This window comes from Hoplias malabaricus, chromosome 7, assembly GCF_029633855.1.
Source record: "Hoplias malabaricus isolate fHopMal1 chromosome 7, fHopMal1.hap1, whole genome shotgun sequence".
In the NCBI taxonomy this organism is placed as follows: domain Eukaryota; kingdom Metazoa; phylum Chordata; class Actinopteri; order Characiformes; family Erythrinidae; genus Hoplias; species Hoplias malabaricus.
Genome location: NC_089806.1, coordinates 26,899,099 through 26,967,394, shown reverse-complemented (window position 1 = coordinate 26,967,394; position 68,296 = coordinate 26,899,099). Strand labels below are relative to the sequence as shown.

Genomic DNA, 68,296 nt, shown 5'->3' with positions numbered 1-68,296 from the left:
GACACAGTGTTACAGTGTTAGCCACAAGTTAGCCATGATACAGCTTCAGATGAGACTAAATTAAGCTGTTTTTATTATGATTAAATTACATTTTTCTAATTAAGAGATGTTTTCATCTGTTTTGGTTTGTTATTCAGACAGAAATAACAATAATATGGAACACAGACACATTTCTACTTTTAGTTTTTTTTTCATCATGCTTTTAGAGGCTTCCATATGTATTTGGTTTGTATCCTGATATGAATTTAGCTACATACATTTATACTTGACATATATAAAATTTTTGGTTGAATTCCTAAACGTGTGTCCTGAATGATTCTTTTCCTTACAGATAAAGCTTACATACCATGTGCTGTATTGCATAAGAAGAATGCGGCTCACCTTATGTAGATATATTCCTGATACTGAAGATGGATGAAACCAGGCGTAAGCAAAGTAAAACTGATACCACAAACTGGCACAGCTGGTTTTCCTGCTGCCACCTTCAAAGGTAAGCACACCCCTGAGAGACTCTTGAATTGCATTGTGGAAGTTTTTGTCTTCAAGTGATCTCATTTTAAATACTTCATATTGTGGTGGTAAATCATCATTTAAACTTCACCAAACTAGAAGAGTCAGACTCACTACAAATATATTATAGTATATTAAACTTTTTTGCTCCTGTTCTTTCGGTCGCATTTGCACATTGTAAATGATGGTGGACTTCCTGCTTACATTTTTTAAAAACTATTTTGTAAATGAAATAGGCTCAGCATTTTATATCTGACTTGTGATTGAATGGATATACATTCCTTATACAAATATGTGACTGCTGTACATAGTGTTTTGCTGCTACCAACATACAAGTATCTGATGGATCTGACATTCATAATGTGCTCTTAAGAGGGTTTGGACTCCTAGCAACCATATGAATTAGGTTTCTGCATAATATCTTGTCTTCTAGTTAATCTACAGTCTCTACAGTACACTTTTTTTTTTCTTTTCAGTATGAAGACAGAAAGCATATACAAAATATACACCCAGCAAAGGTGAATTCATTATTCAAAAATGAAGATTAAGAACAGATTTTAATTTTAAATCTAATAGTAATAAAATGTGGGGAGTAGGGCAGATTAGAGCACAAACTATTTGATTAAAACATAGAATGGCTATTTAATCTATTAAAAGTATTTAAGTAAAATTGTGCTTTTAGAAGTGTTCTTAGTCAATGTGCCATAAAACAATGCCATATGCAAATTTTGAAAGTAACTGGACAGAATATATTTTATTCAGGGAATTCACCGTATGTCTGTAATCTCCCTCTTTTGGCTGTAATATAGAACAACAATTACAACTCAATGTAGTGTGCAAAGGTTTGGGCACATATAAGAAATATGTAGGGCACAATGTAGGAAGCACAAAGCTGTATGGGACACAGCACTCATGTCATTGACTGTGCTGACTGATGCAAAAGACATGCATAAAATCAGATCAGAATATTCATGTACATTTCAATAGATTGAATTAGACAGTTTCATATTAAGGTAAAAATCAGATTGAATCACTTCAGTTGTATGTAGCCTTAATGGATTAAAGTCTTCATAGAGATGAAGTTTAGCAACAAAGGAAATAAAGGTATATAGGAAATAAAATAATTTGACCAGGTTAACCTTTTTGGCTCTAGTTATTTTTCTGAATTTCCAAAAAATAGGTAATTGCCAAATTTGAATGATTATTACTTTCTAAATACTTGGAATAAATTAAGATAGTTGGGTTTTTGTGTAAAAGGACACTTTAAAGTAGAAAATATGTGTTTTTTTCACCCTAATATAATTTACATATGCTTCAAATTAACTAAATGCCAAAAAACTCAACCACCTTGAATAAGGCGTTAAATTAATGAAGGCCGTTAAATGGTATTGCATGATAAATGTGCATTTCCTTTATAAAACATTTTTTAAAAAACAAGATGGAAACATTATACAATACTTTTATTTTATAATTTTTGCACATGGTTTGCTTGAGGCAGATTTCTCATTATCTGTCTTTATATTTACATAAATTACACCACTTCAATGGAAAGATCAAAGTTCCAGCTTTCATAATCAGCTTAATCAGTTTCAGTTTAATCATGCAAAAATCTTAAAAATTAAAAATGTTATGAAGCAGAGAATGTGACAATTACTGACCTGAAATGGTCATCGGAACTTCTGGAAATCCATTTTGATCGAATTTTATACTGCAGTTACTACAATAACGAAAAAGATCTAATCAGCAGTGACATTATGACTAAAACATTTAAATATGCATGCACACTACACAAAGAAATTGTATTGTGGTTAATTTATTAGATAATAGACAAAAGTTTATACTGTACTCACCAACAACAATGACACAAGGTGTGCTGGGCAGCTCTTTGTGGCCATCCTGTCTAAGAAACAGAAGTTCTAAGTTCTGTGTGATAATATTAAACTTTTATCTAATACAAAATTAGTTAATTATCTTAATCAAATAACAATACATTATACATGCATATGGTGTGATGCTTCAAGTACCAATCAAATGAGGTGCACAGTATATTAACATCATAATGAATTTATTAAATTCTGATTTGTTATTGATTTCGGCTGAGCTCAGGACTCAAGATGCTGAACAGGATGAAATGGTTACAGAAGATGAATGAATGAACAGAATGAATAATTTTATTAATTCATTCATTCATCTTTTGTAACTGCTTATACGATTCAGGGTCACGGTGGTTCTGGAGACCACCTGGAATCACTGGGCGCAAGGCAGACACACCCCGGAGCAGGCGCCAGTACCTCACAGGGTGACACATACAGAGAATCTGCAGCTTGTTTTAACTATAGTAACTTCTGTAGAAAAAAAAGATGAAAATTACCACAGACATGCCACCAAAATAAGTGAATTGTATCAAAGGAAGAAGTACGTTTGTATTTGTGAATTTACGTTCACATATGCCACAAGCTCTGAGTTTATAAATAAATAAATAAAATCTCCTTAATGATACTAAAAAGCAGTGTTGTTTTGTAGGCTTATTCAGAATGTGTCAGGATCGCGGAGGGCGGACTGACAGAGGCGGACGCACACGCTAAACACAGTGAACTTTATTAACGCAAACTATAACAAAACAGAGACAGACTGGCTTGGGCAAAAACAAAACGAGTAACAGATGAAACAGATAAGGAAACAAACCAAAATGAGGAATAACAGAAACAGACAGACTTGCTACAATGACGGTGGAAACGACATGAAACGAATCTAAGACAGACAACCTTGGAAACCATGAAATGCAACAGTACAAATGACTGACAAACGGGAGTGACACAATGGAACTTAAATACATCTCACAGACAAGACACACCTGAAACAGATAAAGAGGATGACGGACAAGGAGGCGGAACAAAGGCGGAGACAAGGACAATAACAAACAGAGCCATGTGCAGAGAGAGCATATGGCAAGGAAAACAGACATGGGACGAGGGCATGACCGAATGACTCATTTCAATTATTTCATCTTTCATACATTATAAAAGGATTATATTTACCACAGAAGTGCCACAGCACATATACAGCTCATTTATAGTAAATTTCCATAATGTTCACAAAATGGAAATGTTCTGTAAAAAAAATGTATTACTACTATTAAATTACCAATATTTTTTTACAGTGTATGTTCTTTTGGAGGGAAAAAGGAAAACTAAAAAGAATGAAACCTACAGTGGTGGTTTCATTATGCTTTCATTATAAACCACCAGTTTTATAACTGGGTTCTGATATAGAGACTGAGAGCTCTATATTGCAAAGCTAATTTTTATTCCTGCATCAATTTCTGTGTGGATTTTGTTTTGTTTGTTTGAGTCTTTGGTGTCATTGACTTGCTGAAAGTTCCACCTACAGCCACAATTTCACCTTCTATCATACCCAGGCAAAGAAAAGCCTTATAGTGTCTTAAAAGTCTTAAAAGCTGGAATCTGGAGCTGGATTGAAACTGCTGCTATGAAGTTGTACTTCCTTATTGTCTCTCTTAATGATATTTTTCCTGTAGGGGTAATATGCACTAGCATAATTACAAACCTCTAAGCTTTTCAAATGTTTTTTATCATTGTACTGGTCAGGGCAGAGCCTCTATCTTCTGTGTCATTAGAGTGGACAGAAATGTGGTTTTATTCAGATTGATTGATGAATAATTGCTTTTGTAATTTGTGCTTATGTGTAACTGTATTTGAATAAGAAAAACAAAATGGCAACAAAAATAATTACAAAAGGTAATTATATCTGGTTTTAAATTGGGAGGCCCATTGAAAAGAATATTCCTAAAATATAACACTTTTGTAGGAATGCACTTTACTGGGTAAAAGGTTCTTCAAATATGTTTAGGACAGGGGTGGTTACTATGTTGCATCATCTCTTATTTTAATCATACGCTGTAAGCATCTGGGAACTAAGGAGGCTAGTAGCTCTGAAAGTGAACAGTTTTCAGATTAATGCATGTTATAGGATTTCAGCTGGACATTTTTCATTTCATAATGCACCAGTTTTTTTCAGTGGGGACAGGATTAGTTTAGCTTGTGCTTATATATAATCCCTTGATTAATAATGTTTTGTGACAAATTTAGTAAGTATAAAACAAAGATGTTTGACATCTTATTAGTTGTTCATCTTAGCACAACATATAGATTAAAGGATACTTCTTTCTGAATCCATAGTCACCAGTCACAAGAAAACACAAACATACACACACAGAACAAAACAGTGTTATAAATGCCCAGACAGTCCATTTTATGTTGTCCACATAAAATAATGTCTTAAATTATATAAATTGACACCACACCCATATCATAGAAAAACTGTGAATAAACAACTCTAAGAAATGTTCATGTATGTTTTATTACCTGTCCTTTCAAAGAGAGATATTATTCAAAGAGAGTTTATTGTCATTTACACAGTAAGGAACTGTTTTGCATGTACAATGAAATTCTCTCTTTGCTCCTCACCAAGAATGCCAAACGGAAAAGAAAATGTAATGGATAACTAAATAAATAATAAATAACTAGTAAAGTGCAAAAATCAATGAGATATATATCTCATACAATTACAAGCAGCAATAACTTGAAACAAACATTTGTATGACAGTAAATGACAGTGGCATGTAAACATGTAGACAGTAAAGTGCATGGTTATTTCTGAGGTAGGTTCTGGAGTCTGATGGCAATGGGGAAGAAAGAGTTCTTTAACCTAGTGGTCTTGCATTTGACACTTCTGTACCGTTGGCCTTAGGGCAGAAGTGTGAAGAGTCCATGCTGGGGGCGGATGGGGTCTTTAAAGATGGAGGCAGCTCTCCTGCAGACTCTCTGGTAGTACATGCTTTGCAGAGAGCGCAGTGGAGCCCAAGTGATCTTCTCAGCAGTCTTCACCACTCTCTGCAAGCGTTTAGGTTCTCTGTTCCTTGTTTAGCCCCTTTCTTCATGTTTAGATCTCTGTATCTTGTATGTATCTTGTTCTGTGTTAATGTTCTAGCTTTTTATGTACTTGCTCTAAGTCTCCTGCACATACCTCCATTCCTATCCCTGCTCTTTGTTCCTTCTAATGACCAGCTCTACTCCAACATCATGTCAGAATGACCCACCAATGCAAGGAGGTAGCAGACGATTGTTGGTTGTCTGTGAGACATGTGGGACTAACTATTGCAGAGTCATGTCCAAAATCGAGTGTCTGTCCCAGCACTAAACGAAAGAGGAAGAGTCCTGCTTCAAGTCCTGCTCAGAGTTTTGGAGCTTGCTGAGGTGTCGCCCTTGAACAGCTACCAAGGAACACTGTTGAAATTGACTGGCTCACTGCGTAGTCCTGGAACTGCATAGGGGCTTTGGTCATTTCTGATTTTGCCGCTTCTATTCCTCTGCAGGCAGTGTCCCCTGCCGCCCCTGTTTCTTCTGTCATATTTTGGCTTATGTACTATGTTTTTGTTTGGTGCTGTGTTCTGTTCAGTTTTGGTTCCTGGTTGTTCTCTAGTCATGTGATTTTCCTGCTGTAGTATTTGGCCTAGAGCAGGGGTCGGCAATCCATGGCTCCATGGGTTCTTTGATCCCTCTGATGCGGCTCAGCTTTTGAAAATAATTAATGAGTATTTAATTAAAATGTATTTTATTTTAGTTCGTTCATTTTCAAAATGTAATTCTATGAAGATTATGGCGATCTAAAATATTTTAATATCCATCCATCCATTATCTGTAACCGCTTATCCAATTCAGGGTCGCGGGGGGTCCAGAGCCTACCTGGAATCATCGGGCGCAAGGCGGGAATACACCCTGGAGGGGACGCCAGTCCTTCACAGGGCAACACAGACACACACACATTCACTCACACACTCACACCTATGGACACTTTCGAGTCGCCAATCCACCTGCAACGTGTGTTTTTTTTGGACTGTGGGAGGAAACCGGAGCACCCGGAGGAAACCCACGCGGACACGGGGAGAACACACCAACTCCTCACAGACAGTCACCTGGAGCTGGAATCGAACCCACAACCTCCAGGCCCCTGGAGCTGTGTGACTGCGACACTACCTGCTGCGCCACCGTGCCGCCCATATTTTAATATTTAATATTTAAAATATTTTTGTCACTCTTAATACACATCACAACTTCCAACGTGCGACACCCGCCAGTGTGTGATTTCTTGAATTTTTTGACAGCTGACTGCACGGTGCCAGTAAAATGATGACGGCACGCAGAGATAGGACAGCATTTTTGTTTGCTGCCAGTGGATAATTTAATTTCTCAGTTTTTCTTCCATTACTACAAGGACTCAAATAGACATTGAGTATTTTACTTAACTGTCAACCTGACGTCTTTTTTTTTTGGAGTTAAAATGTTTTTTTTTCATTACTACAAGGACCCAAATAGACATTGAGTATTTTACTTAACCGTCAACCCAACATCTTTTTTTAAATGTTTTGTTGCATGCAGCAATGTTATTTCATTTTCTCTGCAGTCATTCATTGATTTCATAAATGTAACAGAGTATAGTTTGTTTATACATAGCACAAAGTAAAAAAAAAACTGTTATGTGCATTGTTATTTCATTTAAAATTTCAAAAGGGTTTTGTGGCTCCCAGTGTTTTCTTTACTGTGTGAAATGGGTCCAAATGGCTCTTTGAGTGGTAAAGGTTGCCGACCCCTGTGTAGTGGAGTATTAATCAAATGAAGAAATAAAGAAATGAAAAGTTTTGAATTAAAACTTTTTCACTCTGACCAGGACCTTAGTCTGCGACAGAATCAACATTTCACAGACCGCGGGGGTGCAAAGACCCTGCAGTCCCCCCCACACACACGCACACACATAGGGTCTACATCAAAAGATGGACCAGGACACCCGGCTATGACACCCTTCCTCCCTTCAGAAACGTAAAGATAACAAATCCACTTTATGATGCTCTTAGACCAAAAGGACATCAAACAAAGGGGGGAGTTATAATTCCGTTTTATGACAATGGCACCTAAATGTCTCGTCCTTATCTTGAGCCCACTAAACAGACAGCCCAGATGGTCAAACTGAGGGGTGACCTCCCGTTAACCATCCGCACCGCACGAACAGTATGGACCAACAGCATGAACCAACAGCGACCCCAGGTGGACGTTTGCGAAATCACGTCTCGCCTAAGGCCGTCTAAATACATAATGGACTTAATGAAATTTTAATAAGTATGTTTATGCAATATGTATGAATGTCACTCTCTGTGTCCTCAGATGAACGTCCACATTCTAATGAAATGATGTGTATTACTGTTTCTATCATGAAAGGAAGTTTCTGTCTCTGATTAGAAAAACAAATTAATATCTTCTAACAATATTGTAAATGGGACGTAAACACAACGTACCCAAGATAAAATCTTATGTAAATGTTTGATATTAATAATCCAGGACATTCATTGTGATATGTTACTAACATGTATAAGAAATTTCAATACGCGAAATTTCTACCTTTTCTGTTTGAATCTCTGATCTAAACCTTCCCCCTCTTTTCTCTTTCGGGAGGCGAATCACGTGAGCCTCGGACTCGCATCCAATCAAAGAAAGAACACCTCCCAATAGGGCGTGACCGCGCTGTCTTTGAAAAGGCAACGTCGACTCATTTCAAAGTTCAGTTAAGCTCAGCTCAGAAGATCAGCACAACACCAGCTCAGAAGGAGCTCAACAGAGGAAGCTCAGCTCAGCTCAACTCGCTCTTTCTTTCTCTAAATTCACGCTCTTAACTTCCGCTCTTACGTTCATTTTCTCTAAGCTCTCTCTCTGACTCTTAACTTCGTTTCCGCTCTGAACGCCTGCACGCGTTCTCTTTGTTTTATCTCTCCAAGCTCCAACCTCTCCAAGCGAGAAGTTTTCTCCTCCTCACGACGACGAACAAAAGACTTTTGAAGAAAAATCACAAAGCTCCCAGGAGACGTCTTGAGTTAGCTAGTGTGAGAAAGTCTATGAGTACGTCGAATGATTTGAATACCTTCTTTTCTTTTAATTGCGTTTTTGTTTTATCGCCCATCGAAGTTTGATCTCACGAGTGATCAAAGCAGGTGAAACTTATTCGTGGCCAGAATAAGATATCACCCTTTTAGATTAGTTGATAGCGGATATATTAGCGTCATAAGCTGACTTCTAAGGGCACTTCTTCTGGAGAATCGAGCGACGAGCTAACACTCTGAAGAAGCCACTCCACTCCGGGGAGAAACCAGCCACGCCTGCAATTCTCCGAAAAGGGGAACTCTCGATCGACGCCGCCCCGCCTGAGGCTGAGAGTGCCTGACTCAACCGGGAGGGAATCTCCTTCACAAGCGGGCCTGTCTTTCACGACGCGGGAAGGACGAGAAACAACCCCTAGAGCACGGAGGTTAAAACAGCAGGACGCGACGGCTCGGTGAAACGGCAAACGTGTAAGCCAGCTAAATTCTCACATTCTCCAGAAGCTGATGTCTAATTAAGTCCCTTTATAAATTTATACGTAATCAAGCCTCAGTTAGCAACATTTTAGTCACAAGTCATAGTGCCTAGCTTATCTTTGAAGTCGAATCGGCTTCCCCTGCGTTGATGCCGTGAGATTACAAGATTATGCTATGTTAATTAAATATCCTCCTTCCTTTTGTTAATAAATATCTTCATTATTTGAAACGACAGTGTGTGCAGCCTGTTCATTAAATTTCTGAAAATCCTGAAGATCTCACTTAGCTTGACTATTATTTATTCTCAAACTAATTATTAACGTTTTAATTGCTTAAGCCAATTATAAACTTTAATTGCTATCATTAGTTAAATATCAGTAATTATAAGAGTTTGAATAAAGTCAACGCTATAAACACACACATTGTGCGCTGCCATGCCTGAATTTTTGGTGGGGCGGGGTTGACTTGGGGAGTCACTGGAAGGAACTGCAGAGCTCTGATGCGACCCAGTTCTGAGCTAAAAATCGTAAAAAGTCTATTTTGCAGTTTGGCTGTTATGCACCAGACAACAAAAGGAACATCCCAGATCCAATTTATTTTAATGGCGTTCATATAAATTGGATGTGGGATGGTGTTCAATTACCATATATGCCACTATTGCCAAATACATCTGGAGTGGGAGGGGGGTCCCAATTCCAATATATTACATTCATTCATTCATTATCTGTAACCGCTTATCCAGTTCAGGGTCGCAGTGGGTCCAGAGCCTACCTGGAATCATTGGGCGCAAGGCGGGAATACACCCTGGAGGGGACGCCAGTCCTTCACAGGGCAACACAGATACACACACACACATTCACTCACACCTACGGACAATTTGGAGTCGCCAATCCAGCTACCAACATGTGTTTTTGGACTGTGGGAGGAAACCGGAGCACCCGGAGGAAACCCACGCGGACATGGGGAGAACACACCAACTCCTCACAGACAGTCACCCGGAGCGGGAATCAAACCCACAACCTCCAGGCCCCTGGAGCTGTGTGACTACGACACTACTTGATGCGTCACCTTGCCGCCCCAATATATTTCAGTCACGTCAAATACACTGGACATGGAATGGCGAGCAACTGACATGGTGTCACAGTCTAGGACATGTCAAATAGATTGCAAGTGGGATGTTGCAAGTGGGACGTTGGTCCACTTCCAATCTATTCCAGTCATGTCAAATAGATTGCAACTGGGTCACTCTAATCTCAGCTGTCGGACATTATAGGATGATATTAAGGCCTTTCCTCTCTAAGACTGGGTCTGCCCAACTTAGGGTGTAATTTTGGAGAAGATTGGAAAATTTGATTCTGGCAGATTTGATGATTTTAATTGGCAACTAATGAAAACCCCAAATTCAGTATCTCAGAAAATTTGAATATTATTTAAGACCACTACAAAAAAGGATTTTTAGTAATGCTGTCCAACTGAAAAGTATGAACATGAACATGTACAGCTCTCAATACATAGTTGGGGCTTCTTTTGCCTGAATTACTGCAGCATTGTGGAGTGGCAAGACATCAGTCTGTGGCATTGCTCAGGTATTATGAGAGGTCAGGTTGCTCTGGTAGTGGCCTTCAGCTCTTCTGCATTGTTGAGTCTGACATATTGCAACTTACTCTTCACAATTTTTTATGGGGTTAAAAGGTGAGTTTGAAGGACAATTATGCACAGGGATACTATGGTCCTTAAAACAGGTACTGGTAACTTTGTCACTATGTGCAGGTGCCAAGTCCTGTTGGAAAATTAAATCTGCACCTCCATAAAGTTGGTCAGCAGCAGGAAGCATGAAGTGCTCTAAAACGTCCTGGTAGATGGCTGCATTGACCTTGGACCTCAGAAACCACAGTGAACCAACATCAGCAGATGACATGGTACTCCATACCATCACCGAATGTGGAAACTTTACACTGGACCTCAAGCAACTTGGATTCTGTGCCTCTCCTCTCTTTCTCCAGACTCTGGTACCTTGATTTCCAAAGGAAATGCAAACTTTACTTTCATCAGAGAACATAACTTTGGACCACTCAGCAGCAGTCCAGTCCTTTTTGGAAGCGAGACACTTCTGGCGCTGTCTCTTGTTCAAGAGTGGCTTGACACAAGGAATGTGATAGCTGAAACCCATGTCTTTCATACATCTGTGCTTGGTGGTACTTGAAGCACTGACTCCCATTTTTGAATGGGTTTGTTTCATAATCATCTCCAGGGTACATTTATTCCTATTGTTTGTACACTCTTTTCTACCTCATCTTTTCTTTCCCTTTGCCTCTCTATTAATGTGCTTGGACACAGAGCTCTGTGAACAGTCAGCCTCTTTGTAAGGTGTTCACGGTCATCTTTTGGACAACTGTCAAGTCAGCAGTGTTCCCCATGATTGTGTAGCCTAAAGAACTAGATTGAGAGACCATTAAAAGGCCTTTGCAGGTGTTTTGAGTTAATTAGCTGATTAGAGTGTGGCACCAGGTGTCTTCAATACTGAATGTTCACAGTATTCTAATTTTCTGAGATTCTGAATTTGGGGTTTTCATTAGTTGTCAGTTATAATCATCAAATTAAAATAAATAAACAATTGAAATACATCAGTGTGTGTGTAATGAATGAGTATAATATACAAGTTTCACTTTTTGAATGGAATTACTGAAATAAATCAACATTTTTATGATATTCTAATTTTATGACCAGCACCTGTATATTCGACATGGCTGAAATAGATGTTTTGTGGGATACCACTTCTGGTCTATTTCAGCCATGTCAAATAAATTGGAAGTGGGATCCCACCAGCAATATATTTCACATCACTTATAGGCTGAAAATGGTTCCCATTCCCAATCTACTCGAGTGAGGCAAAATATATTGCTGATGGGATGCCATGTGCATGAAATACAGTTTAAAAATATGCAATTAAACAATGTAAAAATCTTAAATGTTTATTAAGAAATCTTATTAGGAGGTGGTACAAATAAACTTAAATATTTTAAGTATTTAAAAGGCAAAAAAAATTGAACAATAAAATAAATAAGTAAAAGATTACTATTAGAAAACCACAAAAAATAAATATTAAACAAGTATAAATTAAGAACCATTACCAAATTAAAAAATAAAATAAATATTAACAAGTAAAAATGACCACAACTCAAAATTTAATAAAATAAATATTTACATTGTCAGGGCGGCACGGTGGCGCAGCAGGTAGTGTCGCAGTCACATAGCTCCAGGGACCTGGAGGTTGTGGGTTTGATTCCCGCTCCGGGTGACTGTCTGTGAGGAGTTGGTTTGTTCTCCCCGTGGCCGCAGGTTTCCTCCGGGTGCTCCGGTTTCCTCCCACAGTCCAAAAACACACATTGGTAGTTGGATTGGTGACTCAAAAGTGTCCGTATGTGAGAATGTGTGTGTGTTGCCCTGTGAAGGACTGGCGCCCCCTCCAGGGTGTATTCCTGCCTTGTGCCCAATGATTCCAGGTAGGCTCCGGACCCACCGCGACCCTGAACTGGATAAGCGGTTACAGATAATGAATTAATTAATTAACATTGTCATGCCCTTGCCCTGTCTAGTGTGTTCCTGCTCTGTCTGTTTTCCTTGTTTGCCCTGTGCTAGGAGCACATGGCTCTGTATTGTTTTATTCCTCCTTGCCTCTGCCTTAGCTCCACCCTTTCATTGTGCCTCCTCTGTGGTCCTGCCCCCTCGTAATCTTTCCCAGGTGTTCATTGTCTGTGGTGTGTATTTAATTTCCCTGTGTTTCATTGTTGGACATTACTGTTTGCATTGTTGTTGCTTGAGTTGGTCTGTTAGTGTTTCACTCACTCTCTGGTCTGTTAATGTTCCTCTCTCTAGTGCGTCTTCTTAGTCTGTTAGTTTCTTTATCCTCCATTATCAGTCCTAGGTCTCCCTGTATCTGCCTCCCTGTCTAGGTCTCTCTGTATCTGTCTCTTTAGGTATCATCCCTGTGTAGGTCTCTCTGTTTAGTAGATTTCCTTGTCCAAGTCTTTCTGTCTAGGTCTTCGTCTGTCTAAGTATCCTATATCTAACTATCCCTGTCTCGTTATCCCAGTCTAGTTATATGTTGGCTTCCTTTTGTGTCTATAAGTCTGCTGTGTTATTGCATTTGTGTCCGCCTCTGTCAGTCCACCTGGTTGTGACAAACATGTAGAAAATAAGTACTATGTTGCAAAATTCAAAACACACTCCAAGAAAAAAATTAAAAATTAAAATAAATATTAGCAAGTAAAAAATGCCACAAGAAATTAAATAAAAACATAAATTTTACTTAAGTACTATATTACAAAATTCAAACAACACAAGAAATTGAATAAATATTCAATTAATAATAAAAAGTCCTTTAGGAGTGCTCTTTTCACCATACGCCTGATTCTGTCATGATTATCTTTTTGAATCTCCAAGTCACTGTGTTGGCATGTTGATGCAGATTTTAGTTTTAGTGGAGATAACAGCTTGGTCTTGTGCAGCATCACACCTGGCACCTTCTTAGGAGAAGATCTAGATGACTGATTATTGGTTTCTCCCTCCTCCTCCTTGCTTGACCCAGCAGACTGGAAAGAAAACAAAAACAAACACATTTAGAATAGAGATTGTGCTCAAGAATAGAGCATGAACTGTAGTAAAATAGGAGGGCAGGATAACATACCTCTTCAAAGAAAGTGCCACTTTCTTGGTATGGGACTGCTTCCTTTCTGCCTTGCTGCCTTTCCTCTTTTTCTAGGTTTTGTCATCTTGTATCGTTTTGACTGTGGTTCAACTGTTGCTGGTTTCTGCTCTTCTGGTCCCTGCAAAAGGTGGTCAAATATGGCTCTGTGCTCTGCTGCTTCTTTTGAATTTAAGATGAGGGTGTAAATTTAGTTAGCGGTCAATGTATCATGGCACATGAAACGTGCCCCCAGTCTTCTGCAGAGCATTCCTAACCTGTGAATGAGAACAAACAAACAAACAAACAAAAAAGATAAATAAAAACATCAGACCCTTTTGTAGTGGTACAAAGTGATAAGTGATGTGAAGTGAAGAATCACTTACATGGGTTGCGATGTAACTTTTTAAATTCATAAACTTTGGCATGGTTGTTGAGAAGAAAAATAGAGGTGTTGGCACCCAACAGACGTGGCATGTTTGACAAGAATGCCTTCACCCATCCATAATCCTCAGATGTGAGGAGGAGCTGGGCAACACCAAAGGCCTTGTTGGTTTTGTGGCACTCAACCTGCACAGTCACAGATAAATACTGATGGTTTAAGTGTCAGAAATGGTTTGATGTCTTGCACATCTAAATTAAAATACTGATTAAGTAAACATAATTTTCCTCATCATAACATGCATTCTATACCTTCTCCACATTCGAGTTTTGATTAAAAAAAAAACAACTAATTTTTAAGATTTAAAATATTAATCAATATTCATGATCAAATACAAACCTTTTAAGAACTTAACAAGAATTCTGTGAATCTCATCTTTGGCCAACTCTCTGCATTTCAGAATTGTGGATTTAGAAATGGCATTGGAGTCCTTTTTTGTTCAACTTTTATTTGGTGGAGCACCACAGATTGATTTTTTAGCCCCTTGGACTCTCTCAAGATGTTAACCAGAGAGACTTTGCTTAAGCGGCACGTCTGGGGTGGCGTCTCCTTCACGTAGCCCAAGAACTGTAGTGTGACATGGTGCTGGACAGTAGTGATGTGTCGGTCGCGAACGAACCGGTTCAAAGTGCCGGCTCTTGTATATGAACGATGAGAGCCGGTTCCCGTCTAAGACCGAGCCATTTTTTTCTAAATTTTTTTCTTGTCATTCAACCAATCAGAGAACAACAAGCAAAGGTACCAAACATTCATTCATTCATTATCTGTAACCGCTTATCCAATTCAGGGTCGCGGGGGTCCAGAGCCTGTGGGAGGAAATCGAACCCACAACCTCCAGGTCCCTGGAGCTGTGTGACAGCGACACTACCTGCTGCGCCACCGTGCCGCCCAGGTACCAACCAGCGAAGAGTTATACCACCAAGCAGGGAGGGGAGGGGTGGGTGGACGGATCAACCCCTCCAAGCTGAGACACTTGGTTTTCCTGAATGCCAAACTGCCATCCAAAAAATAGTTGAAGAAAATGTTAAATCAGTTAAATGTTTGTTGATAATTGTGGTTGTTTTAATCACTACCGTTGAATGCTGCTGTTTTGTACTTATTTTATTACCCAGAAATGGATGCTTATTTAATTTAATAAGCTATTTTGTAATACCTACATTTTGGGTTTCATTGGCTATATTTCAGAGTTTACAAGTGATTTTTTATTAAGGTGTTTAAATAAAAATCCAGTTATTTATACAGTTGAATGTGTGAGTGCAATCAGTGAGTTATTGCAAGACAGCCATAAAAACAACTGTCCATTGCAACACTATTTATTATTTTTAATATTGAACAATAATATTTTGTCCATATAGTCATGTAAAATGTAGGCAATATTGTTCTGTACCAGTGGAAATAAGTGGTAAAACAAAGAGCCATTTAGGAGCCGAAAGAGCCGGCTCTTTATGAAGTGCCGAGCCAGAAGAGCCGAAATTCCCATCACTACTGGACAGCACCACCTTACGACGGAGTTTTAGGGTCACAGCGTTGAAAAAAAAAACAAGATTCCGAAATTAAAGTCAGAATTCCGAGAAAAAAAACTCGGAATAATTCTGAGAAAAAATCTCGGAATAATTCGCTGCGTATAATGGAGCAGAGACAGTGTAACTGTGGAATGCAGTGTGTTGCTTAAGTCGTGCTATGGTATAGATTTCAGGAATAAGCACTCAGTTCTCTTCCACATCAGGACCACAGTGTGATTAGTATTTAAACCCTGAATCTGTGCACGAACCCATAGCATGTAGTTTCACATGATACAATTAATGATCACGAAAATGATCGATCCAGAACGAGTAGAACTCCGGCGCCCACGAGGCTCCATCACGTTACGGCTCGGACTCGTACTAAAGCCTTATGCATCTCAGTCAGGGGCTGCGTCATGTCGTGTGAATGCATTTAATAAATAATTCATGCATCTTAAATCTTGTTTTTTTTTTCAACGCTGTGGCCCTAAAACTCCGTCATACCATCTACTGTGATAGTGTAACGTGTTTAAAATAACATACTGTCTAATGAACTCTTTAATGGACACCTTTTTTCTTATATGAGCTCGTGTGATTGGTTGTGTCTCTCTCTGAGTACAATGTGATTGGTTCAGAGCAGGTGGGGGGAGCTAGAGAAGGTGCGCTGGGCTTGCATCACTTATAAAGTAATGCCGCAGCAAGCAATTAACAGCGTGTCCTGTGTTTGCTTAGAAAAAATACTATTCCTCTCACTTCCCCACCCTCATGTATGGAAAATGCTTTAAAAATAATAACAAGTATAATGTCTATAGTAACTACTGTGTATTAAAACTTTGTTTCATTGTTCTGAGAATGTGTTTGGTTATTTACTAGATAGCTTTAGCCGCTTAGCATGCTCAGTCCCTGAGTATTCGGATGAACAGGTAGAAGCTGCCTAGATTTCTGATAAATTAGCTGTTTGCTAATTTAGCTGGTGAGTTACGCCACAGTTGGAACAGTTTTTTTAATTATATATTTCATAACACCAATTACCTAGCTGATATTAGGCTTGAATTTTACAAGCTGGGTAGTTCAGGTAGTGATAAGTGGCTCAGCTGTACATCTTTTGTTGTGCTATAAAGCCTATGGTGAGATATTGTGTACTGCTATTGGTTATTCATTAAAAATATAACATGAAAATATATAATATGTATAATATGAAAATTAAGCTCATTTAACGGCTGCGTTAGAGAGACTTGTTCTGTATGGTTAAATATGGGGCAAGCAGTTGAAATGCATTGCTTGTGATTTTGTTATACTAATAGAGAATAATAACAATTGTGAGGAAGCATTGGGTAACTTAGTTTGTAATAATTATTTTTTCTTTGTTTCTTTAGAAAAGCTGAAAAACACTATTTAGTTTTAAATTTGGCATGGTTGCTCATTGAATTATTCCTTAAAATATACTGGATGTACTCAGCCAATTGATATGTATATAGCTAAAGGCAAAGGATGTTTATTTTCTGTCCAGCATCACATATAAAGTAATGCAGCAGAAAGCAATAAACAGCGTATCCCATGTTTTTTAAAAAACGAATATTTCCCTCACTTCCCCACCCTCAGGGGCGTAACAATAGCAGGTTAACCCACCTGCAGTGACAAAAACAGAACATTAATTACACACAACACTTAGAGAAGAACAGTCACTTACTCCCTTATTCTTGTTACGTTATCCAAATATTGCAATGTTGATCAGTTTATGTGACAAAAAATTACTTAAGAAGTTTTGTATCCTAAATACCCTGCTCTGGACATTATATTTTAGTTTTGGTGTGGGATCTGGCCCCTCTTGGTGGTGTTCAAAGTTTTCAATGAGTTCATCTACAGGACAGAAACAATTAATGTAGAAGATATAGCCATATTTAAAATACACACACTAAGTTGGGGGACATGATCTGGGAAAAGGAACTCTGCAACTGGGCTGACGTCTGTGGTGCCTCTGACATGGAAACTGATTGCTAAGGCAAAGAAAAAAAAACAGTATTACATATTTGTTAATTGATTAATTGATGTTCCCAAATGAATTTGCCATGTCAACTTACATCAGGGTGGTGTAGCTAGTGTCACAGTCACACATCTCCAGGCACCTGGAGGTTGTGGGTTCGATTCCCGCTCTGGGTGACTGTCTGTGAGGCGTTTGGTGTGTTCTCCCCGGGTCCGTGTGGCTCCAGTTTCCTCCCACAGTAGAAAAAGACATATTGGTAGGTGGACTGGCTGCTCAAAACTGTCTGTAGGTGTGTGTGTGAGCGAATGTGTATGAATGTGTTGCCCTGTGAAGGACTGGCACCCCCTCCAGGGTGTATTCCTGCCTTGCGCCCAATGATTACCGGGTAGGCTCCGGACCCACAGTAAGTGTAACCACTATAAGTGATTACAGATAATGAATGAATTAACTTACATCAGGATCAACATCCATTTCAGCTGCTGGAGTTTTAAAAGCGTGCCTTTTTACGAGGGGTTTCTTCAGGAGCCTCCTGTGGAGGAGCCTATTGTGTCTTTGTCGAAAATCTATTTCCTTCATTAGACTCAAATTGTTATCCGAGAGTTCACTTAACTGTGTTTTCCAGTGTCTTTAACAGGACTTCCCTCTTCTGGCAAGGAGGATTCTGGCATAAAACTCGTGCTTACTCCTACCCAGGACAAGGAATATCTTCAGCTGCAGAACAAAGAGAAATGTCCAGAAGCTCCTGCTGCCTCTGCTGCTCCTCAATATAAAGGCAACATCTAGATTTGACTCCTTCAACTCTGCCAACTTGTTTAAAACCACTTTCCTTTTCATGCCATCCATGGCCTCCTTCTGCTTGGTCTTGCACAGTTCATGGTCAGACTTGAGATATAGATCCAGGGGGATGACTTTTTGTTCCACCCTGTAACAGGGCAGCTGCCGACCCATACATAGACCTTCCCTGGCACCAGTTTTAGGAGAAGGTTCCTCTCTTCTTTATTAACCACCCCATGGCTCACCCTAAGATGCTGTGACATGGAGGCATTGCACTTCTGGCATATCGGGCATTCTTCCAAGGGCATAATGGAATCTTGAATTAGAAAAAAAAAACAACAACATATAATTAGTAATTGTCTATACAAAGCTGAAAATCACCAATAGCCCTAGACTCCCAGCACCTCTGAGTCAAGGCCAGCCGCAAACAAATCGCTGCCTCCTAGATCAACAAGGATACTGAGACTCTGTGCCCAAGCAAACAGCAGATAACATAAAAGGCCAGGAACCCAAGGTCAGCCGCTAACAGATTGTTGCCTCCCAGAGTACTCAGAACCGGTCAATTAAGCATGCCTTCTGATAACACCACAAGGTTTCCAGGCAGCTTAAGTTCCTGTATGGGGCCTACTCTGATAAATGATACCAGTGCCAGATGCCAGGAGCCCAGGGCCAGCTGCAAATGGATCCCTGCCTCCCAGAGCACCTGGGATTGGAGTCTGTGCCCCAAGCAATGTTTCCAGCAGCTTTAGGTTTGGGGCCTACTCCAGCCAAGCTGGCCCTAGGTCATAAAAGACCAACACGGACCTCTAGAACCTGTGCCCCAACCACCTGTTGCCAGGTAATTTACACCAAGGGCCAGAGAGTGCGATAGTGTACAACAATATTTCACCTCCTGGTGGCTTTGGGCTGAGGTCCAAGGCAGCAGATACCTTTCCTATGATTCCAAATTAATTTTCAGAAAGTTACCAAGCTTATACTGCTTTCCTTATGAATTGGAACTGGGAGCCCACTTCCAATTTATTTGACTTGGCTTAAATAGATCGGAAGTGGGATCCCAGATACAATTTATTTGACTTGGCTGAAATATATGGATTGTGGGATTCCACTTCCAATTTATTTGACCTGGCTAAAATAAATTAGAAGTGGGATCCCATTTCCAATTTATTTCACTCGTGAGATAGTTTGGAAGTGGGATGATTTCTTTCGTTATGCTATTATACATGTCCCAAAGCTAATATATTATTTATTTTGCTTTTATAACAGTTGATTCTAGAATGGTAACGCTTCCTGATGCAGGAGACACTTGAATAGTTCTAAAATTCCACTGTCCAGAAACCATATATTTCAATGACTGGAATATATTGGAAGTGGGACAGTCGATCTCAAATGTCTGACATTATTGTATGATATTAAGACGGTCTTCTCTAAGTCTGGGTTTGCCCAACTCGGGATGGGAGTTTGGAAAAGATTGGAAGATGTCAAAAAATTTGACCCAAAACACCAAAGCTGAGATTTGACTGTCCAACTTCCAATATATTCAATTCAAGAATAAATATGGGTTTTGGAAAGTGGAATTTTACAAATTTAATGCAGCCATGGACTGTAGAGGAGAAAGAGTTGATTTGTGTGGAGACTTATTATTGCCATTATTATCATTATCATTATTATTATTTCACATTATAATCATGTTTTTTCAAAAATAACTTTTTTATTTTATAATAAATGTGGACACCACACCAGCAATTTATATGACATATCTTAAGTACAAAGTATCTGAGTGATTTATGACCCCTGTGATTTGTGACCTGATTTATGACAGGTCACTACAGGATGTCCTTATGGGCATGTCCTCTCACCCCCCCCCCCCAACCTCACACCCCCTAACCCCACACTCTCCAACATATGGGGTTTGCATGTGCTATTTAAATTGACACTGGTGGTTTTTTGTGGCTAAATGCTTTACAATGTATACAGTATGTGGAAATCAGACTCTTTTTAGAGATCCTACAGTTACACCAACAGTTAGTTCTAGTGAAACCAATTTGGTTTTTGTGCCAAGGAAAATGGCAGTCCTCGCAAGTATTTTAGGGATGTTAAAATTAATCTATTTGATTCTCTGGCTTATGATGCTTGTGGGTCACAGATTTGTGAACTACAGCTATTGTAAATCGGCAGCTGCCGACGCAGTATCAGACAACAGTTTGCAGGATCAATATGGTGCAGATTTTAGATGTATGGACATGACGTACCCGTATTTTTTTCCACAAGACCCATCAGGTGGTTTGAGATGGTTGATGCCTAGACAACTGGCAGTAGTCGAAGCTTCTGAAGACAATGCTATATCTGATCCAATTGATGAGGTGGATGGACAAATAAGCACTACGGTGCTAAAACTGATACCACTGTCGTTGTGATCCTGCAACAAATTCATCGACTCTGGCTCTGTTTGAGCCTGTTTGAGCTTTATAAAGTGTTTTAGAATACATCTACCCCTTCTAAAAATTCAAGGACGTGCTTAAACATTCATCTGTGAATTACTGTGTGAGTCATATATTTTGGAAAATTTGCAGGAACTAAAAGAAATGTGTTGAAACACTGTGTGAACTACGAATTGACAGGTTTGTTGTATAAATGTATTGACGATAGTGTGGACGATTTTACACTCACTGTTATAACACACTGTTATAAAGCCTGTACTAGGGGGCATTCGTGATGTGGCTGTTAAAACAACCCTGCTTTTGTGAGCCTGTGAAAAATATATTTATTTTAATTATTTATTCATTTATTTTTGAGTGACCGCTTTTTTTGGCTCAGGTCCCATCCAAGGGTTGCGACCCAGAGTTAGAAAAGCCCTGGTGTAGGATATATACTACTTCCCACATACCATATATTTGACTTGGCTTAAATAGATTGGAAGTGAGATGCCATAAATCATCTATTAGATGGGTTGTGGGATCCCACAAGCCATTTATTTGACATAGTTTAAATAAATTGGTATTGGGATCCCATCCAACTAATCATTTATTTGATGGGTTTTGGACACCCCTTAGAAGGGTCCAAATGACCCCAAATTTTAATATGTTTATCATGGACATCCCATGAGACAGTGTGTGAAATGGCATAAGCCTAAGGTGTTGTTTTCTATTAAAAATCCCTGAAAATTTCCTTTGTTTTGTGCACACTTTTGAATGAAGGCAGATGCCTAAGTTAACAGTTAGACAGCATATTTCAGGAACTAATTAAATTTTTTTTCTATATTGGGCAAGGTCACAGTTGTCACGCCATGGTCCTGTCATGTCTGTTTTCCTGGCCATGTGCTCTTGCACATGGTTCTGTTTGTTATTGTTCCTGTCTCGGCCCTAGTCCCACTTTAGCTCCGGCCTCTTGTCAGTGTCCCCATCTATGTGTCATTTGTAATCCTGCCCCCTCGTTATTTGTCTCAGCTGTTCCTTGTCTGTGTTGTATATTTAAGTTCCTTTGTGTGACTTCCTGGTTGTTGGACATTCCACCTTTGTTTTGTTCCCTCTTGTCTATTGTCTGTTGCTTGATCACTTTCCTCATTTCGTTTCGTTCTCGCTCCACATTAGCTTGGCTGTCACTAGTCAGTTTGTCTTGTCTGTTCCTCGATTCTCTTCACTTTGTATGTCTGTCAGGTCGGTCTGTTCCTTCCCTGTGCTTGTGAGATTTGTCGGTTTCTCTCTAGTGTAGCAGCTTAACCTTATTCGAACTCGTTCTGATTAATAATGGTTTGACTAATGATAATAATTATTATTATTAGGATTGACTTAAATGGCAAAACCTTAACAATTAATTAGAGACTGAGTACTGTCACCACTACGTGAGTTCTTCAGGATTTTCAGACTCTTAATGAACAGACTCCACACACTGTTATTTCAAATAATGGAAATATTTTATTAAGAGAAAAGAGAATATTTAATTAACATAGCAGAATCTCAAAATCTCACGGCATCAATGCAGGTCAAACTGGTTCGAATTTAAAGATAGGCTAGGCGATGAGACTTGGAAAAGATATGTTGCTATGGACTGATTAAGAGGTTATGTTACCAAGAGATTTAATTCAATTTTCAGCTCTGGAGATGAGGAATTTTAGCTTACTTTTCTGCAGATTTCGGGGCTATGATCACAGCTGCTGATGTCCCGCAGATCTTCGTTCTGTTGTTTCTCTGGGGCTTGACTTGGCACGGCTCAAGTTAGGTGGATCAGTGGGGAAATTCCTTCCCTGATGATTCAGCCACTTTTCGGCGTCCCTTGGACGGTGTGACGTCAGCCGGGGATTCCCCTCACAGAGAGCTGCTGGCTTAGCTGGTTTTGTCCTTCCCGATGGAAGGGCTTCAAGATGAAAGTTTGCTGATTTTCCTCCTATCTCCAGAACCAACGTTGAATTATTGGTTTTTATACTTATTTTACGATTTTCCTCTGTCTCTGCGGTGTCTTTTACTCTGGCCACGAATAACTTTCACCTGCTTTGATCAGTCGTAAAATTAAAACTTGGATGGGCTACAAACATGAACACAAATAAACAAAGAAAAGATTACTGACAATTTCTCGACGTTACTCTGTATTGTATTTCACTCTGTATCGCAGTTCTAACTAGCATAAGGCGTCCCTTGAGCATTGAGTGAGGTCCTCTATAAAGTTCGTTGAAGAATCTTGTCAGCGTAACGAAGAAGAAGAGTGTCGCATGAAGAGAAGAGTGAAGAGAGAGCGACGTGAAGCGCGTAAGAGAATGTAGCGGCAAAGAGCGAAGCGAAAAATAGTAAAATAGCCGAGCTTAGAGCTGGGCACTCCTTTTTCAGATGTGGCGCGGTCACGCCCATTTGGGAAGTCTCCTGTCTTTGATTGGATCCTGGGTCTGTGGCTCACATGACTTGTTTCACGTTTCAGAGAGAGGAAAGAGTCACATATATTGGATAATCATAGAATAATGACTAAGGTAAAATACTTATACATACTTGGGGTATAGCATAATGAGTGTCCTGGATTATTTTGATTAAATATCCATGTATTTATATATCTTGAGTACGTCACAATTACATCCATTACAATATTATGCTAGATGTTTAGAAACTAATTCGTTTTCCTAAACAGAGACAGAAATTTTCCTTCATGATTGAAACAGTAATACACATCACTTCATTAGTTAGTAGACATTCACTTGAGAATAACAGAGAGTAACATTCATACATATTGCATAAACATGTTTATAAACACTCGATGCGTCAGTTATGGATTTAAAGGCGGCAGGGCGAAACGTGATGTTGGTCCATGCTATTTGTTTGGTTTGGATCATGGTTGCAGGAGTTCAGTGCAAGGTCAAGTCTGGGGCCATCTGTTGATTTTTGCAAGAGATAACCAGTGCGCCATCTAGGCACCGAGGGCCATAAACGGGTTCTTTTTAATCCGGGTCTTTAACACCTTCTTTGATCTCCTTCGGCTTAAAAGCGTCATAAACTGGTTCTGTTTTCTTCACATTCTTGGAGGAGACGGGGGTCACTGGAAAGTGTCCTGCTCAGTCTTTGGTGTAGACATATGTGTGTGCGTGAGTGTGTGTGTGTGTGTGTGGGGGGGGGGGGGTGCAGAGTCTCTCAGCGCACACGCATTCTGTGGAATGTGGGATTCTGTTCCAAAAAAATCCTTATCAGAGTGGAGAGTCTTTCATTCAGAACGTTTCATTTCTTTATTCGATCCATACTCCACTACACTAGTCTGTTAGCATTTCTCCCTTCCTCTAGTCAGTTAGCATTTCCTCCTCTCTAGTCAGTCAGCAAACAAATTTGAATATGTTTATCATGGACACCCCACGAGAAAGTGGGTGAAATTGTATAAGTTCTGGGTGTTGTTTTCTATTAAAAATTTCTGAATACATTCCATTGTTTTGTGTTTGAATTGGATTACATTATGAGTGGGAAGTGTCCAATAGAGGTTTAGAGAGGTGCCCCAACCTTGCCGCCTCAAATGCTGGTTCATCTAAGTGCCTCGACACACATACTGTGAGGCCAAGTTACTATGTCCATCCTAAGGGAAAAATAGGGCTTTTGTTTACATTGGAACTTGTGATTTGCATATTAAACAATGTACTATGGAGCTCACATTTTGCACACCCTAATTATTTGATCCCTTGCCGATTTTTTAAGTTTGCCCACTGACAAAGATGAACAGTCTATAATTTTAAGAGTAGGTTTATTTTAACAGTGAGGGATAGATATCTAAAGAAAATCCAGAAAATTACTGTGTATAAATTATATAATTTGCATTTTGCAGAGAGAATTAAGTATTTGATCCCCTACCAAACATTAAGAGTCCTGGCTCCTACAGACCAGTTAGATGCTCATAATCAACTCGTTACCTGCATTAGAGACAACTGTCTTAAATTGACACTTGTCCACAGACTTAATCAGTCAGACTCTAACCTCTCCAACATGGGCAAGACCAAAGTGTCACACTCACGTCCCGTTTAGTCTGTTTTCTCTTTCTCCGCACATGGCTTTGTTTTGTTTATCTCCATGTCTCCGCCTTTGTCTCCGCCTCCTCGTCTTTTCCCTGGTTATCCGTTTCAGCTGTTTCTCGTTTGTTAGTGTATTTAAGCCCTCTCGTCTCACTTCCTCTTGTTGTTCATTGTTCTCGGTTCCTGGTTTCGTGTTCTCTGTTCCTAGTTTCTTGTACCGTGTTACTTGTTCCTCGCCGTTTACCCTGTTACGTGTTTCATTCGATCTGTACCTTGTACCTTGTTCTGTTCGCGTTGTTCTTTGTTCCTCGTTTCGTTAGCTTTCTTCTTCATATTGTTTGTCTCGTTTCTCTTGCTCGTTTCACGCTCGTTTCATGCCCCAGTTCGTTTGTGTTTGTTATTGTAAATAAAGTCTGTGTTCTAAGCGTTTGCGTCCGCCCTCTGTCAGTCCTCACCCCGCGCCCCTTACAGAATGAACGACCCAAAGATGGACGCAGCTAGCACGGACTTTTCCTTCGAAGAGACGTTCAGGAGAGTCCAGGAGTCGCTAACGGTAAGGGTGGGGGATCAACCTGCTGCCCTGCCGTCCTTTATGGGAGTTCCCTCTGAGTTTGAGGGAACTTCAAACGTTGATGGTTTCCTGCTGCAGTGCCAACTGTACCTTAATTACCTGACTGTTCCAGCGCCACATGAATTTATTAAGGTAATGTTCATGAGATCCCTTCTTAAAGGGATAGCACTGCAGTGGGCTGATCGCGTGCTGAGAGAAAGAACCCTGCATATTACAGTAGAGACCTTTAGCGAATTATTGAGAGCCAGATTCTCGCGATCGACTCTCGAGGTCAGCTCCGCAGGACCCTCTGCTCCCGAGGACTGTCCCCTCAAGTCCGGGGAAATTTTTGGGGGGGGGGTTACGGGTTGGGGCTGTTAGCCTTCAGCCTCAGGACGACGGAGGAGAGGCTAACAGAGGCGCACCTCTAGGGGATCTCGTGAGTGCGCCTGTTAAACCCCCTAAACCCTTTAAAGCCCCAGCGCGAGCCCGGCGAACAGCAGAGGCTCCCCTCAACGCAAAAGCGGCGCCTCCAGCCGCTCCTCTCAGCGTGAACGCGGCGCAGCCAGCCGCTCCTCTCTTCGTGAAAGCGGCGCAGCCAGCCGCTCCTCTCAGCGTGAAAGCGGCGCAGCCAGCCGCTCCTCTCAGCGTGAAAGCGGCGCAGCCAGCCGCTTCCCTCTTCGTGAAAACGGCGCAGCCAGCCACTCCTCTCACCGTGGACGTTGTCACAGTTTCTCCTGCCTCCGTGGACAACGTAGCAGTCTCTCGTGTCTCCGGGGACGACGTCGCAGGTTCCCCTGCCTCCGTGGACGACGTCGCAGGTTCCCCTGCCTCCGTGGACGACGTCGCAGGTTCCCCTGCCTCCGTGGACAACGTCGCAGATTCCTCTGCCTCCGTGGACGTCGTCGCACGTTCCCCAGTCTCCGTGGACGACGGCGCAGATTCCTCTGCCTCCGTGGACGTCGTCGCACGTTCCCCAGTCTCCGTGGACGACGGCGCAGACTCCTCTGCCTCCGTGGACGTCGTCGCACGTTCCCCAGTCTCCGTGGACGACGTCGCAGAGTCCTCTGCCTCCGTGGTCGTCGTCGCACGTTCTCCAGTCTCCGTGGACGACGGCGCAGACTCCTCTGCCTCCGTGGTCGTCGTCGCACGTTCTCCAGTCTCCGTGGACGACGGCGCAGACTCCTCTGCCTCCGTGGACGTCGTCGCACGTTCCCCAGTCTCCGTGGACGACGTCGCAGATTCCTCTGCCTTCGTGGACGTCGTCACAGCTGCTCCTGCCTCCGTGGACGACGTCGCAGACTCCTCTGCCTTCGTGGACGTCGTCACAGCTTCTCCTGTCTCCATGGACGACGTCGCAGACTCCTCTGCCTCCGTGGACGTCGTCGCTGCAGGTTCCCCTGCCTCCGTGGACGTCGTCACTGCAGGTTCCCCTGTCTCCGTGGACGTCGTCGCTGCAGGTTCCCCTGCCTCCGTGGACGTCGCCGCTGCAGGTTCCCCTGCCTCCGTGGACGACGTCGCTGCAGGTTCCCCTGCCTCCGTGGACGACGTCGCTGCAGGTTCCCCTGTCTCCGTGGACGACGTCGCTGCAGGTTCCCCTGTCTCTGTGGACGTCGTCGCAGGGTCTCCAGTCTCCATGGGTGCGGCTCTGTGCTTGTCCCTGTACCCGTGTCTGCTTTCATTTCTATTCCTGTCCCTGTTACTGTGTTCGTGTCTGTTCCTGTTCAGTCCCCTTTGCAACCCTCCGCCCTGTCTCATGTCCAGTCCTTGTTCCCTTCCTATGTTAAGCAGCCTGTCCAGTCCAAGTCTCAGTCCCCTGTCTCTGCCCCTGTCCTGCATCAGTCCCCGTTTCCACCTTCTGTCCTGTCTCAGGTTCAATCCTCTGTCCGGTGTCCAGTCCAGTCCCGTCACCCAGTCCTGTCACCGGTCCTGCCTCATGTCCAGCACACTGTCCAGTCATGTGTGTCTGCTCCTGCCTTGTCTCCTGTCCTCTCACGATTCCCGTCCCCTGTTTCTAGTTCTGTCCCCAGTCCGTTCTCTTCGTTTCAGCGCTTTGCCACCCGTCTTTAGTCTTCTGTTCTCTACTTATTCTAGTCTCTTGTCTCCTGCCCCACGGTTCCTTGTCTTAGTCTCTTGTTTCCCATGCTCCCTCCTGCGCCAGCTTCTGGGGGGTCTAGGTTACGCGCCCCGGGAGATACTCACCTTGAGTATCCTTGATCATAAGGAAAGTGAGAAATCAGCCTAAAACTACACGGGGGAACTTGTTAATGATCTTAAGGAAGCTGGGACCACAGTCACCAAGAAAACCATTGGTTTTACACCGTAATGAATTTAAATCCTGCAGTGCCCGCAAAGTCCCCCTGCTCAAGACAGCATATGTGCAAGCCCATCTGAAGTTTGCTGATTCTGGGAATGATTGGCAGAAGGTGCTGTGCTCAGATCAGACAAAAATTGAGCTATTTGGCATTAACTCAAATCGCCATGTTTGGAGGAAGAGAAATGCTGACTTTGACCCAAAGAACACCGTCCCCACTGTCAAGCATGGAGGGGGAAACATTATGTTTTGGGGGTGTTTCTCTGCTAAGGGCACAGGACTACTTAACCACATCAATGGGAGAATGGATGGAGCCATGTACCGTAAAATCCTGAGTGACAACCTCCTTCCCTCCACCAGGACATTAAAAATGGGTTGTGGCTGGGTCTTCCAGCACAACAATGACCCAAAAACATACAGCCAAGGCAACAAATGAGTGGCTCAAACAGAAGCACATTAAGGTCATGGAATGGCCTAACCCGTCTTCATACCTTAATCCCATGGAAAACTAATGAAGGGAGCTGAAGGTCCGACAAGCGACCTTCAAAACAAAGTGACAGCCTCAAAATCTTAATGATTTAGAGATGGTCTGCAAAGAGGAGCGGACCAAAATTCCTCCTGACACACTGAAAAAAAAATGATTCTTTGAATTTAATTATTTTTTTTACATCAAAGGTTGCATGGAGTTATCTAAATTTAGATATATAATTTGTTTAACATTTTCTCATTACTTATAAGCCATGTCAGCGTAATTATAGTTTGTTGAATTTACTTCAATAGTATAATTTTAACTGAATTTGATACATTTCAAGTTGCATTTATTCATTGCTCAAAAGCCCTGTCAGCTTAATTTTATTTCTTAGAGTTTACTTTGAGTGTAATGTTAACCAAGTGTACTCATGTTCATTTTACTTTTATTCAATTTAGTTATGTAAATTCTCAAACAACTTTCACTAAAACCACTAAAGTTTGATACACTTCATGTTGCATTTACTCATGGCTTGTAAGCTGTTAATTTGTATTTTGTAGAATTAACTTCCAGTGTAAGTATACCAATTAAGCTAAAGTCACTTAAATTATGCAGATATGAACAAATTTAAATGTACAATCTACACATATTACAATGAAAAGACAAAACAATTAGCAAAATCATTTTATTACAGTAAATGCACATATATACATAACCTTAAATACATACTTGCCTTGCCTAATATAGGAAAACACTGACTAGATAAAGACGTTACACTAAAAAAAATAAACAAACAAAAAATATATAAAATAAAATGTGTAAGTACTTTTGAGTAAGTAAAAAAATACCACTGTCAAATTATTTATCAATCAGCCAACACTGACCTTGAATGCAAGGAAAACAGCGCCACCAGTGGATGGGAGACATACGCTATGTAGGGTGCAGCATGTGATTTGACACAGCAGTAAAATGTTGATGAAAAATTGTGCCTTCCTTCTCCAAATCGTAAACTATGTATGAAATATTTGTACAAATGTTACAAATTTCTAGTATACAGTTTTAGTTATACATGTACAATTTTTGAGATCAAATCAGCACCTGTTATTATTTGACTGAATATGAAAAATGTGAAAATCTATATTGAGCTTAAATTGCAAAAACGATGATAAAATGTGACTGCACACGCTTTTTTAATTGCATGCTTCTTTTTTTTTTTTTTTTTTTTAACCAAAGAGTATCTTGACTCCCCAAGGATTTTGTTCTTTAAACCAAGCACTTTAGGGGAGAGCTTTGCACCATCCATCTGTATGAGGACTTTCTGTACAAACTCATAGTAGTACTTCAGCTCTCTGGGGTATGTCAAATTCAGTGCATAGTTTACTCCAGGCATTACTGCGCAGGCTTGGGAAACAGATTTAATGTTGTCCAGAATAATGTCTCAGTCAACAACAATACTAATGTCTATATATTCTTCAAGTGCTCCACCCTCTCTCTTGATGACATAAATGTCCATTTTGGTGTTGTGCTGGTCTTGCAAGATGACACCTTGGATGTCCTACAAATAAAACAAACAATTGTTTAGTAATAAGTGTGTTCACATTCATTCATTGTAACCGCTTATCCATTTGGGGTCGCGGTGGGTCCAAAGCCTACCCAGATTCACTAGGAACACATCCTGGACGGGGCAGCAGTCCTTCACAGGGCAACACACACTCACACAGATGGTCACCACACAGACAGTCACTCAGAGCAGGACTCTCACCTTTGTTCATATTCAAGTTCCTCTAAATTCTTATTGCATAATTTAAAATTGAAAAATTATTTTTAAAACATCAATTGTTCTAATTGTTCAGTAAAACTCACATTCAAGCTTATCTAATTACTTATTGCATCATTTTGCATAATAAATTCAGCGCTCCTCAAAAGAAAAAGTGGTTCAGTACTTGTAGCAGCTAAACATATGATGTACTTCAATCACATACTGACTTACCATGTACTCCTGACTACCATGTAATCTCTGTTTTTTTTTTAAGATTTTTGTTCTGTATAAGTAGTGCTGTTTTATGTAGTGCACTACATAGGGAGTAAGATGTGATTTGAGACAGAACAGGAGTAACTGCATGTTAGCAGTGAAGAGTTTCTTGTTATGCTTTAACCTATTAAATTAAAAAGGCATTCAAATAAAAATCAAAGACAGGAAATTGTTTTTTTAATCTACAAATATGAAATTCAAAAGCATCCTATAAAAAGTGTTTATTGTAACTATGATAACATTTCCTCCACTAGAGAGCATTTTACCTTAAATGCTTTACCTCAGAATGTTGGAGGGCATAAGAATGCATTATTTTGGCAGTAATAATAGTCTTACAACATAAGAAGTTTACCCATATTGGGCTATTCTGCATCTTTACCTTTGCAGGGCCAAAAAAACACTGTTAGGATAAGACTTAAGCACAATAGACTAGACTATGCTGAACTAAAGCTTCAGTGAGAAAAGTTTAATGATAACATCCAAAAGCTGTGGTTGGTATAACAGCAGCAAGGTTGACTTAAAGCCTCAGCTCATAACACACTCTTTCCTCACCTGTCTCAAACTGTTCAGAAATTATTTTAACTGATATGTGTAGATGTGTAGAAGGAAATATTAGCCCTTAAGTCATATATTATGAATTAGGTTAGAAAATTATATTTAATTAAAATTAGTCTGATTTGACATGCAGCCGAAGGTACGTTCTCCACAGAATTAATAACTCCAACCGTACAAAGGAATGCCATAACTGAAAATGAAGCACATTAAAACATTGCTTCTTCACACAGCTGTCAGATTTAGAGACGTGGCTCCACACACGTGTTAAAACCTCTACTTTCTACTCATAGGGGATTCAGTCCACATTAAATTCTGGCCATACTTTGCCTGTTCTTTCGGCGGAGTTTGAATTGTAATGACACAAAAAAAAACATACAAACATTTCGTGTTGATTTTGGTGTAATAATGTAACAACAACCTTTATTCAGGAACTAAAGTAATCAAATGTTTCATAACGAAGAATATATATTTAAGCAACTCAAAAATCGTTAATGCCTTTACTTGTACGAACATTAGCGAACGTAAGCTATGTTATGCCCCCACTTAACCTTAACTCTTGGGCATTAAACTTCCTTTATCCACATATATATGCACATGTATATGTTGCATACAAATCTGTAACAGCAAAAATATAAAATAAATTACCATGTAAACATCTGTTGAAATCTTCCCAGATAGACAGTCTGCTTAGAGGCCAACTGTAGAAAATGTCTGCCGTCAGCGCAATAAAACTTATGCAAGCGCAGTTAGGACACAAAGATCAAACCTAATTATTTCTAGTTCACCTTAAGCATGTTTTATAGGCTTAATTTAATAGTTTTCAGTATTTTTTATTTTTATTAAAAAATGAAGCAAAAACTTATTTAAATTGAGTAAACATTTACTAAGGGCCAAGTTAATTTTTTAGTGCATGTGTGCAAACCTTGTCATCAACTACAAAAAACATCTGACTGCTGTGCTTGCTAACAAGAGTTTTGCCACCAAGTATTATGTCTTGTTTGTTTGAGGGACCAAATACTTATTTCTCTCAGCAAAATGCAAATAAATGTATATATATATACACAATATAATTTTCTGGATTTTCTTTTAGATATTCTATCTCTCACTGTTAAAATAAACCTACCCTTAAAGACTGTTCATATCTTTGTCAGTGGGCAAACTTACAAAATCAGCAAGGGATCAAATAATTATTTTCTCAACTGTATATATATATATATATATATATATATATTGAAATTTTTAAACATGAGCCGGTTTTAAATACCTACACAAACACCCCTGATACAGATAAATTATTCCATCCTTAGGTTGGTTATGTGTATAATATTTTAAGTTACAATACTATACAAATATAAAATGTATATTTGACAGCAGATATTCGATACTGCAATGTGAAGAGATTATTGTAGTTCTCAGAGACAGATGACAAAATAAGATTACAGGCATTCTTCTCTAATAACACAATAGAATCAGGAAGGAGAATCTAAGACCAAACAAGTCTGACGAGTGTACAGCAATGTTAAGTAATTACATTATTCCAGGAAGGCTTGTGGGTTGTTCCCCTGTCAGTCAAAAGAAAACAACATTTCAGACAAACCTGTAAGTTAATGAAATAAGCTTGAGTTGGTTGCAGCCAAGGTAAGACCTTTAAATTATTAAAATTAATAAAATTGTTAATATATTACAACATAGCTGTGTCTTTAATGAAAATGGTAAAAGATACAGGAATGTGTTGTTTCCCCTTTATATTCCTTAGTGTTTGGCCTGACTGTTATCATTAAAATGTGTGATCTGTTGTAATAGTAGCCTGACAAAAGCAGTTTTGTCTAGCAAAGTAAGATTAAGAGTTATTTCATATAAAAATATGTAAAGTCTTTTGCAAGGGCTATACGTGTACTATAAGCCAATATGGAACTACTTGCAAAATGCTAGTCCAAACTGATGAAAACATGATGTAAATAATTATGTTAGATATATCTGAATATATATTTTGTTTAGACTGATAACATTCTTTAAGATAATGTTGAAGGCTCATTGTTTTCTTGAGCATACTATTTTTAAGGGAAAACAACATGACCAAGAAATATCAGGTATATTTGCAGTGCCAGTTTTATACATATTTCTTTCTTCACAAAATGTAGATCTCTGTTGATAGAATGTTTACAATATAGTATATTATAAAATAATTTTAGATATGATTAAAAATAAATATTACAAATATGATCATTTTCCCTTTGTACACAAAACAATCCCTAATAAATCTTGACTGAGTCTGTCAGTTTTAAGACATTTTACAATATGTAAGAATTACCCCATAATACACAAAGTGACTGAAATCTAAGCCGTGCATATACATTTCAGTGTTTGTGTGTGTATATATATATATATATATATATATATATATATATATATATATATGTATGTATACATAAATTGTCTCAAATACCTGCTAATGACATCGTGTCTTTAGATAAGAATAAGTGGCCATAAGTTACTGAAGTGTAAGTACAGGATGGATGGCCACAACATAAGTATGGGAACAACTTAAACCTTTTGCCCTAATACCTTAAGTACAACTTAATAGTGGTATCTTGTTCTCACATCTTATTCATATTTGGGGCTATGAATTCTTATCATAAACCCAAGATTTAATTTGTTGTGGTTATTTTTATTATTTTTATTAAGAACAGTGGTAGCCATCAGAGCTCCATTATATACAGATAACAACAGTTATTTTTTTTTTTACAGAATGATTGTCCTGAAGTGACTCTTTACTATTTAAAATCAAAGAAACACAGGAGTAATTACAATTCTTAAAATTTGCATATGCATCATGGACAATAAAGGTAAGTTATAAATATAAGATATAGCCATGTAACAATGTTAATTTGAAATGAAATATAATAAAATATTTCTCAAAAGCTGGTCAAAACTTAACCAGACATTTTCCTCTTTAGAATTTTTTATCGTCCTATGCAGAGTAGATGTAAAAATGTATAATTACAGTTAATAACCATTATGCATAAACTGTCTACTAATAATTTTCATTAGCCAATATGTTATTTATTGTAATGATACTGAGGTAGACAAGTTGGGGACCTCTTATCAGGTTGGGCGTTGCCCAGAAGCCAAAGGAGCCCTACAGCTGGGCCGACCCCAAGGTCTGGCAGCAGGTTGGTCAGGAGGAGCATGATTAATGTCTGCAAGAAGGGCGGAGTCATCCGCAGGCACACAACTGCATTCCTCAGGACCATACCCTTCCGAGTCCACTAGATAAGTCACCTTGAGGCCAGCAATGAATGGACAGAATAGTCTAGGTCACCATCTACAACAAAGGGAGGCGGTGATGCTGATAGGGGCAGTGGAGTCAGGCCAGGGGGAGGGACAGGTTTTAGAAGAAAGACATGAAAAGTGGGAGAAACACGATAGGAGGAGGGTAGATGGAGCCAATATAGTGATCCCTCATTTTTCACGGGGGATGCGTTCCAAGACCATCCGCGAAAAATGAATTTCCGCAAAGTAGAGGAAAGATATGTATTTAACGAGTATTTGGACTTTTAAAACTCTCCCTGTAATGTTAACAACGAACCCTTTGCATTAAACAGCCATTCTATAATGTTTTTTCAGCTGGAACTACATGTGATATCCTACCAGTTTCTTTAATAGAGTAATTCCTAAGCTGTGATTTAGTGTAAGTAAATACTTAAAAAAAGAAATAAATTGTAAACTTGTAAATTATATATTTTGTCACCTACAGGCCTAGTCTAATACATGTAAATATTAATGAAATATTTTGGCAATTCATCTTTCACGGTTTTCCCAGATTTTCTCTCAATATCTGCGATATAGCGGCAATAAGCCCCCTTGAAAAAACCCACGAAGTAGCGAATTCGCCAAAGATGAACCGCGAAGTAGCGAGAGATTACTGTTTTCACAATGCTTCGCAGTGTGTGTGTGACTGAGAGAAGTATATGAGGTAATGAGGTCTTGGAAACAGGTGTGTTTTAATGGCTCCGTTGCTAAGGGCAACTCATAATGTAACCATATAGAATCAGCAGCAAAAAGAATAACGTTATTTGAATTAAAAATAATATGGGTCCGAGAGCGTTCATTGTGTTGTTTTTGTAACAGCAATTGAATCTCTCAGTGAGGGAAGCTCAATTTCGGCCTACATCATAAAATGTGTTGGTTTATTTATACGTAAATTCTACCCTCCGTTCCTTTTCAAGAAAATGATCTGTGACCCTGTCGTACCAACAAGGCGTCTTTTCCAGGGACTTGACTAGTGTCCTCTCAATGGCCAGCAGAGCTAGGCTGCTTAAACGGCCCTGGCCCATGTGAAGTGTGTCCGCCTGTGAGTGCTTTGTGATGGTGGAGGGGCTCAGCAGCACCCGCTGGACAAAAACTTCGATAGAAGTCAGAAAGAGTGATAAAAGTCAGTCTCCAAACACAAGCAGCTACAAAAAACTCCACCAGAAATAGAAGCTCGATTTGTCGCTAGTCGTTTTTAACAAAGAAAATGCCACTAAGAGAACTTAGAAAGTCTCCGGTTCAACTCAGAACAGAATGAAAATTTAATGCTCCCACGGATCTTTACACCAAAGGATCGCTGATTCGCTTATTTCGCTGTCAATCAAAAAGGGATTCAGCCTCAGACAGATCATCCAATCATCATGCAGAAGCTGAGCATCCGGGCCAGCCGAGGCCAGCCCAGTGCCCCATAGACCCCCAGAGACGCTGATCGTGCGATGGGTGGGACAAAGCCCAGCATTTATCCAATGACTCGTCTCGTTTCGCTGCACTTCACTGCTTCGCAATTGAACTCTGTGGACGCTCAGCGTCCTCACTGTTTAAAGCACCGTGAAGGGAATGATTGAGAGGAAAGCCGCGTCTTTACCAATGATAAGAAGCTGAATCTGAACAAATGTTGAGCGCGTTGTAGTGCATTCAATGATATGTACACACAACAGTATATATTTGATCACTTATTTTTTGACATTTTAGGGGAAGCTGAGCTTCCCTTGTAGTCTTAGAGCAATCGCCTCTGCTGCAGAGATTCATACCAATAGAATGGAAAACTTCACATACAAAACCACTGCTTAAGATTCAATGTCTAAAAGAATACAAATATTTTAGACCCATCAACTCCGGTGATTATAAAGGCTCTAGAGAGACTTTTGCTCAAACATCTGCAAACTACTTGTACTAACGAGAAATTAGATCCATTTCAGTTTGCATATAAAATAGGGTGTAGCACGGAAGACACTGTTGCTATATTAGTTCATATTTCAGAACTTTCCAGAGTTTCCCCTGCAAGCGCTGCATCATGCCTAAAGCCTGTGTTAAATTTCCTGCTGTGCACTGCATGTGTGAAAGTCTCTAGAAGTGAGTCTCTAGAAATGTGAGTTTCTCTAGAAGTTCTCCGGAGTTCATAAAATACTTGGGCAATTTTTTTGGATAGGTTTGCTAATGCTAAAATGCTAAAATTAGCAGTGTGCCCTAAGTTACTTTCTTATAATGGGGTGTAAGAGTCTAAGGGCTGAGTGCAACAGTGAACTCTAGCGGTCAAGAGTTAAAACAACTCAAAATTGACCAACGTATCAATATTTTCTTACACTCCTATTGATAACTGGGTTAATTTTGACATGTAAATGTAAAATATTAATTTTCTTTTTTTACATTTCTTTTTTCTTACAGGAATATCAAATTACTTGCTGATGTTACTTGTTCTTTTGCTTGTGCACGCACACAGGGTGGACTCAGAAAGAATGCTTGATATTTCAGACTTCATTGTAGAGGTAGGGGTAAATGTTATTTTGTTTTCTGCAATTACTGCAATGCAAAACCTGAGAAGGTAACCTTAATACATTTTCAGCTCAAAGGGAGTTTAATGAAAACATTCTTTATCCAAGAAATTTACTCAACTTTTGAGATACAAAATGAACCAGTTGACTTTAATGTCTTCCCAGAGGGGGTGCTGAGTTAAGGACCCAAGGACTTTCCAGACAAGTAGCTATAAAATATATGTCATAATTAACTCAATTACACAGAAAAGTGTTCATCATTTTTCTAAAACATATACTTGCTCTAGAAAAAGGCAAAACAATGTGAACAGTCAACCGTTTTACCTGCATGTATGATGTATTTTATTATTTTGATCAGACAAGGCTTTTGCTATCTGACTTATATATGTCATTTTAGCAGGCAGATGTTTGCTTCTGAAAATTGAGTTCCACTTTAATGTGACATTGATGATTTTAATTCATATTTTTTATGCAATTCTGAGGATGTTTCCTCACCATTTACTGCTCTCCAGTCAGCTTGCATGTTCAAAACTGCTCTAATATGTAGTAAGTCCCAGTATCTGTAAATAGGTAAAAAAAAAAAATAATAATTATTGTCACGATCCATTATGCCAAATTTGCACATTGTCTCTCTGTTCATGGCTGAAAAATTGCACTTTCAGATTGCAGATTCAGATTCTAATTTCAAGAAAGCAATAAATGGATAGAATTGAACACAGCCCAAATATGCTACAAAACTAAACAACTTAAATAACAAATGAGTTTATGTGGTAATACAAATTAAAAAGTGAACTAAAATGTACATGTTGTTGATATAAATACCTGATGCCAGGCTGCACATTTAATAACAAGTTCTTTCTCCACCCACCTTCCCCTGCCTGAAAAGCAAAAGTGATTTCTGTGTTGTGGACTTGGGAGTCATCAGGAATAATTTTTTTTTGTTTAATTTATATATATTTTTTTCGGTGTGTTCTCCCCGTGTCCGCGTGGGTTTCCTCCGGGTGCTCCGGTTTCCTCCCACAGTCCAAAAACACACGTTGGTAGGTGGATTGGCGACTCAGTGTGTGTGTGTGTGTGTTGCCCTGTGAAGGACTGGCGCCCCCTCCAGTGTGTGTTCCCGCCTTGCACCCAATGATTCCAGGTAGGCTCTGGATCCACTGCGACCCTGAATTGGATAAGCGGTTGCAGATAATGAATGAAAATATATATATATATATATATATACACACACACACAAACCGGATTCCAAAAAAGATGGGACACTAAACATATTGTGAATAAAAACTGAATGCAATGATGTGGAGATGGCAAATGTCAATATTTTATTCATAATAGAAAATAGATGACAGATCAAAGTTTAATCTGAGTAAATGTAACATATTAAAGGAAAAATATGTTGATTCAAAATTTCAGTGTCAACAAATCCCAAAAAAGTTGGGACAAGTAGCAATAAGTGGCTGGAAAAAAGAAATTGAGCATATAACAAACAGCTGAAAGACCAATTAACACTAATTAGGTCAATTGACAACATGATTGTGTATAAAAAGAGCTTCTCAGAATGTCAGTGTCTCTCTGAAGCCAAGATATGAGGATCACCAATTCCACCATTGTGGCTCAGAAAGATATAGAAATACCAGAATGGTGTTACCCAGCGTAAAATAGCAAAGACTTTTAAGTTATCATCAACCGTGCATAACATCATCAAAAGATTCGGAGAATCTGGAACAATTGCTGTGCGTAAGGGTCAAGGCTGTAAAACTCTACTGGATGCTCGTGATCTCCGGGCCCTTAAACGTCACTGCACCTCAAACAGGAATGCCACTGTCACGGAAATAACAGAATGGGCTCAGGAATACTTCTAGAAAGCATTGTCAGTGATCACAATCCACCGTGTCATCCACCGTTGCCAGCTGAAACTCTACAGTGCAAAGAGGAAGCCATTTCTAAGCAAGCTCCACAAGCTCAGACGTTTGCACTGGGCCAGGGGTCTTTTAAAATGGAGTGTGGCAAAATGGAAGACTGTTCTGTGGTCAGATGAGTCACCATTTGAAGTTCTTTATGGAACACTGGGACGCTATGTCATCCGGACCAGAGAGGACAAGGATAACTCAAGTTATCAACGCTCCGTTCAGAAGCCTGCATCACTGATGGTATGGGGTTGCATGAGTGCTTGTGGCATGGGCAGCTTGCAAGTCTGGAAAGGCACCATTAATGCAGAGAACTATGTTCAGGTTCTAGAGCAAAAGACACCACCCAATGTTCTCTGCTGCCCCCCCGCGAAGGTCCGCGACCCGCTCCGACCCAAAGACGCCACAGTGCGTCTTGTGACCGGCCGAGGACACGCTCCAGGGCGTCGGACGTGAGAAAAAAACAAAGCAAAGGGTCCGTGGGGCTCCGGCAGGCCCCACGTCCCCTCCGCTCTGCCGTTGCCCTCTTAAGGGGAGGAGCAACTCTGGACTAAGTAGCCATGTGGTGGGCTCTCAATGGCCAAGGCAGACTCCAGTAGAACGGGTGCATTTTGAATTCGTTAACACTCCAACATGTGCTTTTTAGTGCATGTATAAACATTGTGAGCTTTGTCAATGGTAAAATACTATACATTTATTGAGCGACACGAGAAACGGTAATACATTTTAACTGGTTTATTGACAACATTTGGATCCGGGTACTGAAATGGCCAGACTGCAGTCCAGATCTTTCACCTATAGAGAACATTTAGGCGCGTCATAAAGAGGAATGTGCGACAAAGAAGGCCCAAGACGATTGAACAGTTAGAGGCCTGTATTAGACATGAATGGGAGAGCATTACTATTTCTAAACTTGAGAAACTGGTCTCCTCTGTCCCCAGACATCTGTTGAGTGTTGTAAGAAGAAGGGGGGATGCCACACAGTGGTAAAAAATGTCCTTGTCCCAACTTTTTTGGGATTTGTTGACCCCATGAAATTTTGAATCAACATTTTTCCTTTAAAATGTTACATTTACTCAGATTAAACTATTGACCTGTTGGAACTATTGGTCTAGACTTTGACTTGGCCATTCCAACACCTGGATACGTTTATTTGTGAACCATTCCATTGTAGATTTGGCTTTATGTTTTGGATCATTGTCTTGTTGGAAGAACAATCTCCGTCCCAGTCTCAGGTCTCTTGCAGACTACAACAGGTTTTCTTCCAGAATGGTCCTGTATTTGGCCCAATCCATCTTCCCATCAATTTTGACCATCTTCCCTGTCCCTGCTGAGGAAGGGCCCAAACCATGATGCTGCCACCACCATGTTTGACAGTGGGGATGGTGTGTTCAGGGTGATGAGCTGTGTTGCTTTTACGCCAAACATATCATTTTGCATTGTGGCCAAACAGTTCGGTTTTGGTTACATCTGACCAGAGCACCTTCTTCCACATGTTTGGTGTTTCTCCCAGGTGGCTTGTGGCAAAATTTAAATGAGACTTTTTATGGATATTTTTGAGAAATGGCTTTCTTTTTGCCTCTTTTCCATAAAGGCCAGATTTGTGCAGTGTACGACTGATTGTTGTCCTATTGACAGACTCTCCCACCTCAGCTGTAGATCTCTGCGGTTCATCCAGAGTAAACATGGGCCTCTAGGCTGCATTTCTGATCAGTCTTCTCCATGTTCGAGATGAAATTTAGAGGGACTGCTGGGTCTTGGTAGATTTGCAGTGGTCTGATACTCCTTCCATTTCAATATGATTGCTTGCACATTGCTCCTTGGGATGTTTAAAGCTTGGGAAATCTTTTTGTATCCAAATCCAGCTTTAAACTTCTCCACAACAGTATCTCGGACCTGCCTGGTGTGTTCCTTGGTTCATGATACTCTCTGCACTTTAAACAGAACCCTGAGACTATCACAGAGCAGGTGCATTTATACGGAGACTTGATTACACACAGGTGGGTTCTATTTATCATCATCAGTCATTTGGGACAACATTGGATCATTCAGGGATCCTCACTGAACTTCTGGAGTGAGTTTGCTGCACTGAAAGTAAAGGGGACGAATAATATTGCACACCCCATTTTCAGTTCTTTATTTGTTAAAAAAGTTTAACACATCCAATAACTTTTATTCCACTTCACGATTGTGTCCCACTTGTTGTTGATTCTTCACAAAAAAATACAATTTTATATCTTTATGTTTGAAGCTTGAAATGTGGCAAAAGTTTGAAAAGTTCAAGGGGGCCGAATACTTTCACAAGGCACTGTATACACACACACATATATAGAGCGAAAGAGGGAGGGAGGAATGTGTCACATTTCCCTTAGAAAACAGGTGAGCTTGACGTGACTCAAACTGGAATTATGCTGTAATTAAAGCTAGCAGCTAACAATCTTCAGGTCAGACACAGGGATTAAATTTCTCAGTCACTACAACATAGAAATGTTTCTGTTCTGTTGTAGTGTAAGGTAAATTTAATAATTGCATATCTGAAAAAACATGCAAATATTAGTGGCACCCTTTGGCAGAAAAGAGAATTAGAACTCTCCGCTTCTAGATTGCTCAACTAAGCACAGCACTCCTGATAAGGCATCACCATTTCCTCATCCCCCCTTCTGGTTACAAAGCCAATACACCTGTAGAAATAGCTTCAGAACAAGTATTAGATTTACCAAAGCTTCAGGCTCATGGTTTTACTCCCAAAAATTTAACAATTTAACTGAAGAAATTATTATGATGTTAGCTGTGTTTTAAGGCATTGTTTTATACTTAAGTCACTTTTATTTCATAAATTAAGTATAGCTTATTGATAAGTAATACTAACAATTGTTTAAAGTTCTAACAATTGTTTAAATTGTTTCTCTTTAAACACTATTGGTACATGAGAATCTAAATAAATTGTAGGTAACATATTGATTTCTTTTTTTTCGAATAGCAGATATAGTTATGTGTGGCATGGTGCGTGAATATAATTTGACTTGTTTAACAAGTTTCAGGGCGTGTACACACTGGCTCTATACATTAACCTCAAAACAGCTTTAATCCATGCAGCTGTTTGTAGACATTTGTAGACAAGCTGAATCATTCCCAGTAACATGGAACATCTATAATTGTGTGGAACTGCAGTTCCCTCTAATCTGTTTACATTCAGAAACTATAGGTTTTTTAACTATTGTTTGTACTTGGCTGAAGTGTAACTTGTAAGTTTTATCCAGTGTTTGAACTACCACAGAAACTCATTTGTTATATCAATTGTTTAGGTTTGTAATACTTTTGGTCTGTTAACATTTTTTCAGTTATTCAAATATCTCCTGAATTTGAAGATATTTCCACCTTAAGTAATCTGAAACAGCAAAAATAAGCCAATATTACTGATTACTGCACTTGAGGTACATTTTTAGGTTTCAGTATATGAGATGATTTTGTCAGGATTAAAGAATGCATTGGTGAAAGCAGCAGCACCTATCACATAAGCAATAAGTGATTGGAATCTGAACGTGGCCATGCAAGTAGCCAGGAGCTTATTAAAGCTAAAGGATGTGATTGGCCAAGTACAATGCGGAAGAGCAAGCTTGGGGTCAGGTGATTCACGGTAAGCTTTAGTAAGGGCAAAAAAGGGCAAGTTTCTGCGCAAAAAAATGAGACACTGTGCTTTGATGGGAGAATCTAGAGAATTGGATGTTTTGGCAAGAGGGGTTGGCACTGCATATTCTCTCAGCTTGTAAGGTTAGTTTGTCACAGGGTCGGTATACTTGGAGATATAATCAGGTGCTAAGGGCTTTAGCATGTTTGTTGCACAGCAAATGCCTAGAGGTTAATGCACTAACGTGTGACTGTAGTAATAAACTGGTTAGGTTTGTTCATGAGGGGGAATGTTTACAAATATGTAGATGGGATGAAGCATGTGATTGGAAACTGCTGGTGGAAATACGTAAATAATGCAGGTCCCAGAGTGGTGTTCAACTCTGAAATAAATGGAGCATGCATTAACAGTGCCAGTAGGTCTAGGTACAGCCTTACTCACCAGAGAGGCTTGTGTGGATTTATGGTTGTTGATGATAAAGTGTAAGGTAGGACTGTAATGCTGGCTTGGAGTGGGGGTGGATTTGGGAGGACAGACTTCACTGTTGAGACTTCTGGAGGTGTCGTGGATTTAATTGAGCAAAACACAGACAAGGATAGTTGCCTACCTGATGACCCTGTGAGGCGTTAGTTATTCAGTGGCTGGTCTAGGTACTCATGTGTTGGGCTCAATGAGTATCCGTAGTTCTTAAGGGGAGCTGATCGGATCATAAATGGCCACAACAACCCAAGTGGGTAGGTGTAGGATACTAATAAATGTTGCTAGATGTAGCTGGTTGCTGATTGGATCATAAATGACCACAGCAACCTTAGTGTTGAAGTGTAGGAGCAATTTTATTGCTTCGGGTACAAAGAGAGTGTGTTGGGCCATATGTAAAGCTTATCTTTGGACTACATCTTTACATTTTTGGACTTTTCTGACTGCATTGTGCCAAATGTAAGGTTTGGCGGAGGGGGATTATGATGTGGGGTGTTTTATAGGAATTTGGCTTGGCCCTTTATTCCAGTGAAGGAAAATCTTAATTCTTCAGAATACCAAGAGATTGCCCTCTTTCTGCAGAGATGGGCTCTAATTATCCTATTTAAATATGGTTTCATTGCATTATCTCACTTTACATCATATCATGCTTAAAACATTGCTAATATTTGTCTGATATTTCAGAATTACCAGTTCCACCTTAAGTGGTGAATCAGTTATATTCTAGCACCTATGGCTACAGGAAACGAAGTTTCGAAAACACAAATTTAGCAGCTGAATTCCACTTCATAACACAGAGTTAGGTGATAAATGATTGTGGAACACATCTGTAGGCATGATTTTAATGTGTGTTAAATCATGTTGTACTAAATATCTGCAGGTATATTGTTGAAAATACTACTACTGAAAAAGTGTTAAAAGCTAAAAAAATGTTTAAATTACACTTCCACCAAGTAATAAAGCAGATACTTAAAGCCACAGCATTTAAGGTGGAATTCAAAGTAAGATATTTGGATAGACATATTCGTAATTAAGCATAGTAGGCTTGCTGTGGTTAGATTTATGTGTATTTACTGTCATTATAATATTATCAAATATGACTAGAAAAGAAAGTTTGTAAATAAAATGTAATGAAATTAAATGTGCAATTATTTATCATTGTACAATGAAAGATGTCTTCCACATTTAACGCCTCTGTGGCAGTGAACACACACTCATGCACTCGTGCACTAGGGGCTGAGAACACACCCAGAATGTCAGGCAGCCATCCCAGGCATGTGGGGAATTAACGTTTAAATTTAAGTTTTCTTGTCAAAGCAGTTTGTTTAAACATGATAATATTTATGGATGTTAAAATATTAAACATGTTACATTTAAGTTCTGAATATTGTTTGGATTTTTCAATTATGTTAAAATATTAAATACATTACAAATGTCAAACATTTTGAAACAAATTGTTAAAGGGGTTAAATTTGTCACACAAGTATTAGGGGAGACAGATGTAAACACAGGGAATGTTTTATTATAAACAAGATGCACAAGGACACGAGAATGAACAAGAGGAAACAAACTGAAAACCAACTCAACAAAAGAATGTGAAACTTAACGACAAAGCACTAGACACAGATCTGTAAATAAAAACAAAGTATGAGAGCTGTACAACAACACAAAAGACATTAGGCTAAAAATAGAGACAAGATAAATACTGAATAAAGGAGACCATGGACATAGATAAAACACAAGACAACCTCAGACCCAGACAGAGACCTACATACCTAGACATTAAACAAAGAAACCTGAACAAAGATTTAGAGAAGTACTAGACCTAAACCCAAGAGAACAAACTGAATATAGACCTATACAGTGAGCTAGATAGCTAACTATACAGAGACCTAAACACAGATATATAAAGCTAATTATACAGAGACCTAAACAGAGAGAGCTCAACACAGAAGAACGTGCAAGTAAAAATGGTGGACAAACACTGAGACAGGAGACAGCCCTTTTAAACAGTAGTGAAATACAAAACATCTGGGAGTGGCTAACCACAAAACGACTCAAAGCTGTATATTTAGAAATGCTCTCATATTTTTTTAACAGTGATGGATCATGGAGCTTCTCAATAGTTTCCAATAGCAATATTTTTCACAGAAACAAGCAGAGTCATCGAGTTACAGGAAACCAGGTGGGAGTGATGTGTATGTAAAGTTTAAGATGTTTAAAGAAGGAGATTTTAAATTATCAGCAGATCTGTAACCTGTTAACAAGTTTGTTAAAGCTTGTTAACTGATTTCCCCATTACATTAGTATATTTGGGGTAAATTAATAGTATAGGATGTTGAGTAACGTATAAGCATAACAACTAAAAGCCTGGAAATTACCTTCTGATAATGTTATTTCATGATTTATTCTGTTGGGGATATAAAGAAAAAATATTCTTTAGTGATGTGTGTCTGGGGGAGTACTTTTAAATATAACAAGTGATTGTAAGCGTGTGATTGTAGGGTTATGAGTGGAAAACGTGAAATGAGGATTTATTTGCAATTCAACCTAATCTAAAGTTACACAACAGTAAGGATCAGAATTATTTTAGAATTGTTTTGTGATTATGTAGAATAGGAAGTAATGATTATCTGAGACATTTAAACAATTATACTAAACCTCAAATTACCCGTCATGCTATCCCCAATCCCGCTAGATATTCTGTCATCATAATCAATAAAGGACATTCAGTTTACTCAACCTAATGCTATTCCTCTACTGTCTCACACTAAACTCAGTCATGCACCAATTTATTAAATTCATTCATAAAGGTCATTCGTGGACTCACTAACGCCTTTCATTCACCTACCCATGATCCAGGACACCAACCAAACCCTCAACCAGAGTACCTCAACCTATCCATTCTGTAGCTCTTAATGACTAGCATTCCTGCCATTGGGGTCTGGTTTCATATGCATTCATAAGCCACACTTAACTCCTCCCCATAGACTTCTGAGTTCACCTCCCCATTTCAGCCTTTACAGGCCTAGTTCGTATTAGCAGACGCAGCAGGTAGTGTCACAGTCACACAGCTCCAGGGACCTGGAGGTTGTGGGGTCGAGTCCCACTCCAGGTGACTGTCTGTGAGGAGTTTGGTGAATTCTCCCAGTGTCCGCGTGGGTTTCCTCTGCGTGCTCCGGTTTCCTCACACAGTCCAAAAACACGTGTTGGTAGGTGGATGGGTGACTCAAGTGTACACAGGTGTGAATGTGAGACTGTGTGTGTTGCCCTGTGAAGGACTGGCACCCCCTCTGGGGTGTATTCCCTCCTTGTGCCCAATGATTCCAGGTAGGCTCTGGACCCACCGCGACCCTGAACTGGATAAGTGGTTACCGATAATGAATGAATGAATTAGAGGAGTTCAGGCATGGTCGTACTCCCATAAGCCCTATACAGGTGCTGGTCATAAAATTAGAATATCATGAAAAAGTTTATTTATTTATACTGAATTTGGGGTTTTCATTAGTTGTCAGTTATAATCATCAAAAGAAATAAACACTTGAAGTATATCAGTCTGTGTATAATGAATGAGTAAAATATACAAGTAAAATGTTTGAATGGAATTACTGAAATTACTTCTGAGTTGGACAAACTTTCTCCCACATGTGTGTGTGGGGGGGCTTCCTGGCTTAATACACATTCATAAGTCACCCTGAAGTACTCACCGAATATGTTCATGAATATGTTCACCGAATATGTTTCAGCCTTTACGGGCATGCTGTACTAGCAAATAGCAGATTTCTACACATGAAGGGTCCTCCTTATGTTCAATCTGATATCACAGGTTTTACATTAGTCTTTAAAGTTAGGTCCATTAAGGATTACTGAAACCACCATTATGTGTTATAAAACTAATCTAAAATGATTTATGAATGTCTATTCACCTCCATCTGAATTATCAGAAACCATAGGGTATATTTCATACTGACTAGAGTACAAGTTTAAAAAGCAGTAAATATAATAAAAATGCATTTTAAAGCAAGCAACAACAGAAACATGCTTCCAAATATGATTGCATAGTCTAAATATATGCCTATGAGGCAAATTACAACAGATTTGAACACAAATCCAGTTCAGGGTCACAGTGGGTCCGGAGCCTACCTGGTATCACTGGACACAAGGCGGGAACACACCCTGGAGGGGGTGCCAGCCCTTCACAGGGAGACACACTCACACCTAGGGACACTTTTGAGTCACCAATCCACCTATCAATATGTGTTTTTGGACTGTGGGAGGAAACCCACACCCACAGTGCTGCCACTAACTAAACACAATAATGTACTCAATAATTGGTGGGGGCTACTTTTGCATGAATTACTGCATCAGTGAGGCATGGCATGGAGGGAAAATTAAATTTGCATCTCGTAAAGCTTGTTAGGAGAGTGAAGCAGTCTTTGGACTTAGATGGAAGACAATGGACCAACACCAGCAGATGGTATGGCTCTCCAAACCACAAATGATACTGGAAACTTCACACTAGACATCATGCAGCTTGGGTTGTGTGCCTCTCCACTCTTCCTCCAGACTCTGGGACCTTGATTTCCCAATGAAATGCAATATTTACTTTCATCTGAAAACAAGACATTGGAACACTGAGCAAAAGTCCAATACTTTATCTCCTTGGCTGAGGTAAGGATGCATTTGGCATTGTCTCTGGGTCATTAGTAGGCATTTGACACTCGGAATGTGACAGTTGTAACCCATGTCCTAGATGCGTCTGTGTGTGTGATGGCTCTTGAAGCATTCAATCAAGCATTCCATTCCTTGTGAATCTCGCCCGAATATTTGAATGGCTTTTCTTGACAATCCTTTCAAGGCTATGGTTATGCCTGTTGCTTGTGAAGCTTTTTCTAACACTCTATTTTCCATTAATTTGCAAGGGGGTGTCAATGACTACCTTCTGGACATCTGTCAAATCACCAGTCTTCCCCATGATTATGTAGACTACTCAACCAGTCTCAGGGACCATTTTAAATGCTTATGAAACCTTTGCTGGTGTTTTGTGTTGAATATTTAAGTTTTCTGAAATAGACTTTTGGATTTTAATGGGCTGTAAACCATAATGAAATTGACATGATTTTTGTAACCGTAACCTGGCAACAAGCTGGTGATTTTTTTTTTTTTTGCTTTAACCAGGTAAATTATAATTAAATCTGTAAAGCCAGACTTTCAGGTCAAGAAGGAGGCCTGGCAGTAATTATCAACAGAAAAGTCAGTATAACTGATTTTATTCTCATTACTATGGATACATTTGTGTACCTTAATTTTAAATTACCCGGGTCAATAACTACAGTATTACTCTATCATCCAAGTTATCTGAGCTACTCACACACGGAATTAAAACAACTAGTTCTATATCTCAGATTGCAATCTGGGTTGGAGTTGAAGAAAGGTCTCTGAGAGACCTGTTGAAAGTCTAAGTATTAAAGTCAAATCCCAAAAAGTCAAATTTCTTGTTAGTGTAGTAAAATAATTATGCCCCACATTGCGGTGGCATGAATACTATATTATTAATAATAATTCATTAGGGGTGGCACAGTGGTGCAACAGGTAGTGTCGTAGTTACACACCTCCAGGGATCTGGAGGTTGTGGGTTTGAGTCCCACTCCGGGTGAGGAGTTTGGTGTCTTCTCCCTGTGTTTGTGTGGGTTTCTCCCTGTGTTTGTGTGGTGCTCTGGTTTCTTCTCACAGTCCAAAAACACACATTGGTAGGTGGTTTGGCAACTTAAAAAGTGTCCAAAGGTGTGTGTGTGTGTGTTGCCCTGTGAAGGACTGGTGCCCCCTCCAAGGTGTATTCCGGCATTGCGCCCAATGATATAGCTGAGAGTATGTCACTGACACACTGTGTTTTTGGCACGGTTGAAAATTCTGGGTTTGTTTTATCTGGGGCGGCACGGTGGCGCAGCAGGTAGTGTCGCAGTCACACAGCTCCAGGGACCTGGAAGTTGTGGGTTCGATTCCCACTCCAGGTGACTGTCTGTGAGGTGTTGGTGTGTTCTCCCCGTGTCCGGGTGCTCCGGTTTCCTCCCACAGTCCAAAAACACACGTTGGTAGGTGGATTGGTGACTCAAAAGTGTCCGTAGGTGTGAATGTGTGCCCCCTCCAGGGTGTATTCCCGCCTTGCGCCAGGTAGGCTCCGGACCCACCGCGACCCTGAACTGGATAAGCGGTTACAGATAATCTGGACCCTGCTTGAGGAGATGAGAAGAGTCTGACACCTGAGAGACGCCTGAAGCTGGGGCTCTCCCTTAACTGACTACCCTAGCTGAGAAGCATTGGCTGCTGGATGCAAGAGTGAGAAGTTCTTCCTATATTTTCATTCTGTTCTTCCCCTGTTCTGTTCTGAGAGTGAGTTAGAGAGCTCTCTCTAGTCATTTCGCGCCACTGGGTCTTTTACCAGAATTTCTCCTGATTGGCTGTTTCCTGTACCTTGGTAGTGATATCACATAAAATTTATGACACTTGACAAAACAAAGACTTAAAGACATTCCCTGTTGAATGAATATCCCCAGATTCTGAATCATACTTTTGCAATATAAAAGATTATTTGCTAACAAAATGTAATATTCAGACAAACCATGTTTTACATAATTCTTAACCAAATAACACACAGAGTATGTAGCTACCTTGGTCCCTACATAAGTTCATATTAAAAGGTGATTTAAAACATATGTAAATAAATTCCACCCGTTTTGATTGTCTAAATGGAGTTCATTTCACACAGTGGTACACATATGTAACTTATCCTTTTCTGAGGGAAGGGATGGTGGTGGTGGTGGTGGTTGTGTGGGGGGTTCTATAGAAATAAACATTACAACCGGTAATGAGCCACATCTGGGCCGAGTTTGGCACTTATGGTGTGCTTCTGGCTCAAACTCGTTCGTGGTCTGGTTATTGTGATTTAGTTTAGGCTTGCCGGACTAGGGCAGAGTAATTTGAGCCACAACACTTGGCAAAGTCTGGGCCGAAAGTTTACCAGGTGTGGGCCTGAATTATCAGCCCGCGCTACGGTCATACAGCATGGCCGAGACAATGCTGACTCTGTGTGCAGACATCGGGCAGAGTGTTTTTTTTTTTTTTTTTTTTTTTTGTGTGTGCGTGATTCGGCCCGAGTGTGGGCTGATACAGTTTTGCTAGCTGGCTCTGCCCTGTAAATGAGAAATTGCTTAGAGCCATATAGGCTCTTCTGTACAGGTCTGTGGAATGTCTCAATCATTTAGAAGCTGTAAATCTAATGCATAATACTGCATAGCATACATTTAAATGTGTTACATATTTAGGGTGCAAATATAATATCCGTCACATACATTTCTGTCACAGTTAGTCATTGCCGCTTAGCTAGGGTGACCAGAAGTCCACTTTTCCTCTGACATTTTGTCCTCATTTCGGGACCTAAAATATGCGCCCAGCCGGGATTCCAAAACGGTCTGGAATTTTGCCGTCCACAGACTTCCCCTGTCCCAATTCTTACAAACAGCCCTAATCCCTTTCTTGAAGTGTGCACTTCAGTGACATATTATGATGTTTTAGGTGAGCAAAAGGGCCAGGCTGGGATTAAGTGTTCAAGGGATCAGAGCAGAAATGGGACACATTTCGCCGTGCACACCACCTTGTGTATATATCACTTTCAGCCTAACTCCACTCTACATCACAGTGTTTACTTGAACAGAAATGTGTTGAAAATTGTTAATTTAAAAAAAAGTTATAATGAAAGTTGTTGGTCATTTATCATGGTCGCTACTTTGGAAGCGTATCTGTGTCACATGAGCCTTTCACTTTCTAGTCACTTTCTGAAAGTTGTCACATCTGTCCCTATAACAAAACAAATACACAGACACAGCCGACCGTTACTGACTTTCTGATGAGTTAATCAAGTTACATCTGCGCAGTTTTTCTGTTTAACATTAAATTTTAGAAGAAATCAGGCCAGCTCTCCGGATCATTAAAGCTGGAACAGGGGAGAGACTGAATTATAACTCTCACATACAGCACGTTTTATCAGACAGATTTTATAAAATATGAAATCTAAGTATTTTTACATAAATGTCTGGATCCTAGCGATGCTCTGATCATTTAGCAAGTCTGTATTATTTTTGGTTGACAAAATGTGGTGCTGGCTTTTAAAAAACAGTTAAAAAGTAAGTTTTCTGTTGTAAACAAGTCACTTTAATACAGGGCTTCAGTTTTGAAGCTTGGTATGGACAGAAAATAACAGGTTTCAATGATAATAAACTGTCAAGACATGACAAAAATATTATTTTATTATTTTTGCATAGGGCCAAATGTTGAATGGAAAGGAATCTGTCCAAAATGGCATGTTTTTTTTTTTTTTTTTTTTAAGGAGTATCTGTTTATGTATTAAATTTCAGCAGTACAGTTGCATGGCTATGGAAGCATTTGTGCTGCCAACCTGTCCAATGTGTTCTCTTTTGAGGTCTTTTTTGGGGCATTCATTATTTGTCAGTTATAATCATCAAATTAAAATAAATAAACACTTGAAATATATAAAGTCTGTGTGTAATGAATGAGCCTAATATCCAAGTTTCACTTTTTTAATTGAATTATAGAAATAAATCAACTTTTTCATAATATTCTAATTTCATGACTAGCAACTGTATGTGCTCACTGACTCACTGACTGACACCTAATGTTGAATCTCTCACAACAGTTAGTTAGTTGAATCTCTCAACAACTAGTCTCAGAACAGTTAATTCAGCCGTGTTTCGGAGTGATGACTTAAGGTGGCGCCACTACACTGTCTGTTGTTAGTCCAGCCATATTTCACATTCCAGTTCGGCAGTGAACAGATGTCCTTGTTTCCTGGGACCTATAAATTGTGTGGTTAAGGGGTCAGTGTTGAGGGCTGAATTGGGGACACACTCGTGCCGCTTCAGCACTGTAGGTCCACCATTCACTGTGGTAAGCAGGTCAGGGTTTTACTGGAGCCCCAAAAAGAAATGTGTTGAATGTTGTTGAGGTAATATTTATCATAGTGTCTTCTTTATGTTTGGAGAATGTTTCTGAGACCCAGCTTTTTGTTTTCTATTATATATTTAAAAAATCATTTCTGTCCCTATAAAGACACAAATACACGGACACATCTCAGTTTTACTGACTTTCTGACGAGTAAAATACATCTGCGCAACTTTTTGTTTAACTTCACATGAAAATGGACAAAATCTCCAGATTATTAAAGCCAGAACAGAGTGAGGTGTTACTCAAAATAAACAAGGCTGTGAATTTGTTACAGCACCGTTTTATCAGTCAGACCTGTGTAGAAATGAAAGTCAGTAATAGTTCCCATCAATATCCTGTTCCTTTATCAAGTATAGATTACCTTGGTGGATAAAATGTTAAGGTGCTTGGCTTTAGAAATGTTCATAAACTTAAATATTAAAATATTGTCTTGTTGGTTTCTGGTAAATGAGTTGCTTTAATATCATCTCAATACGGTTCAGTTTTGTAGCTAGCTTTGTTTGAACAGAAAATAACAGGCTTTCCATGATCATACATACACTCTCAGCAAGTGAGAAGATAAACAATTTTTATAGTTTATTATGTGTTATTTACTAGCATAGACCACGCCCAGAGAAGCATTGGAGAGGGGGGGCGAACTCATAAGATTTGGGCTGGAGTTTGAAGTGGCTTGGAGGCATGAGCGTAAAGGGCTTAAATGGTCAGAAGGAAAAGGGGGGGGGGGAGACGGGGTGGTAGTGGGTGCGATGTTGTTCGACACGAGGATGGAGTGAGAGTGTATGGGTATAAATGAAGGTGTAGAGAGGTAATTGGGGTGTGGCCTAGCTCCCAAAACTATGTGGTGACTTCACTTTAGAAGCATAGACCATACCCAGAGAAATGATGTGAAACCACTGAAAGAAAGGATGTGACGGAGATGGAGATGGAACCAATGGTGAGTGGCGACAGATTCAAGTATGGTTGTGAAAAGTGGTTCGTGATGAGATGAGGCTTGCATGTGGCGGGTCTGAAGATGGAAGGAGTGTTTCAAATGGACTGAGTAGGAAGTTTGAACAAATATACTGAAGTGGTTCTGCCAAGCTTATCGGTTTTGCTGTGCTTTATAATGTAGATATAGTGTAGTGTAGATCAATGTAGTGGCGTCGAAGATCTGTGAGACTGGGGTGGAGTGAAGAATTGTAGGATGAACAGGATGAACAGGATGACTGAGGTGCCAATGCTCTGAATCTCAGAAATTGGAAACGAGAGAGTGAGTCAGCTCACTGGATTGGAATGGCCCTTAAAATGAATTTGTGCATGACTGAATGCCAAACGAGATGGCGGAGAAAGAATATGAGTGGCAGTGACTTTGAACACCGTTTGTTAATTATGTTTACGACAACTCACGCAACGCAATTGAGTCGCCGGCGTCAATTGAGAAGGAGGAAAGTTCTGAGGGCCACTGAGATATGAACCTGTGACCATCTTAGTAGCTGCCAAAACCTATAGAAGCAGCGGCATCTGTAAATATGGAGGGGTCTTCGGGATTGCAAAGAGCATCATCTTAGAAGAATGAGAGGCCAATCCAGTGGTGGAGGAGGAGCCAGAAGTTCAGCTCAGATTTACAAGCAGAGTTTAGGTTAATGACCTGGAACAGAGAAGAGACAGAAGAGACGAGAATAGGGAGGTGTGAAATGAAAGCACGACCTTGGGGGATAATTCACGTGGTGAAGTTCAGGTGACCCAACAGAGAGAGGAGCTGATGCTTATTGCAACTAGCTTGAGTAAGAAGGTCAGAAAGGAACTGGATGATGCGGTCTTGTTTATCGTGTGGGAGGGATGCTTGGAATAGAACGGAATCCAGGACAATGCCAAAGAACTCGAGTGACTTAGTGGGACCAAGGGTTTACTCTGCTGAGAGGGGAACACCTAGGCGGCAGAAGGCAGAGTCGAGTTGGGTAATGCAGCGTGCTGGCAGGGAGAAAGGGATGTCGAGCAACAGGAAGTCATCGAGGCCAATCATGAAACCATCTGAGACCTTCTTGTCTAGAAGTGATGAAACAACATTGGGTTTGGCTTTGGCTGATAGCAGATTGTGAGCGGAGAAGGAGGAGCCAGGGAGGACTACCAGGCCAGGAGAAAAGCAGAAGAGAAGGCTATTGAGAAGGAAATGGGCAAAAGTGGAGTCAGGATGATGGGAGAGGCAGGTGGTGAATTCCGGCACATTGATTGTAGTGGAAAGGAACTGAAGCAGTCAGCTGCTGCCGAATCTAGGTGGTCTAAGGGGACAGCTGGGTCGGGCGTGAGCCTGGCCACAGTATGTGCAGATGTGTAGGAATCTACATGAGGGTGCAAAACATCCACCTGAGTTAAAGTTGTTACAAAATATCTGGCCATTAAGGTAGGACAGGCGTTGTCTACGACTATCACGAGAACTGGAAGTAGTAACATGTGGCACGATGGTGGCTGTGGATGAAGTGGGGGCAATGGCGGTTGCAGAAGTGGGAGTTTGTGTGAGAAGTGAACATGGGATGGGATGGGTTGGGTTACCACACACATTGCATAAAAGGGTGATGCGACCGGCAAAGACACGGCAGTAGAGTTCTAGATCCAGAGCACCCCAGTAGCAAACGATGTTCCATTGCTGCAGGCGGGAAGCGGCCTGTGCAGAGAATTGCTGATGGTATTCATAAAAGGCAGAACCCCCGAAGTGAACGGCGAGATCGAGGATGATGAACAGGTAATCGTTCCTGCCAACGGATCGGATAGGCAGAGCAGAGAATGTCGTGGTAAATAGAGAAAGCCAGCGCAAATTCTGAAACTGTCATGAATCTTTGATGGTTGCGGTTCGGCAGCCTTGAGTGTAAAGATCCCCTATGTAGATGGTGAGAGGAGCCACGAAGGCTGAAGAAGGGTGCAGTAAGGCTGAAAAGTCGATGTCCACACCTTGCAGGATCCTTTCTCTGAGACTTGGGGGAACGAGCGGTGGATTGAACAGCCAAACGTTGGGAGGAGGCAGAGCCAGAAGCAGCACCTGTAGGCAGAGAGATAGAGAGAAGGTGAGGGGCCTGAGAAGGTGCAGCCTGAAATGGAGATAGTTGGAATGACGAAATAGGGTCGGGGTGGGATTAATGAGGAGCAGGGGATGGATGAATAGGGACGAGGTGGGATGAAGAGGGAGGGGTGATGATGGATGATTAGAAGGCATGAAGGATGGAAGAGGAGGGCAATGAAAGAAGAAGAAAAGAGACGGGTAGGAGGTGGGTAGAGTAGAAGGAGGGAGAGAGGGAGAATTGGAAACGAAGGTAGCAGGGAGGGGAGGAGAAAGTCGAGAAAACACGGAAATCCGGGAACGGGCGGGCCCGGGTAGAAGAGGCGGGCCTGGGCTGGAACTGAAGCCGGGAGGGTCGGGGCAACGGCGACAAAGATTGAAGGGCCTGATAGCATGGCAGTGTCTACAAGGTCCGAGGCTGGGAATGCTGTATCGGAAGGTATTGTGGAAGCTCCGGGGGGCGGCTGGCAAGGGCGGCCTCTGCGGTGAGGAGGCGGAACTGGCATGACGTGGTCGAGTGCAGTGGGCCTCGGACCGGTGGAGGAAGCCTGGAGCAGCAAAAAAATGGGAAAACAAGATGCCGTGATCTTGCCACGATGCCTCCTTCTGGAGGCCGCCCACTGTCCAATCTGCAGCAGCGTGAGCAGTGGGAGGAGAAACGCAGGGCCTTCCGAGTGACAGATTTGGTGGGAAGAGTAGTCCGGTGACTGGAGCAAAGAGAGTGGTGAAAAGGAGCAGGAGAGGTTGAGGAGGAGTGGTGGGAACGGCTAGAGCCGGAGTGCGGAGCTCGGAGGTGGCTGGATCGAGAGCCTGAGGTGGTAGGAAGCAGGAGTGGCAGGAACCTCGACCTCCAAGCGAAGCCTAGGGGTAGGTGGCGAAACAGTAGATGAGGGACCGGGGGTTGCGGAAAATAATTTGTCATCGGCAGCGACGAGAGTGTCTATGATAGCAGAAAAACGGGAGAGTGAGAGAAAAAAGCGCAATGCCATGTTGTCCGACACAGGGATGGAGTGAGAGTGAAGAGGTATAAATAAAGCTATGAAGAGGTAATTGGGGCGTGGCCTAGCTCCCAAAACTACATCACGTGGTAACTTCACTTATTGTAAACAAAGACATTGATATGAAGCACCTAAGTCTCTCCAGACCTTCCAATGACAAGGATATGTATTTTAGGCTTTACTGGTTTTGAAAATCCAGAAAAACTTCTGTGACTTTGTCTATATGGCTATATGACAGATGGTGGTCCGGCTAATTTCTCTTTGCCCTTTTTTTTTTTTTTAAATATGTTTTCCTATACTTTTTCTTGCAGTTTACTTCCATGAATGGAGAACCTAAGCACTCAAGACAAAAACGAGATGGTAAATAAATTAGTCTCATCTTCTTTCAAATAAGTATTTATTTTTGTGCAAATGACTTTGGCATCTTAGGAAATTATTTGTAATTCTATTTCCTCAAAAACACATACATTCCAAATACGTATGAAAATTATAATTAAAAACAGATTATGATTAGATATATGTCTCTGTGTGTGTGTTTTACCTTAACCATTCCCAAAGCAAGGTAAGTTTTACAAGATAAAAGTTGTATGATCAGACAAATATTTCTATATCTTCGCAAAGCTCAAGACTGTCTGCATTTATCAATCTATGGGTGAAATATCTTTTACTTATAATAAGTCACATTCTTATTCCCAGCCAGCACAATGCTTCTGGAATACATAGTGGTGGTGGAAGTGAATGTGTCACAAGTGGTTTGGCTAGAGCAAATCAGATCCTCTTTGAACTCAATCAGTTTTCCATTACAACTAGACAACACAACAGAAATCGATGATTTAAACATTACAACAGGTAAGCTTTATGCACCTATAATAATAACAAATAATACTTATTATTATATGTATTATGGCACTTTCCAAGGAGACGGAGTCCAGGAGTATGTTTTCCATTGCATTTGATCTTCAAGTCCTAAACATTTTGAAGATAAATATGTTGGGTTTTTTTTGTTTTTTTTTCTTGTAACTTTTGGAAAATATAACATGTGGAACACTAGAAAACGGGATGGCAATTTGTTCCTTGTTTTCCACTCTGCTACAGAAAGTTATAAATGTTATTAATATTTTAATATTAATAGAGAGAGTGAGAGACAAAGGGCAGAGACAGAGAGAGAGACAGAGCGAGAGAGAGCAAGCCTGTGTATCACTGTCTCACTGTCATATGCAGTTTTTCACTCACATACAAACAGAACAGAAAAAAAAAACAAAAAAACTTTGATATATATATAGAATGAACGCTGATATATATAGAATGAACGCTGATATATATATATATAGAATTAACTTTGATATATATAGAATGAAAGCTGATATATATAGAATGAATGCTGATATATATAGAATGAACACTGATATATATATATAGAATGAACGCTGATATATATAGAATGAAAGATGATATATATAGAATGAACGCTGATATATATATATATATATATATATATATATATATATATATATATATAGAGAGAGAGAGAGAGAGAGAGAGAGAGAGAGAGAGAGAGAGAGAGAGAGAATGAATGCTGATACGGTGTGGAGAAGCCCCAAAGAAGCATACCACCCAGACTGTTGCATGCCCAGAGTGAAGCCTGGGGGTGGATCAGTGATGGTTTGAGCTGCCATATCATGGCATTCCCTTGGCCCAATACTTGTGTTAGATGGCGTGTCACTGCCAAGGACTTCCGAACCATTCTGGAGGACCATGTGCATCCAATGGTTCAAATATTGTTTCCTGAAGGTGATTCCGTGAATCAGGATGACAATGCACAAATACACACAGCAAGACTGGTGAAAGATTGGTTTGATGAACATGAAAGTGAAGTTGAACATCTCCCATGGCCTGCACAGTCACCAGATTTAAATATTATTGAGCCACTTTGGGGTGTTTTGGAGGAGCGAGTCAGGAAACGTTTTCCTCCACTAGCATCACGCAGTGACCTGGCCACTATCCTGCAAGAAGAATGGCTTAAAAACCCTCTGACCACTGTGCAGGACTTGTATATGTCATTCCCAAGACAAATTGATGCTGTATTGGCCACAATAGGAAGCCCTACACCACACTAATACATTATTGTTGTCTAAAACCAGGTGTTTTAGTTTCATTGTCCAACCCTTGTATGTCAGTTTTCATTCTATATATATCAGCATTCATTCTATATATATCAAAGTTCATTCTATATATATCAGCGTTCATTCTATATATATCAGCATTCATTCTATATATATCAAAGTTCATTCAATATATATCAGCTTTCATTCTATATATATCAAATTTCATTCTATATATATATATATATATATATATCAGCGTTCATTATATATATATATCAAAGTTCATTATATATATATATCAGCATTGATTCTATATTTATCAAAGTTCATTCTATATATATCAAAGTTCATTCTATATATATCAGCGTTCATTCTATCAGCGGCGATTGCTCTAATGCTGCAAGGGAAGCTCAGCTTCCCTTAAAATGTAAAAAAAATAAGTGATCAAATATATACTGTTGTGTGTACATGTCATTGAATGAATATGCACTACAACGTGCTCAACTTTTGTTCAGAATCAGCTTTTTATCACTGGTAAAGATGAGCTTTCCTCTTAATCATTCCCGTAGCTTCAGTGCTTTAAACAGTGTGGAGCACAATTATTACATCTCTGAAAAATGCATTTGCAATTATGAACAAACAATATTCCTACACATGGAATCTTACACATGAGTTCCTCATATGAGCATAGTAATTTCAAGGTAGCCTAGAGCAAGTTTATTACATCTGATAGATATTAATTAGGATGCAATATAAAAAATTATAATGTTAACACAAAGTAATATCATTCAAACAAAACAAATGGTACACACATAACTAAATAGCTGTATAACTAAATGGGTAGATTCTGGTGATTCATGTCATGTGTCATTATAAACACATCATTAAAATAAAATTTTTATCTTATCCAACTGGAATTATTTTTATAACATGTATTCCTTGTAAAACTTTTTTCAATTTATAAACCTCTGGGCATTAAGGAAAGTTTGAATAGCTGTTGATTAAGCAGTTTTACAAAGGGAATACGTTGATCATTAACCTGTTAAGTCTAAAGTTAGTCTGGGACTCTGGTTCTTTCTTCATATTCCATTGAAGGCGCTTTGTCATAAATAAGCATGAAGAGTAATTTTTATGATTCCTCACTTTACAGCATCAGTACTTAGGCATTGAAACGAATGGCATAGTTACTCATACGAAACAAATTCAAGGAAATCATCGTCATGTCTCAGATTGCATATAATTAAACATCAGGCTTCAGAGCAAATGGCCTTCCAGCAAACTCCCTACCTTTTCTGTCTTTTCTAGTGTGCCAGCCAAATGGAATGAATTACCAGTGTACATGTGAGGATCAGTTTGTTTGGTCATACAATGATTGTGTTGCATATGAAGCCTGTTCTAATATCAGTACCAGGCCATGTGGTTGTATAAGTGCTATTCCAAGTGATGGACCGATGTGTGTGCCAGAAAGTGGTAAGATAATTTGTTTTGGTTAAGAAATAAGCATTCAGTGTGAAATATATATATATATATCTATATATATATATATATATATATAAAATTGTTTTAAATTTTATGTTTATATAGAAATGCCATTCATTGATTTCATGGTTGAACTTGAAATAAGCACTTCAAGCTCCCCAGTGACAGATGAAGTAAGGAAGATTCTAGGAGAATTCAGCTTTCCAATTCCACTTGACAGTGTTACAGAAGTCACAAACATGGACATTACAACAGGTGGGAATGAATTTTGACAGACCTTTTCTTTTACCTTTCAATAAAACATAATATTTTGTAGTTAATTGTAAATGTTTGGGCACCTTTTTCCAAAACACATTTATGTAATAAAAAAATAAATATATAAGTAGTCAATATGTATTGACGTATGTTATATCTATATTGTTGTAAAGTGACCTTGAGTTTGAGAAAGGCGCTATATAATTTAACTTATTATCAAATCATAAATGTGGCATAGGTAAAGGTTTAGAAACAATGTCAACTGATCAGAAATAACAGCTTGCTTTATTAATAGCAGTCATCATTCCACAGAACTTGTTTCTAAACATTCTGTGGACTATTTATTTATTTTTTCTTACCAGTTTTCCAGTGGGGTCTACCAAAATGTAAAACAATTGTATGTTTATCATATTATGAGGTATTGTATAACCGATATTATTTATTATAAAGTTGAAGAAATATACTTGCAAACGTGCCTCTGTATATTTAAAGGAGCAGTCTGTAATATTGACACTGAACATTTAAAATTGGAACTATGATACATAATTTCAAAACAGTGGAGAGAGCTGTCTGCCTCCTCCCCAGACCAGACAGCCAGTTTGAGGAAAACTGAGCGAACAAGAAATTTTGACCATAATGGCTAAGTGAATGAGTGGCCACCATTTCCCTGCATTTACAATAGTTTACTGTCCAAATCCACAGTAAATATTTAGACTAGAGAAGGCTGGTGTTACTTATCTATTTTCCCTTCCATCATAAATGTTGTTTAGGAGGCAGAACTTTGCTTCCTATTCACTATTGTCATAGTCCAACATTTTGTTTGACCTTACATGTGTCCTTTTACAAGTCTTATTGGCATAATTAGACAGCTTCTTGAATTCTCTGTTCCATCTTAAGAGCCTAAGCTTACGCTATTGATTTTTAAACTTTTTGAAGCAACAGTTATTCTAGTTTATTGATTTTTTGAATCACACAAACTAATTGTATGTAATGTCACTAAACATTTACCTACTTAAATAAAAGGCAAAAATGGAAACCGTTTCCCTGCATTTACAATAATTTACTGTCTAAACCTACTTAAAGCTTTGTTATTTTGAAACATTTTAGTTCCCCTTAATCTATGATGACACATCATGGGAATTGACTAAGTACAGTAAATATCTTACAGGTTGCTCTTTTAAAAATGAAATGAATAAATAAATAATGGGCAGCTAGGTGGCGCAGCAGGTAGTGCCGCAGTCACACAGCTCCAGGAACCCTGAGGTTCTGGGTTCGAGTGCACTCCCGCGTCAGCGTGGGTTTCCGCTGTGTGCTCTGGTTTCCTCCCACAGTCCAAAAACAAACGTTGGTATGTGAATTGGTGACTCAAAAGAGTGTATTCCCGCACACGCCCAATGATTCCAGGTAGGCTCTGGACCCACTGCGACCCTGAACTGGATAAGCAGTTACAGATAATGAATGAATGAATGAATGAATGAATGAATAAATAAATAAATACCTGGACCTGAAACTGATAAATTATTAATAATTATGATTAATTGTTAGGAGAGTGTTTATTTTAAATAGTGTGACTGTGGTCAATACTGTTCACTTTTAGTGCTCCACAAAAATTAGACTAATTTTAGACTATTGCACTAATTCAATAAATAATTATATGCATTTTCCCCCAAAGCCATTGTTTTATCTCACTTGCAAGCAAAGTTTAATTAGTGTTTGCTATATATAAATCTTATGAATTTAAATACTATTAAATTAATTAAATATAGAAATTTGACTGAAAATGTAGTTTAAGCACTATATTTTTATTTCATCTTATATTTTATTATTATTCTTCTCCAATATTAATACAGCCGAACCGTTAAATGTAAAGACTCCATTAAATCTGTGTTTCAAACCTCTCTGTTTTGAGAGGGTGTGCTATGCATTTTTGCATAAATTTGCATTTAAATAATAAAAAGTCCCCTGTTGAATACAGTTCAGAAGGTTCAAGGTTCAAATCTTAACTGCCGTCAATGTCACAGTCACAATCACACTCACAAAATCACGCACAGTTTCAAACACTCACACAGACTGCCACAGTCATACAATTCCAGCTCTTTTCAAGCCCTATGTATTTCCTTTAAAAATGCAAATCTAGTTATTGCCATGACCAGACAGAGAGCAGACACATATGGATGACATGCATGGTCAATACAGAAGGGACAAGGCAAAAGACGGTAACCGGGAAGACCAGCAAAAGGTTGACAACGAGATACTAGACAATGAGAGATCACTTTGTGTGCAGGGATGAACCACAGCAAGGAACGAGACAGTGAACAGTGATATAAATAGGGAGTAAACAGGTGTGTGATTAGAATTCATGTGAATTAGACCAGTGTAGTGATAATGATAATGTGCAGCCAATTTGTCATTTTACAACTTACAAAGAAAGATCTTCTGTATTTAATCTTTGGCAGTGAACACACACACAATAGTGCACTAGGGGCTATGAACACACACTAATGGCTGTCTGGGGATGGGGGGCGGCACTTCAGCCATGTTCTCGCCAGTCCTGGGGATCGAACCAGCAACATTCCAGTACCACTTTTTTAACTTTAACTAATTTTTTACTTTAACATTTTAACACATTTTAACTTTAACTAATGAAAATATTTCCATCACAGTTAGAATGAACATATTCAGAAGCCTGCCTTCTAGCCATATATGAAAAGAAACCTATCTCATACCCATTCTTAAGCATTAAACAATGCATTACCTATAGCTCAGCTTCCACTATGCATACCTCTCTGTAGTTTCCCAAAAAATCTTCTTACATTGATTACATAGAGTTTTAGTTAAAGATCTGTAAAAACATGAGGCATTCACCAACCGACTAAAAAAGAGACCTTGAAAAAAAAGTGGGATAAGCAGCTACAGACAATGGACCAGTTCAGTTGTTTTACCTAAATGTGAAAAAAAAAAAAAAAATATATATATATATATATATATATATATACACACACAAATGCAATATAGGTAATCAAATAAAAAAATAATAAAATAAAAACTGATTAATTGTGTTGTGGGACTGTGTAGTTTAACTGTGTTAAACTGATATTCCTAACAAAAAAAATTATACAAAAAAATAAATACAAAAAATTCAGGCATTTTAAAATGAAAAACAATTCTATATGTATATGTGTTTGTTAACAAAAGTGACCATGATAAAGGAGAGATGTCACACAATGAACTAAGAGCATATACAGAATACTACACTAAATAGCCAGTTAATCAGGTACACAGAAAGACTGGTTCCCCTTCCAGTGTGTGTTCCTGCCTTGCACCCAATGATTCCAGGTAGGCTCTGGACCCACCATGACCCTGAACTGGATAAGCGGTTACAGACAATTAATGAATGAAAGAACAGATACACAACTTGTACTTCTACTCAGTGGTTGTTTTAACAGAAACAAAAAATATAGACTATAGTCCATCAGCCTTATGCACCTAATTCTTCACTGAAGAAAGACCAGTAATGACAAATTATGGCAATGCTCTAGCATGAAGCAGTCATTTCAGAGGTTAAAATATGGTGTAATGTTATTTTCACAACACAGACTTTACCTCAGCTTTGCATGCATGAATATAATGACAACCAGAACTTGTGCATTCAGAACCATGTAGTCTGTCAGTGCTGCTCAGTCTGATGTTGCTATTTTGTCTGTATATTTGTCATATATAATGTTTTGTTTTTCTGACTGTGTGCACTGTTGCATATTATGTAGTATTCTGTAGTGTTGTGTTTCTTTATGTTGCACCATGTTCCAGTGTGAAACAATGTCTTGCTTCGGTTTGAACAATAACTAAAACTTGGATATGAAACAATATAGTACTGCCATCCTGATGTTATATGGGTTGGAATTGAAATCTTCAATGGCCTTGTAACTGCACCTCCCAGGTGTACAGTTAGAGGCTACAGCCCATCTGTCTAAGCACAGTTAGTTATCCATCCTATAGATCTTTATCTATAAGTAGTCTCTGAACTCCACACTTGTCTGGATATCTCTGGGAGTGAATTACACTCAAGATAGCACTGACCAGTGTGTTAAAGTAGACAAACAGCTACAACAGAAAAAAAAAAAACATCATATACAAACCCCACAAACTGCTGTGCATAGTACACTTATGAAGATTCTTCCAGATTCTGAAAATTTTGTGATGGAACGAGTGACAAGTGAAGAGTGAGGTAGACGGTACATTGCAGCACTACATTATACAGAGCAAGTTGTAGGTGTAAAGGACAAACTGGTTTAGACTATTAACAGCATTGATAGATCATGTTTGCCAGGGAAGCTGAAACTGTGGTTTCGCATGGGATGGCCACTGACAGTTTATGATTTTCCAATCACAGAAGTCGAGAGGAAGGAAACAGTCATTAAGAAGGCAATATAGAATTGTCTAGGGGTGCTGTGGTAAAAGCAGGAAGGAAGTTGAACCCACAAGTGGCAGTGCAGGTAGCTAGGAGCTCATTAGATCTAAGGTATGTAATTGGCTAAGTGCAATGCAGAAGAGCAGGCCTTGGGTCAAGTGATTCATGGAAACCTTTGGTAAGGCCACTTCACCAGACAGTATATTTGCGAGCAGGAAAAGGAGGCAAGACTCGATACAGCAGCGTCAAGTGACACAAGGCCAGTGGCTTCATTGGAAGAATTTAGAGAAGCAATGGATCACTTGGCAAGAGTAATGGGCAATGGAGTAGGGTCATATCAAGTTTTTGCTGGGTGCAACTTATGATGCCCTTCCAACACTATAAAATTTTGGACAGTGTGTAGGTGAAGACCCTAGTTAGGGTAAGCCTAGACCAACCTCTGTGCATCTGGTCCAACACTTCTTGGGCTTCACCAATTTTTATCGTAGGTTCATCAAGAACTAACGGTTCTGGGGGGCTTTTTACAATGTATTATGGGCTTAGAGCAGGCCCCCATTTTAAAACAGGCATAACAAGATTATCAGACACATCTGGACAGCAATGTCAAAAGTTGTATACTTAGTTTTTTTTTTGTTAAAACATGGCACAATTAGGTACATTTTAACAAAAAAAAAAAGATTAAAAATTAAAAATATTTTTATAAATGCATGTCGTTCAAAAACACTAGATTATATCTGGGCTAAGACACAAACATTGCAATGCACCAAGATTAAGACAAACTGCATGAGTCAAGTTGCTACTTTCACTGATAGACACAGTACATCTGCTTGAACAAATCAGCATGTATATATATTTGTCACAGTAATAGCATGCCACCTGTGAAACAAGGTATATTCCGGGTAGGCTTCAGACCCTCCTTGATCCTGAACTGGATGAGCAGTTACAGACAATGAATGAATGAATAAATACCTACTTCCACAAATGTTGTAAAAAGCTCAGTTGAAAAATGGCACCTATTGAATCTAAAAATAATCTCTCTCTCTCTCTCTCTCTCTCTCCCCCCCTCTCTTTGTGCATTTGTGTTTTCTGTTATTGCAAACATCAAAGACCCCCAAAAATAAGCCTTTAGACTGGCAAAAATAAGAAATAAAAAAGAAGTTAGACAAGCAATAGATATAGAGAGATGAAAATGTGTAAATGTAATGGAAATTTTATATAAAAATATCTAATCATTCTCTAAAAGAACTAAATAGGACATGTGGAACGTGTCTTTGTAATGCTGAGCATCTCATCCTAAATTGTTTGCATGTTATAAAACTGTATAGTTAGCTCTTTGTGAAGACACTTTCTTTAAAAGCTCTCTGACCTTATGTAGTCCAACAGGGTATCCAGTAACTATGTGATGTAAAATAAACTTTTATTTAGCATTACTTTAATGATAAGTAGACTGATTATACTGATACAAATATGCAATATATTTTGTGTGTTTCTGTGATTTCCCAGTGTGCATTCTGAATAATACTGGATACCAGTGCAGGTGTGAGGATCAGTATTTCTGGCCATGTAACACATGCATGACATATGAACCTTGCGACAACATTACCAATTTCACATGTGGATGCATCAGTGGTTTTCCAAAAGATGGAATTTTCTGCCAACCTCTCACAGAGCTGACCAGTAAGAAGCATTTCTTATACTTCAGATGTTCAGAACCTTATTTTAAACATGTTTTACATGAAGTTATATGTTGAGTTGGTTTCTGGAAATTAAATGATGTTTGGTTTTAGGATGACCATAGTAAAGCATTCATCTTGTGTTCAGTGAAACATTTTATATGTCAGTCCTCTAATAATTTATTTACTTCCTGAGCATCTGGCAGAAACATATGCTGCATCAGCTCATGTGTTGCCCAGGTGTTGTTTGTAATTTCACAGTATAAAAGGTTGCATTCTTTGTTTGATTGCACTACAGAAGTGACTTTTTTGCTCATTATAACTTCAACAAGCTATTTTTATCAGAAAAACGTTCAGTCTTGTTATATTGCTTAATGCAATGAAATGTTTTCTGTATTTTACTCCAAATGGACACATATCTGCTACATAATGCATAGAACATCTCATGTCCATGAAAGCTGATAGGACATGACAGTACTCTGTTTTAACTTTTATGGAAAGCGTGGTCCTCCATGTTGATACTTAGTTAGGTTATCCTGAATATTGACATTCCTTTTCAAATAAAGTTTTTTTTTTTTTTTTGCACTTCAGCTCCTACTGAATATATGCTTGAGATTGAGATTGACACCGTGGATGCAGCAGTGCTTAATGAACTGAGAAACATACTGAAGACGGTCAGTTTGTCCTTGGAAATCAGTGACATTCAGATCATTGACCTCAACATCACTACAGGTAATGGTTCTATGGGTGTGTTCCCAGAATCACTATTACAATATATCAGGCATATGTTTTGACAACATTTGTAACGCCACCAGGAATATATCATGAGTTAGAAGGAACACTTTACTTACACTGGTTGTTGACCCATTGTAGGTCACAATAAATGTTCCCACATTTATTCTGCCTTTTGCCTTCTGCATTCTGTTAATTACATTTAGGGTGAGCCAAATAAATGTTAACATTTATATAACAATGAACAGTTGAAAGAATTGTGATCACCAAGTAGGCCTAAGTTCAAGAAGCTTGGAGTAGGAATTGGCAAAGAATACTATTGAGCTTAAGAAGCATCTTTGGTGTGTGTTTCTGTGAATTCCCAGTGTGTGCTTTGAATAATACTGGATACCAGTGCTGGTGCGAGGATCAGTATTTCTGGCCATGTAACATATGCATGACATATGGACCTTGCGAAAACGTTACCAATTTCACATGTGGATGCATCAATGGTTTTCCAAAAGATGAACTTTTCTGCCAACCTCTCACAGAGCTGACCAGTAAGAAGCATTTCTTATACTTCAGTCGTTTAGCCCCTTATTTTAAACTCGTTTTACATGAAGTTATATGTTGAGTTGGTTTCTGGCAATGCAATGATGTTTGGTTTTACACTTTCTTTCAAGAGGTAACATTAAATGTACTTACTAAAAGCTTTAAAGGATACTTTTCAGGTAGTTTTAAAATAGCTTTATTTATTTTAATGTCTTTTACAGATGTCCCAGTGTGTTCAATTCCCACACCAATAACAGGTAAAATGTGTTTCTCAAAAGTATTTGTACAGTTTTAAGGGTATTCTTTTGGAATTCAATCTATGGACATAATACATCTACATGAGAAATATTGTCATTACATTACTTAAATCTGTAGCGATCAAAATTTACTGAAATCTTTGCGTGCCAATAGATACTTTTATCTATTTTCCCTTTAAACCCTAAGCTCAGTAAAACACTGATAATATTTCAGAACTACAGTAAAAACTAAGAAGGTATACTGATTATCATGTGTTTTAAAACAGATACTTTTATTAGTGAATGTCTGAGATGGCATCCTCCCCTAGTTTAGTGATAAAATTATATACATTGAATTATGTTACAAATGTTTCTCTGAAAAATCTAATTTCTACAACCATGTAATAATTCTCACGATCCCTCCTTCTGAATAAGAATTGAGAAACCTTATCACTAGACAAAATGGAGAGATTGGGCTAAGCGGTAAGGGCAAGTGGTGAAACAGGATTTGGAATAATGACAAAAGATCTGAGACCTGTCCTCCACAGAATCCCTCCAGATCCTCCATATTTGTGTGCAAGGCATGAATACACCCTGGAGGGGGCGCCAGTCCTTCACAGGGCAACTCACACACTCACATATTCGCTCACACCTACAGACACTTTTGAGTCGCCAATCCACCTACCAACGTTTTTGGACTGTGGGAGGAAACTGGTGCACCCTGAGGAAACCCATCGCAGACACGGGGAGAACACTCCAAACTCCTCACAGACAGTCACCCGGAGCGGGAAACGAACCCACAACCTCCAGGTCCAGGTTTCTGAGAGATTACTTATGTGAAGTTGAGCTTCTCAGAAAATTGTGATTTCTCACAAGTCGTTGTGGATTCTCAAGTCGACTCGCCATCTTTGAACTGAAGCTCCGAATTTGCTGTAACTAATTCCTCTCGGACTCTGAATGAGTCCTCTTTGACTTGACTGTTCATTCTGTGTGGGCCCTTTTCAAAAGTCCTCTAGGTCCCACCCATTGGAAGAACCTATTGTCTGAGGGACTCTGGACTCTGAGGGCTTCGCAGAGATGCTGGTGATTGGCACCAAGGATTTTAGACAGAGCTTAGTCCTAAGAACCTGCACAGGAATACATCAGGGACATTTCTTTCAGAAAACGTCTCATAAATTAATCCCCTTAGAGAAATATATTGGAATAAAACATGCTTCCAAGTGGACTATTCCACAGTCCACTGAACATAGGATATAAACAAAACAGTTTTAACCCAAATACAGAACAGTACTTGAAAAAAGAGGGTTTCT

The 68,296-nt window shown here is 39.5% G+C and overlaps 1 protein-coding gene across 1 annotated transcript; it reads left to right on the top strand.

The window, feature by feature from the left end:
* Nucleotides 1-33,450: 33,450 nt before the first annotated feature.
* On the top strand, nt 33,451-66,430 carry LOC136702712 (uncharacterized). Its single transcript, XM_066677861.1, has 9 exons — nt 33,451-33,550; nt 36,402-36,502; nt 55,879-55,927; nt 56,264-56,416; nt 58,978-59,142; nt 59,257-59,406; nt 65,318-65,491; nt 66,079-66,219; nt 66,426-66,430. Exons 1-9 carry the CDS (start codon nt 33,538-33,540, stop codon nt 66,428-66,430), a joined length of 951 nt encoding a protein of 316 aa, XP_066533958.1. The 5' UTR covers nt 33,451-33,537.
* Nucleotides 66,431-68,296: the final 1,866 nt, after the last annotated feature.

Excerpts from the sequence above, each read along its gene's own strand:
- LOC136702712 (XM_066677861.1), top strand. Across the intron at positions 55,928-56,263 it reads CTCAAGACAAAAACGAGATG|CCAGCACAATGCTTCTGGAA; the intron begins GTAAATAAATTA and ends TCTTATTCCCAG. Across the intron at positions 65,492-66,078 it reads ACCTCTCACAGAGCTGACCA|CTCCTACTGAATATATGCTT; the intron begins GTAAGAAGCATT and ends TTTGCACTTCAG.